Source organism: Gigantopelta aegis, chromosome 3, assembly GCF_016097555.1.
Source record: "Gigantopelta aegis isolate Gae_Host chromosome 3, Gae_host_genome, whole genome shotgun sequence".
NCBI classification, from domain to species: domain Eukaryota; kingdom Metazoa; phylum Mollusca; class Gastropoda; order Neomphalida; family Peltospiridae; genus Gigantopelta; species Gigantopelta aegis.
In genome coordinates, this window is record NC_054701.1 from 19,055,936 (window position 1) to 19,109,899 (window position 53,964).

A 53,964-nucleotide genomic window follows, 5' to 3' on the forward strand; every position below is an offset into this window, starting at 1 on the left:
GTACACTGTTTCTCATTCTCAACGTCGACATTTTCTTTTTAAATGTTCAACTATTGTTTTAATGTTGATGTTTATCGTTGGTTCTTTCCTTACATGATTTCGTGTTGTGTATCTTATCTTTAATCCATCGATCGATCATCACATTGGTAGAGCCCAGGAGATCATCGTGATTGGGCTAATTTAACACAACAGTTTTTGTTTATTTCGCTATCACACTTCTATCATTTGGGTATCATGGTGATTGGGCTAATTTAACACAACAGTGTTTATTTCGCTATCACACTTCTATCATTTGGGTATCATGGTGATTAGCTCCTTTCCCAATCAGAGTCTGACTGGTATACCAAAGGTCGTGGTATGTGAGAAAGTGCATATAAAATATCTCTTGTTGCTAATAGGAAAATATGGCGGGTTTCTTCTGAGTAAATGTCAAAATTACAAAATGTCTGACATCAAATAGCCGATAATTAATTAATCAAGCTCTAGTGTTGTCATTAAACAAAGCAATCTTCTTCAATAGTGATTAGATGTGATACATTAATTTATCTGGTCATTACAAATGAAAACAGAATGTTAAAATTGAATTTGTATTATTGTTATACGGGTGTTATTTAGTTCCTCTTAGTTATTGCAAACATATATCTTGCATTTATGGAAGATTGGCTTTATACATCCTTGGACGTTTGGACTTAATGTAATTTAATTAATATATAATACAGTATATTAAAAAACATTTACGTTTTTATGGGTAATGTTTCACATTTGTTTATTATTTTTAAAAAATAGCTCATGTATTAAGATTATTTAGACAGTTAAATAAAATATGTTTTAGGGACTTACCTAACCTAACATAACGGGAGGTTGGTGAAGTAAACAACTGGCACATTTTTAGATTTTCCTGCACGGGTTAACTGTTCCCTCCCCCATTCTTACTAGACACGACCTGGTTTTTAATTAAAAGTTATATGTTTGTTCGGAGCTGTCAGACATGCAAATTTCAGTCTAGTCCAGTATTAGCTATAATAGAAACTTGAACGTTCTGGATCATTTAAGATCAACCGATTCATGACATCCAATAAAATAAAAAGCAATTTTAACGAAATTGTCAAACGTTTTAAATGGTATTACTGTAATTAAACGACCATGACTTATACTAAAATGAATGGTCAAACTTGCTTGCTTACACTATTTAATATATATATTACAAACCTATTAAACCTATTGACCTATCACGACCTGACAATAACAGGAACCTAATAGTCAAAACTGGGTTATATGCTTCATGAGATTCGAACAAAGTGGTTCTATATTATTATACTAAATCATTGAATGTGTAGTATTTAGTATATTATATAGAAGTGTACAATGGATCACAGATATTCCAAAGAGATATGTCTGTACCTTTGTTATTCTCAGGTCGATATATATATATATATATATATATATATATATATATGTGTGTGTGTGTGTGTGTGTGTGTGTGTGTGTGTGTGTGTGTGTGTGTGTGTGTATGTATGATATATGGTACAAATATTTACACGTATACAACCATCTTCTAAACCACATTGTTACATGTATTTATTTGTGTTTTGTATTTTCCTCACAAGTGGCTGTGGACCGGTCCGACTGTAATAAACTATCCAAATCTTGTGTTGTGTTTAAATTGTGGATGTCTTAAGCGGTCATGTCTACCGGAAACCACGGTTGCTTCACCTCTGTGATAGTGTCCTGAAATATAGTTTGACAAAAACAACATTATAGTGTTCAAAGTCGTATATATGTGCAAAACAAAGTGACTGACGTCATACTTTTGTGACTGTATATTCAGTGGCATCTTCGCAAGCCAAGATGATTATGTGGTTGACAATGTACATTTAAGTGCATATATGTATGCGTGTTTGTGACAGTATCATTACACACCTACCTCTCTCTCTCTCTCTCTCTCTCTCTCTCTCTCTCTCTCTCTCTCTCTCTCTCTCTCTCTCTCTCTCTCTCTCTCTCTCTCTCTCTCTCTCTCTCTCTCTCTCTCTCTGGGCCGGACGTAGCCCTGGGATAAAGCGCTCGCCAGGTGTGTGGTCACCCGAAGGACTACAAAAAATGATTCATTCTCTGTCAAGTTATACACGTAAATGGGATTTAACAGTAAATACGAAAAAGACCAACATAGTTATTTTTAGAAATGGAGGTCGAATTCGAGACGAGAAGTGGTACTTTAATGGATGTAAACTTGATGTTGTAAATTAATTTATTTATCTTGATGTTTTATTATTCTACAACGGCAAATTCGCACGCACACAGAAGCGATTTGTAGAACAAGGGCGTAAAGCATTGTTTTCTTTAATGAATGTAGGTAAAAAAAAAAAAAAATCAATATTAAAACAATGCTGTCTGTTTTTGATACATATGTAAATTCTATTTTAAGCTATGCTTCTGAAACATGGGGTTTCCACAAGGCTCTTGATGTTGAAAAGCTGCACATACAATTCTGTAAAAGACTATTGGGTGTTAAGTCGGGAACGTGCAACGAATTTGTTTATAGTGAACTTCGGCGTTTCCCGCTGCAAATCACAAGAAAACTCAGAATATTTAAATACTGGATAAAATTACGCAACTCTACTAATTATTTGGTACGCGGCATATATGAAGAAATGATAATACAATGATAATTGGTTAATGAATATTAGGCAGGAACTTAACATGCTGGGTTTTAATTACATTTGGAATTTAGATTATGTTGACAATAGATGTTATATTATTATTAAAGAAAGAATATGCGACACATTTAAGCAACTCTTTTATAGCAGGACAATTACAACATCCAAGGGATATTTTTACCAGCATTTATTAAACGAGTTCAAATTACAGTCTTACCTTAAATTACCAATAGATGAACGATATTTAAAGGAAATATGCAGAATCAGAATATGTGCTCATAAACTAAATATAGAATCTGGCCGATATCGTAACATCGAAAGATCAGAAAGAAAGTGTACAATTTGTAATACAAATGTTATAGAAGATGAATACCATTTTATAATGCAATGCCCACAATGCAAAGATTTGCGAAATAAGTAGATAAAAATGTATTATCACAGGCGGCCAAGTGTTTTTCTATTTTAACAGTTGTTAACTACAAGTAACAAAAATAACTTAATAACCTAGGAAAATATCTAGTACAAGAAAACAACATTAGAGATCAGCTATTACAGTAAGTAAGGAAAACTTCTTCTTTTTTAGTATCCCTAATTACTTTTAAGAAAACCATACCCACCATTTTTGTGCACATGTATATATTGTATATATATATATTTGTTTTGTATTATGTTTTGTATATATGCTGATGAGTTGTAAAACTTAAAGCTAATAAAGAATTGAATTAAAGTAGGATCGATCCTTGTTATTGGACCCGTCTATTTCTCGTTCTAGCCAATGTACCATGACTGGTATATCAAAAGCCATTGTATTTGCTATCCTGTCCGTGGGATGGTGTGTGTAAAAGATCCCTTGTTACTAATGGAACAATGTTTGACATCCAATAGCCGATGATTAATAAATCAATGTGCTCTAGTAATTTCGTTAAACAAAGTAAACTTTAAACTCTCTCTCTCTCTTTTTCTCTCTCCCTCCGTCCCCCCCCCCCCCTCTCTCTCTCTCTCTCTCTCTCTCTCTCTCTCTCTCGTTCTCATCATATATATATATATATATATATATATATATATATATATATATATATATATATATATATATATTGCATTTGCCGGGTCAACATTTGAAGAGCATCTAACTTTAAACTAGTGTTGGGAATCGGTTGGAATATCCAACACTAGACCCTACACTAGAGCCAACACTATACACTACAATTCGCTGATTTTACCTCTATTACATATTCAATATCTGTGTTCTTTATAGACACATGAAAATAAGAAAGAAAACTCGGCATATGTAAATCAATGCCATTATTTAACTGTAAGACAGTCAACATTCAACATGAAACTAGCAGCGCAATCCCGTATTTTTAAAAAAAATGTTTACTTTACTTTTTATTTTAAGAGTGAGGGCTTGTGGTATTTATATCTATGATGTGTATGTTAATTTAAACGTTGTATCCGCTTTAGGCCCAAAACACACCGGATCTGGGTCTGGCGAGTATGACACCAGTCAAACATGATATATACTATATTTATTATTATTTAGACCACGCCATCTAAATTATACATACACGCACACACGGTTTTTTTTAGCATAAAGTCAAAATTATCCCCATAAATTAAGTTCTGTCCGACGCCCAGCCCCTGCCTATGCCAAAGACTGCGCGTGGGGTGGACGTGCCTGAACCTTTTTTTAGATATAGGCACGTTAATAAAGTTAAAGAAAGAAAAAAACGCACTGAATCGAATGTGACAAAACACACCGCGTCTGTGCAGGCGCGAACTACAGATCTGGCAACAGACGTCATAGAACAGGCGCTATATTTTAACACTGCCAGACTGGCAGCTGCACAATGTTCGAAACGTACTCATTCATTTTTCTTAATAAACAACAGATAAGATATGTATTAATGAATGGGGATTTCTCCTACTTATTGTTGGTGTTTATAGAATTAAATGTATCTAAAGATATGAATGCATTAATACACATTGATAACACGTTACAGGTACAGACCCAGACGTCAAAATACACTAGACATGGTGTCTGTGCCACACTCGCCAGACCCAGACCCAGACGTCAAAATACACTAGACATGGTGTCTGTGCCACACTCGCCAGACCCAGACCAAGACCCAGACGTCAAAATACACTAGACATGGTGTATGTGCCACACTCCCCAGACCCAGACGTCAAAATATACTAGACATGGTGTCTGTGCCACACTCGCCAGACCCAGACCCAGACGTCAAAATATACTAGACATGGTGTCTGTGCCACACTCGCCAGACCCAGACCCAGACCCAGACGTCAAAATACACTATACATGGTGTCTGTGCCACACTCGCCAGACCCAGACCCAGACGTCAAAATACACTAGACATGGTGTCTGTGCCACACTCGCCAGACCCAGACCCAGACGTCAAAATACACTAGACATGGTGTCTGTGCCACACTCGCCAGACCCAGACCCAGCTTCGGTGTGTGTTGGGCCTTAGCCACATGTCAAGTATCTATTGTCGTCTATGGGGTTTGATTTAGTGATATTCGAGCCTCAAGACAAAATTAATACGATAAGACCTACTCGTCGCTTCTTAATTTGTCTGACCATCTTGATAGGGTAAAGGGAGATAGAAAGTCTGGGTCCATTAAACGAATCCCAATCATGTGAGAAGTGTTCATCTCTAGAAAACTCTGACCGCTCGGACCGCTGTAATAGACAACAACTTATATATAGAAAACTTTAAACACTGTAATAGACAACAACTTATAGAAAACTTTGAACGCTGTAATAGTTAACAACTTGAAGAAAAATTTAACACTGTAATAGATAACAACTTATAGAAAACTTTGATCCCTGTAATAGACAACAACTTATAGAAAACTTTGAACGCTGTAATAGATAACGAATTACAAGTGTATAATAAAAAAAACTTTAAACGCTGTAATAGATAACAAAAATAATAAATCTGAACGCTGTGAACGCTGTAATAGATAACAAATTATAGAAACATTTGGACACTGTAATAGATAAATCATAGAAAACTTTGAACGTTGCAACATAATGAATGAATGAAATTTTAACGACACCCCAACACAAACATTTCACATCGGCTATTAGGTGTCAGATAACAACTTATAGAAAACTTGAACGCTGTAATATATAATAACGTATAGAACACTTCAATGCAGTAATAGATAACACATTATAGAAAACTTTGAACTTTGAGCGCTGTAGTAGATAGCAGCATATAGAAAACTCGGAAAGATGTCATAACACTTTATAAAAATCGGAGATAACTTACTATAGAAAACTTGGAAAACGGAAATATATATATAAAAAAATGTTTAATATTAATAATTAAACAAACTTAAAATAGGAAAACTGTAATAGAAAGTTACCTGCTTGTTAAACTCTCTTTTCTTGTCTTGGCCAAGTCTGGAGAAGTAGTCCAAACCATAAAATGGCATTTTAATTGGCCACTGTTCGGCGATCTTTGGAGGATTTCCCAGGAATGGCTGTTAAACAAACAGTACATTTACAACAAATAAAAAATAAAATGAAAACCAAAACTAAACAAAACGGTCACAATTTTCTTGTCGGATATTTGACACAAAATCTCAGTGTTTTTAATATAGTTTATCACATTCGAAAAAGGTTGGGGCGGGACGTAGCCCAGTGGTAAAGCGCTCGCTCGATGCGCGGTCGGTCTGGGATCGATCCCCGGCAGTGGGCCCATTGGGCTATTTCTCGTTCCAGCCAGTGTACAACGACTGACATATCAAAGGCCGTGGTATATACTACCCTGTCTGTGGGATGGTGCATATAAAAGATCCCTTGCTGCTAATCGAAAAGAGTAGCCCATGAAGTGGCGACAGCGGGTTTCATCTCTCAATATCTGTGTGGTCCTTAACCATATGTCTGACGCCATATAACCGTAAATAAAATGTGTTGAGTGCGTCGTTAAATAAAACATTTCCTCCCTTCGAGAATGGTGATTTTAAAGCTGACTGGGTGGAAAGCTCTTTTTTGTTAATGATAGTTTTAGCAAACTGAAGATGATGCAAGATTGTAGAAAGAGATCTTCCGACTCATGGCTCGTTCTTATTAAAGAAGAAGAAATGTGTTTTGTTTAACACCACTAGAGTACATTGACCTATTAATCATCGGCTATTGGATATCAAACATTTGATAATTTTGACACAGTCTTAGAGAGGAAACCAGCTATATTTTTCCATTAGTAGCAAAGGCTCTTTTATATGCACCATCTCACAGACAAGATAGCAAATACCACGGCCTTTGATATACCAGTCGTGGTGCACTGACTGGAACGAGAAACAGTCCAATGGGCCCACCGACAGAGATCGATCCCAAACTAACCGCGCATCAAGCGCGCGCTTTATCACTGGGCTTCGTCTCGCCCCTACTTTTTATTAATCCCCTACTGGTCCAACCAAATGGAACTATAGGTTTCGTCTCAGTCCTGTCTGTTCATTTGTCCGTCTGTCTATCGATCTGTCTATCTATCTATCTGTCTATCGATCGATCTGCCTATCTATCTATCTATATGTTTTTCTGTCTGTCTGTCTGTCTGTCCGTCCGTTTTCCCCATATGTAGCTTTCCTGACTTTCATTACAAACCCTCAAGATATTGAGCTAACGTTTTGTTTATTGGTATGTCATATAGTTACAGATCAACTTGTTTGACTATGAATCCACCCATTTTTGACAATTATGGCCAGATCAAGTTCGACTTTCGTGGGAATTTATTCAAGGGCCATAACTCTGTCACAGATGGAATTTATCCTTATTTGACAATTGGGGCGGGACGTAGCCCAGTGGTAAAGCGCTCGCATAATGTGCGGTCGGTTTAGGATCGATCCCCGTCGTTGGGTCCATTGGGCTATTTCTCGTTTCAGCCAGTGCACCACGGCTGGTATATTAAAGGCCGTGGTATGTGATATCCTGTCTGTGGGATGGTGCATATAAAAGATCCCTTGCTACTAATGGGAAAATGTAGCGGGTTTCCTCTTTAAGACTATATGTCCAAATTACCAAATGATTGACATCCAATAGCCGATGATTAAAGGGACATTCCCGAGTTTGCTTCATTGTAACATGTTTCCGACAAATAAAATATTTGTACGATTAAATTTACATATTAAATATATTTTCTTGTTTAGAATATCAGTATCTAAACTGGATTTTGTCTTCAAATAATTTCGTACGTACGAAAAAATATTTTTTAGGAAATAAAATGAAATTTAACCTAGGACAAATATTAGAACGATTAGAAACACGTTTAATATACAGCCACAAATATTTTATGCAGAAAAATATATTTTATATGTAATTACAGTCGTCAAAAAGTCTCTGTTAGTCGATAACATCTTAAAACTTGCAGAAAACTCATGAATGTCCCTTTAATATATCAATATTCTCCAGTGGTGTCATTAAATAAAAGAAACGTTATTTGACAGTTATGGCCCTTGAACTTAGGAGATATGTGGGGCTCGGTAACAGTACTCTCAGAATGCTTGTTAACCGATATCTCCAGTTGTGAACTACCACATCACCCACCCTACCCACCCTACCCATCCGATCTGTTCCCATCTGTCTTCTGTTTACTTCGTTATGTAAAAATAAAAAAAAACATCTTGCTTGCATTGTCCTAAGAGGAGTGGGACGTAGCCCAGTGGTAAAGCGTTCGTTTGATGCACGGTCGGTTTGGGATCGATCCCCGTCGGTAGGCCCATTTGGGCTATTTCTCGTTGCAGCCAGTGCACCACGACTGCTATATCAAAGGCCGTGGTATGTGCTATCCTGTCTGTGAGAAAGTGCATATAAAAGATCCCTTGTTGCATTAAAAAAAATGTAACGGGTTTCCTCTGATGACTACGTGTCAGAATTACCACGTTTGACATCCAATAGCAGATGATTAATTAATCACTGTGCTCTAGTGGTGTCGTTAAACAAAACAAGCTCAAGCTCTCTCTCTCTCTCTCTCTCTCTCTCTTTTGTCCTAAAAATCTATACCATCACTTTAGAGCTTATTTGAACATAATACATATTTACAGCATAAACAAGATAGAACATAGAAGCAGAATTGATGGAGGTTTAACCCCCACCTCCCAGCCTATATCGGCTATATCGGTTAGTCAATGACAGACACGCAGACAGACGCCAAGAAATGTACACGAATAGATGTATTTACTTACTGGGCGCTGTATATCATCTGACTTTCCTGGGTTGTCATCTATAAATGAAAACATCATTTTGTTACGGGGCAGATCCAAGAAGAAGGTGCTAGGTAGCCCGAGTACTCTGACAGTAAGAGAGCTAGACGGACATTTGGACGGTTATGAACGCACTCTAAGAGAGTGTGCCACCCGTCCAACTGTCCGTCTAGTTTTCTTACTGTCAGAGTACTCGGGCGAGGTGCCAGGGTACACAGATTGATATTTGTGTGGAAGATTACAAAATAGAAAGTTTATTCTGTTTAACGAAACCACTAGAGCACATTGATTTATTAATCATCGGATGTCAAACATTTGGTACTTATGACATATAGTCTTAGAGAAGAAACCGGCTACAATGTTTCATTAGTAGCAAGGGATCTTTTATATACACCATCCTACAGACAGGATAGAACACACCACGACCTTGAAAAACCAGTCGTGGTACACTGGCTGGAACGAGAAATAGAATACCAAATAGATCAAACATGTTACTTTTGAATACTGTAGGTGTCTTTATAAAACGTTGCATCCCCTCCCTGAATACGGGAGGTGTCCCTTTTGAAATGTTGCTCCCGGTTCCTAGAAAAATATTGCACCCGCCCCTGTATTGTACTACAATTTAAATAATACATTATAAAAACTCAAATGAAATATAACTCTTATTTACACACATTTTAGTGGAGAAAAATATGTATGTATGTATGTATGTATGTATGTATATGTCAAGGTCGACTTTTACATACATAGATATTAACGCACTGGCGCAGGGGATAATTAAATCCTTTCTGGCCCTTCACATTGTATGTATGTATGTATGTATGCATATATTGATGTATGAATATCTATATATTGTATGTATGTCGAGGTTGACTGTTGCATACACGATACCTTTTGAGCTATTGAGACATCCATAAAAAAGGACGCTCTTTAACTCAACTATATGCATGGGGCCTACAGCTACGCGGTCGATCCCGCTTACGTACATGAAACAGTGGGCAGACCTGTCACTGGCTAGTATGTGTTGATATTAGAATATCTATATATTGTATGTATATCTAGGTTGACTGTTACATACATAGATATTAACGCACTAGCGCAGGGGATAATTAAATCCGTTCTGGCCTCACACATTGCCCCATGCCGTTGCTGGGACTCGAACCTGTAGCACTGAATTGTCCGCAAATTGCAGACTAACCACGATGCGTTCTAAGCTATGTATGCATGTATGTATGTATGCATGTATGTATGCGTGTGTGTGCGCGTGCGTGTGTGTATGTATGCATGCATGTGTATGTATGCATGCAATTATGTATGTAATTATGTATGTATGTATGTATGCATGCATGCATGCATGTATGTATGTATGTATGTATGTATATATGCATGTATGTATGTATGTATGTATCTATGTATCTATATATATATATATATATATATATATATATATATATATATATATATATATATATATATGTATATGACAAACACGTACCTCTATGTGATCGGACCTCACGAACACATATTGCACAAATGACGATAGCGCTAAATTGCCAAACATTCACTTTCCATGGACTTCCTCTGTTCCAGGTAATCATGTTTTGTTGTTGTTTTTTCAACGGATCTACCAGTCTAGTGCACCACTGTCTAGCTGTAAACAGAATGTACAATAATCTTTATACTGGGACTGAATGACGAAACACCGAAGTACATGTTAATCACAGACGAGAGTGCACGAACAGGTCTGATAAGACAAACTCAAAACATCTGATAGTAAAGTAGGTCTTCGGCACTAAATAGTCTGTATCGGAATTCCAAACAGTACACTCATACTGTCCTGTAGACGAAACGAAAACGCCAATACCATTATTATATCAAAAACATGTTATCTGTCCAAGACAAGCACGGCCGGGTCACGTGAAATAAAAAGAGGATTGTAGACGCCTCTCATCGGTTACGGCCATGGTCATGTGTCTGTGTGTCCGAGCGCATGTGTGCGTGTGCGTTAGCGTGCGTGGCGGACGGGGTTTCCGCATTCCCAGACATCCCAAAATCCACCCTAGTCCCACGATTACAGTACCGAGCATTTTGCAGGGCAAACGACCACTGTATGCGATTGACTTCTCTAAATTGTATGTTCTTTAATGTTAGATCAAGGAAGGAAGTTGAAGTTTGTTTTGTTGAACAACACCGCTAGAGCACATTGATTTATTAATCATCGGTTATTGGATTCAAACACACAGTCATAGAGATGAAACCCGCTGCATTTTCCCAGTAGTAGCATGGGATCGTTTATATGCACCATCCCACAGACTAGAGCGAGAAATAGCCCAATAGGCGCACCGACGGGGATCGATCCTAGACCGACCGCGCATCAAGCGAGCATTTTACCACTGGGCTACGTCCCGCCCTATTAGGGGAAGGGAGGAAATTTTTTATTTAACGACGCACTCAACATATTTTATTTACCGTTATATGGCGTCAGACATGGTTAAGGACTACACAGATATTGAGAAAGGAAACCCGCTGTCGCCACTTCATGGGCTACTCTTTTTATATGGCGATCAGTGCGTTTGAACAAAATGTGAGAACAATTCCTTTCAATTCCAAAGTAATGAGGTACCCCATTTGACCGTGGTTGACTGAAAGAGAAAGTACCTGTGTGAAACATGCTGTGTATTCTGGGATCGGTAATTTACGTGTATATACGTCATCACAAGAGATAACCTACTCAGAAGGGGTCCAAGTCAGCACGCACTGATTAGTTAATGACGTCATCAGCTGATGATTATCTACCACAGCTGGTAAGATTTCTGAAAATTTAGTAAGTCACATCAAACCCAACGGCATATGGGAGGGAATCAACTGGAGGAAAAAGGTTTGCTAAAAAAAAAAGAGACGTTTATACAAACAAAACAAAAACACCCAAAACAAACGAACAAAAACCCCACAACAAAACACCCTGCTAGACACGGTTGATGTTCAAGGCAGACGTGTACACCCCTTTCCAAAACCCACAATGTGGTGGTGTGGGGTGAGGTCTTACTACATATAGTTTGTTTTTTCATTCTTTTTCTTTGTCTTGGTAATAAAGATATAAAAACAACAGCAATACTCACCATTCTCTGAACAAATGACTTTTTTTTCACTGCGTGTGAATATTGCAGTTTTATTTATATACTGACAAATATTTTTGCACATTGCAAATTGCTAAAAAAAAGTTACAAAAATAAATTCTAAATAATGTCCCCTTTCTTTTTTATGTATAATTAGATCACGGTATCGAGTTTGTATGTATAACATGTTTGTCATTAGTGGACTGGAAAAATCATCATTCTGAAGGCCTTTTGCCTTAAATTATGTATTTTATATTAGGTCGATAGGATAAAGTCCCCTAGGAACGATATATGTCAAATTGGGCACAGCCCTCACCCCACCTCTGGAGCCTACGAGAATTACACATAAACAATGTAGGGCTTGTGGGCAAAAGGAAACGTAAAATATTCCAAATTGTATGGACAACGTAAAACCTTTTGAACGATACAACCTTTCAAAGAAAAATGTTCCATGCATCTGAACTAAAGTTAAAGTGTGTTCTGTTTAACAACACATAATAGCACATTGGTTTATTAATCATCGTCTACTGGATGTCGACCGGCCTTGGTGGCGTAGTGGTTAGGCCATCGGTCTACAGGCTGGTAGGTACTAGGTTCGGATCCCAGTCGAGGCATGGGATTTTTAATCCAGATACCGACTTCAAACCCTGAGTGAGTGCTCCACAAGGCTCAATGGGTAGGTGTAAACCACTTGCACCGACCAGTGATCCATAACTGGTTCAACAAAGGCCATGGTTTGTGCTATCCTGCCTGTGGGAAGCGCAAATAAAAGATCCCTTACTGCCTGTCGTAAAAGAGTAGCCTATGTGGCGACAGCGGGTTTCCTCTAAAAACAATATGTGTGGTCTGACGCCATATAACCGTAAATAAAATGTGTTGAGTGCATCGTTAAATAAAACATTTCTTTCTTTCTACTGGATGTCAAACATTTGGTAATTTTGACATATAGTCTTAGAGAGGAAACCCGCTATATTTGTTTCCATTAGTAGCAAGGGATTTTTTATATGAACCATACCACAGACAGGATGATACATACCACGGTCTTTGATACACCAGTCATGGTGCACTGGCTGGAACTAGAAACAGCCCAATGGGGCCACCGACGGTTATCGATCCCAGACCGACCGTGCATCAAGTGAGCGCTTTACCACTGAGCTACATCCGGCCCCATGCATCACAACAGAATCTAAAGTTAAAGTAGGTTTTGTTTAATGAAACCACTAGAGCACATTGATTAATTAATCATCGGCTATTGGATTTCAAACGTTTGGTAATGCAGCAAGGGATCTTTTATATGCACCATCCCACATGCAGGATAGCACATACCAGTCGTGTTTCACTGGCTGGAACGAGAAATAACCCAATGGGCCCACCGCTCATCTCGCTCAATCAGATGTTGGTTTTGAACGTGTGGGATAAGACTGTGTGCGGGGGTGGGTGGGTTTTGGGGTCAGCCCCTCTCCCTGCTCCTAGCGTATTTTCTTCTACTTTTTTTCAAATATATTTTCCGGAATAGCATGACACGACCTCCACCCTACCTCCCCCCCCCCCCCCACCGCCCCCACCCCCCAAAAAAATTTCACTTGCCATAGTACAGACCCCTCCCCTATAATTAAGCCAACTAGTTCTATAGAATGATCAGGTAATACAGTTATTTACTTTCATTCCGTAATTAATATACAATTCAGTTACCAGTAACATTTTTCATCGAATATACTATACCTATATAAAGTCATTTATGGAGTGAACATGTTTCATTTCAACAGTGTTCAAAAATCGTACTGTCAAACATCAGTTTTCTTTGTGGTATAAAGTGGTTGTAAATATTTCGCTTACTGATAAAAAGTAAACACATTTTTGTATTGTGACAGAATAACGTTGGTGTTTATCTGATAAGCTCTCTAAATGTCCAGTTAACCTTGGAAGTACTAAATAATGTCTCAGACAATGTAAAAAAAAACAGGATCATTTTCGTCATAATTTATTAAAAAATTAAAAATAGGATCAATTTTGCCATAATTTATTAAACAATTAAAAATAGGATCAATTTCGCCATAATTTATTAAGCAATGAAAAATAGGATCATGTTTCGCAATGATTTATTAAATAATTAAAAACAGGATCATTTTCGCGATAATTTATTTTTTTAAAAACCCACTAAAAGCTTAAGAGGATCATGTTATAACTTCTAGTGCTAAATTCGGCATACGACCTACATGCTTTACCACTGTGCTTTAGATAACTGCACTTACATGTACAAATGTATTTGCAATTGACCTACCTATTGCAGTGCATGGTCAACTGAACAGTATTTACATATAATTTTCTCATTATACCACCGGATTTCAATGACATAATATTAACCTTTGTTGTACTGCTGGGCGTGACAAATGTAGGAGGACATTTTAAGATGTAAGGCCTATTACTGCTAAATTTCTGAGGGAAAAAAAGAGTACCGGTGAGGTACATGATACGCCCATCGGGAGTTTAATCGAAAACCATATCTATATTGATGAATATGTTTTGGGTATGATTAAAGTCTAATTACATGTATGTGAATTGTTTGTAATCAGATGGATGAACAGTTTATTCCTACATGTGGTTTGATGGCTCTGTATGCAAGATATGATCTGGTCAAGGATTTACTGTTATGTGCAGTAGACCTTGAAAAGTAGGTCACAGTGACCTAGTAATAGTGCAAGACACACCACCATCCCAAGTCAGGGCCGTACCCTGTACAACCTCCTAGGGGTACTACTTTTTATAAACAAATGATACACTATACAAATTAAACCCTAAGATGTGTGCATGCTATTTTCTGGAGTAAAAAAAAAAAGTGAGATTCTCAGGGTGGCAAAATATATTACCATACATGAATAAACCCTGTGACAGGATATTAATATCAAAATACACAATCGCAGAATATCAACATTCAAAATCACAGGATAACAAATTCCATGACTACATGATATTATTATACATAACAAGATATACAGAAGATATTGTGATCATAAGATATCAACACTCAAAAACTAAATCAACAATCATGATTACAGGTATAAAAACAGTATCAAATGATATCAACGGATAGAATCATAGGATATCAACAAACATACTCCCATGATATCAATACACAATATAACAGATGACATCAACAAACATGACGATGGAATATCAATATACACAGTATATCAACATATCTGACCACAGAAAATCAACATATCTGACCATGGGATATCAACATAAATGACTACAGGATATCAACATAAATGACCACAGGATATCAACATAAATGACCACAGGATATCAACATGCATGATCATAGAATATCAACATATATAATACTAAATATTCGAACATTTAGAATTAGTTAATATCACAAATGTGAACTGCACACCATTTATCAACTGGTTCCCCACTAACACTGTGTCCCTTTTGAGAAAAATGTTCATTCAGCATCTAATGTCTATCAGTCAGAGTCAGATTCGTGATCCTTTCTCATTTTATCAAATTTATCGAGATCTTCCATAGCTCGGCTTTTGTCTTCTTCGCTCTCTTCATCCTCACTCATCTTAAATCTGTCTGACATCATGCTGTCTCGTGATGGCATATACGCCCGGGACAGTTCTTCTTTCTACAAACAAAAACAAAATCATTTTTCATTCACAGTGACAAGTGAAATGAAAAAATGGCCCCCGTTTTATGAAGCCATCTTAGCTCTAAGATTATCTTAAGTGCATTAGGTAGTTATGCTAAGATCGCTTCATAAAACAGGGCCATGGAAGATAATAATTTAGGGCAACAGCCAACTTTCCTCACACCTTGCCGTTTAAGGGGAGCTATCTCTCTGGCTCCCCATAACTCCCCTGAGACTAGTTCAAGGACAGTAATATTTAGCTCCCTACAGCATATGAATTTTAAAATTAAAAAATAGTACTTTAAAAAGAAATATGAATGCTCAGTATGGTAATAACTTAAATGGCTTCTCATAATCTAAGTTAGGGGAGCAATTATTCTCCTCAGTTTTTTTATTCACTGCAAGGTCCATTTCCTTAAGGAGGTGGGTGGTGTAGAGAGGGGGGTAATGTGTATGGCAAGACAAAGTATGCAAGCATTATGAGAGAGTAATGATATGAAATGGCAGAGTTCTACAACTACACTATTAATCGGTCCTGGCTAGTGAATTTTTGGTCTGGGCTAGTGGAAACTATCAACTGTAGAACTATAACATAGGGCACTAGCCAAGACTTCTCTGAGGGCTAGTGACTTGCTCAAATATTTGTCGAACACTGGAAATGGCATGCTCTTCCTGAGAAATGATGAACTCCCAGCTGCTCTAGAATCGGTCACATATTGGGGCATCGTAATTACTATATTATGCCTGGACGATCTACATCAATTGTTTTTTTATGCACAGGCATGTAGGAACTGGGGGGCTTGAGGGGTGGGGGCATACACTCACCAACCTGTGGATGAAAAGGAATTTTTTTTCTTACTCTAATAGATTGTTCATCCCACTAAAGATTGTGCCTCCCACCCTTTCAGATATCGTTTTGTAACCCCTACTCCACCCGCATGTGGTTACTTCTGGAATATGATTTCTAAACATTTTGAGATGGATTTTTAAATGGAAAAAAACCTATTTGAATATATAACTTGGTAGAGCTGATTATTATGAATATTAATAAATGATCAATAAATTGTGTTATTTATTCATGAATTACTGTTTGTTACCTTAATTCTTTCTCGTCTTCTCCTTGACAAGGTTTCTCGACTGTCATTCCTCGCTGAAGCAAACTGTCGTAATTTCTTGTACTCTTCTAGAAGCTCCTGAGTCTTAGCTCGAAACAAATATTCTTTTATAACTGAAAACACAAAGATGTTACCATGACAACAACGTGTACACAATAGGAGCTTGTCAGGCCATAGTGATCAATTTATTAAAATATAGACAACATTTTCATTATAGTGTTTATGAATACCGTGCTGGTTGTACATGTACAATAATAAAGTTCATCAATTATATCCAAGTTATGATGTCCTAGTACAAAACTTGGGTGGGACGTTTGATTTGCGGTCAGTTTAGAATCGATCAGTGGGCCCATCGGGCTATTTCTCTTTCCAGCCAGTGCACCACGAATGGCATATCAAAGGCTGTGGTATGTCCTTTTCTGTCTGTGGGATGGTGAATAATGGAAAAATGTAGTGGGTTTCCTCTCTAAGATTATATGTCAGAATTACCAAATGTTTTAAATCCAATAGCTGATGATTAATAAATCATTGCGCTCCAGTGGTGTTGTGAATCAAAACAAACTTCAACTTTATTTTTTAGTACAAAAATGATGGAATATGTCTGTGAACATCATGAACAATGTGCCTGGCCCACACTTATCAAACTTTAGAATTCAGACTTAAATCTCTAATCACATCACACATACAATTTGTATGGTGTTGCCAATGCATTGACGTCACAGACTGTAATAGTTCTGGAGTCTATTTGGGACATCATAATAAGGAGAGGGGACAGGAGATAGCCCAGTGGTAAAACGTTTGCTTGATGCACGGTTGGTCTACGATCAATCCCCGTTGGTGAGCCCATTCAGCTATTTCTTGTCCCAGCCAGTGCACCACGACTGATATTCAAAAGGTTGTGGTATGTGCTATCATGTCTATGGGATGGTGCATTTAGAGAACCCTTGCTGCTAATCAAAGAGTAGCTCAAGAAGTGGCAACAGCAGGTTTTCTCTCTCATTAACTGTGTGGTCCTTAACCATATGTCCAACATCACATAAAATGTGTTGAGAGTGTCGTTAAATAAAACATTTCCTTCCTTCCTTGATAATAAGGATGTTCATGAATACTGTGCTGATTGTGCTAAGATATCATAAATATAAAATTTAATGTCTATGCACAGAGTTCCAATTTACTTAAAATAAAAATTCACACTGGTTGAGCTGGAATGTTTTTACCATGTTTGTTACACAATTCTTGGGTTACTTTGCCATTCTTGTGAGATCATAATGTTGTTATGGTTGAGTACTTAAACCACCAACCAGGTTGAACCAGGTATTATGAGAGTACTGCTAAAGCATTAATACATGTCCCTTACAATTTTGTCAAAAATGGAAAATCCCCATGAAAGTAAAATTTGTTCTGTAATTCTACATGATAATGATATTACATACATGAAATTTTAGCTCAATATATTGATGCATTGCAACAAAAAAAAACGTTCTGAAAAACTAGATGTGGGATAGAGGATAGACAGACAGACAAAATCTAGTCTTCTCTGGTTGGGCCAGTGCACATAGTGGACTAATAATTACAACATTATGCTTCAATAATCATGCCATTATGGCTGTGGTGTGGACACAATCTGTGATGCTTAGATTCAAAACAGTATTTGGTTCATTGAAGGAAATCATACGCTTCACAGTTTCTAACTCAGATGTGCATAGAATTTGCTTTAGGTCTTAAAGGCACAGGTTGAATGACTACAGTTCAACTGGCCTCCGTGGTGTAGTGGTTAAGCCATCAGACATAAGGCTGGTAGGTACTGGGTTCGTATCCCGGTACAGGTTCCCACCCAGATTGAGTTTAACGACTCAACAGTAGAAGTATAGCCACTACACTGACTTCTCTCTCACTAAACACTAACAACTAACCCACTATCCAGCTGATGTGTGTGCCCAGGACAATGTGCTTTGGCCTTAATTGGATATAAAAAATAACTAAAAATGAATGAATGACTACAGTCCATCAACAGACCTTGGAGTGTTAAAGCAATTCCTTGTTTCTATCCATGTTTAATACTATCAGACAGTCTTACCTAGAGGTTCCATTGGAGTCTGCCGAGTACGATTTGGACCTGCAGGAAAAACAATATATTACACTTCAATATACACAAGACTACACACGTGATTCTAGTCTGAATCAGACATACAAAATGGGTGGGGGTTTGGGGTGAGTGTTTTCAGGATTGTAGATCATAAACAGTATTTGTGATAAATATATATGCAACCTCTATTAGTTGCTACATAGTAGCGAAATCATATTCCATCACATGTAAAAAACATTCAGGCCATTAAATGAAGCAGTACACAACTGTTAAATTAATTTATTACAAGACATATAATTAAATCTATATATTGGGAACTTTTAGTACAAAAATGGAGAATTTTTTGTGCCACATTCTTTTGGGAAGGACCCACAAATTGCCTGGATAAATCTCTGACTAATGAAAAAATTTAGTAGTTTAAATATTACGTGACACTATTTATTTTTACAAAATTAGACACCCTCAAGCCCCTGTAATGCCAGTCCATACACCTCCCAAAATATGTAATGCTTAGAGACACACATACACTCAATACACAAACAAGTCATTCTATGGGTGTAATATAATTGTGCTGTTTTGTGATCTGGGAAACTGATTTATAATTATTATTGTGTGCTTACATCTATGTTAAATAGAGGGTGAGACGTAGCCCAGTGGTAAAATGCTCGCTTGATATGCGGTCAGTTTGGAATCGATCCCCGTCAGTGGGCCCATTGGGCTATTTCTCACTCCAGCCAGTGCACCATGACTGGTACATCAAAGGCTGTGGTATGTGCTATCCTGTCTATTGGATGGTGCATATAAAAGATCCCTTGCTGCTAATCAAAAAGCCAAAATATTCTGGTAATAAAAAAATTGTGTTATGTAACACATACACACACACCCCTGTAATGCTATATGATGTTTGGAACCAGGGCTCGAAACAGCCTGTGGACAGGTCACCAAATGCGACCAATGTCCTGTTTGGGCAACTTAAATAATAAAAATTAAAGGCGTTAGTATTGTCTTCTTTAGATCTATAACACATGAGCCACTATTAATATTTGTATGCCACATTAAAATCTTGCTGGTGGCTTGCTTACCATAATTTGCCAACATGCATTATTATATTTTGGGCCAGCATATTTTTTGGCGAGTTTTGAACCCCGTTTGGAACTACACGCACCAACACCTTAGAACGTTACGTAATATTTGAATGGCCCCCTTAGACTATATGTCAAAATTACCCAACGTTTGACATCCAATAGCCGATAATTAATAAACAAATTTGTTCTAGTGGTGTCATTAAACAAAACAAACTTTTTACATACCGCGATATCCTATAGGCATAATTCTCAATCGTTGTTTGATGTCACTGGAAACTAAACGCGACTCCATGGGTGGCAGCAGATGCAAAGATTGCCAAAACGTTTTAGCATACGCGATATCTTCCTCTGACGATCCGCTGAAAGTTAAACGTTCAGGTTGATTTGTTAAATCTACGATCACAGTCTTTACGGCCATCTTTGTTGTCATAAACAACAGGACAAACGGGAGATAACTCTTGCACATTCAGGTCTCATTACATATTTTAAAATATTTGCCAGGTTCCATAAAAGCTTAGCAGATGTTGTCCTAAGCAGATGTTGCACTAAAAGTAGCTAGCGACACGACAGCACAATTGCATTTTACAATCAGCAGCTACTTATAGCAAACTCATGACTTGGCCATAACTACAGACAGGAACATAGCCAGCCTGGTGTCACTTCGGGGGACCCATTAAAAAAAAATTAAAAATTAATATATATATATATATATATATATATATAACACATAGCTAAAACTAAGTTAAATGCAGTGTTTCAAGGAACATATACCCAGGGTAACAGGTCGTTTCATCCTTATTACTAATTTATTCGAGTAGTTTTGACTAAGGTCGGTTTGTACCGTCATTCACCCTAATTTTAATTTTGTTGAATTAAAATGTTATAATTTAGTTTATTTCCTTTTTTTGATATATATATTAGGTTGAAACATCTGGTGGAAATAAAACAATTCCTTAGACCTACATCGTTTTATGGTAGTGAGTCTAATATAAGGCTATATTACACCACAATAGGCTACATCAATAACTAAATACATATATATATATACGATAATACAGACAATATACTCACAACATACACATAAAATAGGTGAAAATATATAAATAGGATAATTAAAAAACTAAATTAATAAAAAATATTTTTATCCCACTGCCCCCTTTCCATCTCATTTCTTCCCGATCTGGCAACTCCTATCTTTCAACTTCTTTCGCTGCCCACCTCCACATCTCAGTCCTTGTCTCTCCAACCGCAACAGGTGCTTGTCTCTTGTGGCTATCTGTGCCACACACCTGCCATTCCTCCATCAGCTTTTTAGCTGTGGGCTTAGTCTGACCACTTTGCTTGATTGTCCAGCAGCTTATCCACAAGACCACGAAGCTCACTGAATTAATAATTTAATTTAAAAACAATCACACTGCATATTACTGATGTGATGTGGTTTCAAATTAGGCTACATACACTATGTATGTACGGCAATTTCGACCAGCTTTAACCGGGAGAGGTTCAAAGGCCGAGTATGTTGATTTTGCCAAGAAAAATTACCTAATATTTGGTAATTAATAATAAATAAACAGAAAAAAAAAAAAAAAGACTTCAAAACTATAATTTGTTTTGTTTTGGTGGGATAGGGGCGAAACAACTCAGTACGAAAGACATTTAGGGCAAACCAACCTGGGTAAATAGGACTAAGGGCAAAACAGCACAGGGTTCGAAATTGTTTTAGGGCGAAACTTCAGTGAGAAATGTTCAGTAGCGTGTTGAGAAGGCCCAAACACCTGCGAACAATTTGATTGGTACCATATCTTCTATTATATCACCTCATTCCAGCCAGTGCTCCACAACTATCCTGTCTGTGGGATGGTGCATATAAAATATCCCCTGCTGCTAATCGAAAAAAGTAGCCCATGAAGTGGCGACAGTAGGTTTTCTCTCTGAATATCTGTGTGGTCATTAACAATATGTCAGACACCATATAACCGTAAATAAAATGTGTCAAATGTGTCGTTAAATAAAAGTACTGCAATTACTGTGCCACCATTCAGTTTGAGTCCAGCACAGGTTAAAGTCAAACTAATCATAACTGTACAAGTACCATAAGTCTATACACTGTTGAAAAAAGGTATTGCCTCAGTCTTCATGTCTGTTGTTGCTGTGACAAAGTACGTTTCTGATCTAGAATAACAAACTGATATTTAAAATAAACACATTTGCCATCATCATTTCTGTAATAATTTCTGTAAGTGATTCGAAACCAATATACACAGTATATTTTTTCGTGGTTACGTTATGGAGCATGAATTTAATGGTGGCCATGCGGGAAATTGCATCAGTGCCAAACAAGATCAGTCTCAGTTAAATGCCCTTGCCCTATAATTTGCCAAATTCGAGGCCTGTAGTTAACTGTGTTGTGTGGGCACTAGATATCTAAGACTTCATAACAACAGGTTTTGTGAAATCTACATGTATTTTATTTTATACAAACACATTCAACTACAATCTTGTGACTGCTGAATGCATACATTAAAACCATGAGCACGTACCGACAGCACTGAAGAAAATATTTTAAAGATTTAATAAATATTAAGTGTGTTAAGATTGAATTTCACAAACAACTGCAGATGTGCTACAATAACCCAGTGTTCATTATCTTTGCAATATAAATTACAAGTCTAAGAAAAGTAGGTGGCAACATTAACTGGACACAATGATGTATAGAACTGCTAGCATCAAAAGTAGGTTGCAGTAGCAGTAGCCACCAAAAGCTCACCACCTATTAAAGATCACTGATTAACAATAGACATGTGCAATTAGCATCCAACATCAATATATTATCTGTTACAGAAAAGTTTTAAAGTGTTTTCTTCATACATTCCACACAAGAGAAATCAAACACATTAAGACATGTGATCAGCATCTGCAACACTGCGATGTAGTGAGTCAACACAAATCTCTTATTTATCTACATTGTTCGTCACAACACCGCTCTAGGACAGAGGCCACTTCCACTGGTCCGCCGGTGCTTCCGATTTTAATGGCTCCCATGGTTTCCATGCCAACATCTTCCTGGACAGCATCAGCTCTCTTTCAGCCTATAAATAAAAATACATAGTTCATCTGACTGTCTTTGACAAAGTAATTATATTAATATACTTTATGTGCTGCTACTTTTGTAAGTCTTCTCCAACTTTCTAAAACCAAGTTGGTGCAACGGTTAAACATGAGCGAATGTAAGCAATCCAGCCAACCCCATGTTAGGGACATTTTGTAAATGGTATACTGATAGATATGACTTCCAAGTTCATGGACACAAAATGGGTGTAATATGAGAAACGTTGACATTAGAAGGAAAATACCAGATTTTGCAAGTATTGCAGAATCCTATTCCACATGGCAGCCATGCTTTTGAAAATCACGTGGACGGTGCTAAAATATGATGGGGTGCTACAGCATGATGGGGTGCCAACCTGATTATGGAGGTCAAGAACACTGCTTTGTAAGAGAAGCTGTTGTGTTTTCTCTAGCTTGTTTTAGCATGGTGTGACACCATGTCTCTGTAATCTACCACCATCTTGCTTTAATTAGTGCTATACTGCCCTGAGATTATAGAGGCTGTTTTTAATCATTAATTATAAAGTTTCCTTTAAATATTGAACATTCAGAAATGTATTATTAAATAATAAAATATGTATGTTATATATTTTGCCATTCATTTATTAAAACAAGCACATTAATTACATTTATTTTTATTTAAAAAAAATGTTTTTGTCTATAATGTAAAACAAGTATTCTGATTTGTGCCTGCCTCGGTGGTGACGTGGTTAAGCCATCGGACATAAGGCTATTAGGTAGAAGGTTCGTAGCCCTGTACCGGCTCCCACCCTGAGCGAGTTTTAACAACTCAATGGGTAGGTGTAAGACCATTACACCCTCTTCTCTCTCACCAACCACTAACCACTAACCCTCTGTCCTGGACAGACAGCCCAGATAGCTGGGGTGTGTGTCCAGGGCAGCATGATTGAACCTTAAATGGATATAAGCACAAAAATAAATTGAAATGAAAAAAAAAATTAAAAAAAAGTAATTTGTACTTTATTACCATACTTAGTAAAATGGGTCAAGCAAACAATGACGTATGAAAGAAAAGTAACACTTGTTTTACGACACTGTAGCACATTTTAAACTTCTGCCATTTGTGGGTAACATATGGTTATTTCGACACTTGGTCGATTATATATAATTTATAAATACTTTCCTATAGACAGGACAGTACCGGTACCTAAATCTGTCCATGTACCATTGTTTTTCTATGGTCACTAAACACATTTAAGATATTTTGTTTGTACATCATTACATGTATCTTAAGTGTTTTTCAGTCACTAAAGAACTAATTACAATGCATTAGGTAGAACTATAACTAGAAGGTTCTTATCACCTGCAAAATTACTTCTTCCAACTGACCAGAGTTTATTTTGTGTTCTAGCTTTGTCAGTTCAGGCTCCTGTTCAAAAAGCAAACAAAAAAACCTCATTTCAAACTTCATATAATACATATATATAGCAATAACTTCAGTGTACGTGAAGTCTACATGATGAAGTCATACACAAAGTTTCAGTTCTCAATATCTTGAGACATTGAGAACAAAAGTAAAAACAACTATACGTGGGATAGGTAGATGAACATCACGGTGGATGCATGGACAGACAAGAGATAAAGTGTATAGTCCCCATCGGATGTATTTGTAGGAAACTAATTGACTCTTAGTGCTTTACTTTCTCGTTCCAGCCAGTGCTCCACAACTGGTGTAACAAAGGCTATGGTATGTACTCTCTTGTCTGTGGGATGGTGCATATAAAAGATCCCTTGCTGCTAATTGAAAAGAGTAGCCCATGAAGTGGCGACAGCAGGTTTCCTCTCTCTATATCTGTGTGGTCCTTAACCATATGTCTGACGCCATATAACCGTAAATAAAATGTGCTGAGTGTGTCGTTAAACAAACCATTTCCTTCCTTCCTTAGTGCTTTACCAGCCATTCACATTTTCTTCTTAACAATAACAAAGGAAAGTAATACTTTTTTTAGCAACACCTCAGAACATTTTAAACTATGGATATTTGATGTCTAACATAGTTATTTCGATGCTTGGTCCAGAGAGAAAAAGCAAAAACCTGCTTCTGCCACATAGGCTACTCCTACCACATAAGCAGCAAAAGATCTTACAGCACCTGTAGGCCTCTGAGAAATGAAATTTTTTGCCCATTACATTATTTACATAACCTGTCATGACCATGTAAATGGTGTCATAAATTCTGTGCGCGAATGAAAAATGGGTTATGCAAAACTATATTTATGCGAGTGACGCACAAACGAAACTATCACTCTTACAATTTTCATAAGACTGCAGCACTAGCAGTAGCGAATGTTTTTACATGTGTACTACTCACAGTTTTAACTAGATGCATGCGCTCATTGATGATCTGCTCCGTGTACTTCCTGTAAGATGCAGTGGCCGGCATCTTTTGGAGGGTCCGCAATGTTTTCTCATATAGAATTTTCAATGTCTGTTAAAATGAGGATAGCACAATTAGACACTATTTAATTAATACACAAATAATATCATACACCTGACAAGCAAGTCTTTAAATTGTGATATAAAAGAAATTTTAACATACATGTATCTAAAAACTGAAATGTTGTGCTTGCATATATACATTAATTTATAAAATAGTATTTTGCAAAGATTTTTCAACATCTTCACACAATTATATATATAATATATATAATTGTGTGAAGATGTTGAAAAATCTTTGCATAAAAAAGGAAATTATAAAAAACAAAACTGCTAGTGTTCCAAACTAAAATGAAGAAAATACTTTTGTGGAGGCCAGGATCGACTGTTATAGAAGATTAAGAAACATGCCCTTTCATATATTATTATAAAAATACTTCTATGCTATTAATATGATATACAACATGTATGTATTTTTGTGTATATTGGTGCAATTTCAAAGAACTGAAAAAAAGGTTTAAATAGGACTCTTATTATTTAAATTCAATGTTTTTTATGTTTCAGTGAGAGGTACTAAATTTAGACACGTTTGCAATATTTGGCAAATATACACATTACTAATAAATTCATCAAGAAAAATATTATCAATAATAAATATTGTGGTAAACTGTTTATCTTAATGAACTAATACTTTACCTGATGGGGATGTTTAGCCACTGCAAGGCCAGTTAGCCTAGTAGTCTGAAATAAATCAAAACATAAGCAAAATTATAAGATGTAAATGCACATTATTCCAACTGTCCATGTATCCCTCCTCTCTTCCTACACACACAATATAATCCATCCATTTGGAGACTAACCAGACATTTGAAGAAATATTTCATTTAATTAATACTGATATTGCTTGAATTTGCTTCACATTTAGTATAATTTTATTCCAATAACTTAATGAACAAGAGTACCGGTGAGGTACATGATACGCCCACCAGGAGTTTGATGGAAAATCATATCTATATTAATGAATGTTACGGGTATGATTCAAGACTAATTATGTGAATTTTTTGTAATGGGATGAACAGTTTGTTTTGGACTAACCACCATCCCAACATGTGGTTTGATGGTCCCGTATGCATCTGTATGCAAGATAATTATGATCTGGAAGGAAGGAAATGTTTTATTTAACGGCGCACTCAACACATTTTGGTTATATGGCGTCGGTTTACTGTTATGTGCAGTAGACCGTGAAAAGTAGTAATAGTATGCGACACACCACCATCCTAAGTTCTTACATGTGAGGTATTATTATGAGCAGTAGACCATGAAAAGTAGGTCACAGTGACTTAATAACTGTAAACGATAAACCGCCATCCCAAGTTGTTCCTACATGTGAGGTTTGATGGTCCTGTATGCATCTATATGCAAGATATGGTCCGGACAAGAAAAAAGTTAACAGACGGACGTACGTACGTATGAACGGACAATGCCATACCATAACACGACCCATCATAGATGGGCGTATAAAAATAAAGGTAGGATCTAATTCAAGATTTTGTAATTGTGTAGCCCAATCGGTAGAATGTTTACCTGCATCGAACTACCTCAGTGGACCAATTCTTTGATTGAGTTTTTCCATCCCATCCAGTGCATTAAAACTGGTATATCAATGGTACTGGTATGTGCTGTCCTGTTTGTAAGAAAGGGCATTTAAAAACATTCACCTGCTGCTGTGGAAAATGTATCGGGTTTTTCTCTGAACATTCAATAGACGATGATTAATAAATCAATGTGCTCTAGTGTGTTAAATAAAACAAAACTTTAATGACAAATCGCTGCTTAAGACTGCGATAGTGAGAGAGACAACTCAGGCACGGGACGGGTCGGGTGCCGGGGATGAAAACAGCTTTTACAACGGAATGACTTGATTCCAAAGTAAATAACTCTAATCCATTAACCATAGACATGTATTTAATTTCCTACATATCTAAATTCAGAACCAATGTTGCAACTTGCAATGCAAGAAGTAGTTTACACATAACTTTAGTCATTTTGACTTTAGGTCTCACTACACAGTTGACTTCCGGGCGAGAGTTCATTTATCACGGTCCACTATAGTTCCCAATTGTGACATATGTTGTGGTTCACATATTCACTTCTAGGAATTGGGGAAGAATTTAAAAAAAATATATGCTTAATGGTAAGCCTTCTGGCTGTAATATTGTGTATTGACCTTTTGGGACATGGGTGTATAGTGCAAGAGACAGCCGAAGTGAAACGGTTGGTGAACCACCTGTTCGGACCGGTACTAAAGCCAGATGTGGTCATATAGCAAAACACTAAGACCGAAATGTTCTCAATTTTGGAGTGAAAATAAATGCTCATATAATGTATGTTCGCAATGGTGTATGTTGTTAGTGTCAATGACAACACGTTCTACTGGCATCTTCACTGGCAGATGACATCTGTGTAGTGAGTCAATAATTTCTTTAACATGCAGGGCAGAGTTGCTTCCCTTCGCAAATTTAAAATGGCAGGGAATGTTTTTATGTTGTTGGTGGAAGATTTATTTTGTTAATAATGATGCAACTACTTCAATCAGGATTTAGTGAGTATGGTAGGTTATCGTTATACATTTTTTGTTTGGGTGTCCATTTGTTGCATTTGTTGCACTATTTCCGTTGAGAAATGGTTGAAATATGGTGCCACAAGTTTTGAATACCAGCTATATATAGGGCTACTCTTTCCGATTAACAGCAAGGGATATTTTATATGCACCATCCTACAGACAGGATAGCACATAACATGGCCTTTGTTTCACTAGTTGTAGAACACTGGCTGGAACGAGAAATAACCCAAACTGACCACTGACGGGGATCGATCCTAGACCGACCGCGCATCAAGTGAACGCTTTACCACTGGGCTACGTCTTTTTACCTCTGTTCCGACTAGCATGGGACAGGTTAGTTCCTCAAGATTAACCTCGAATGCATGTGCACTCGAGGTTAATCTTGACAACAAGTTAAACAAGGGGCAGATACTGCCAGTAGCCCGAGTAGGACGCCGGGTATAAAAATAACTTTTACAACGGAATGACCTTGATTCCAAAGTAAATAACCCTAATCCACGGACCATAGGCATGTATTTAATTTCCTACGTCTCTAAATTCAGAACCAATGTTGCAACTTGCAATGCAAGAAGTAGTTTACACATAACTTTATTCATTTTGACCTTACCAGTTTTGTAACACCAGCCATGACAGTCTTAAAACCGGAAGTTGATGGAAAAGTACAGGAAGTCTTCTGTATTTTTTCTGTACTAGAAAAATATTTAGAGTTTGAAAAACAAAAATGAAATAAATAATAATTAAAGTAGTTAGAAATGTTTACATGTCGTTACTTTTATTTCAAAAGTCATTATTTTTTTTTAGCAATTCAAGAAAGAAAATACAAAAAAAAAACTTATGCCAATTATATATATTATGCCAATTATATATATGCTTTTACAGTACTTAAAATAGGTAATTCAGCTTTGTTTTGGAGTTTTCAAGGGAACCGTAAGTTTTGTATACTCCTTTTTTTAATATGAAAGAAATGTGCAAATTCGGTTTTCTTAATACTTCGCAAATTCGTTAAAGGGAGAGTAAACTAAAACACGAGCCTTATGTGTTGGAAAAATGCATACACGGACCACCAACACATACTGACACTTTATCAAATGAAAACGCGTATTTTTCTTTTCTTTTAGAGGTGTCTGGTACGGTAAACGGACAAAACCCCACCCGGAAAAAACCCCACTCGGACATAACCCCACACAGAAAAAAACCCACTCGGACATAACCCCACTCATATATCTCAATATATAACAAAATCGTATATACAGTATTTATTTTTTATTGAAACAAGTGTAATCTAGCCTACTTCCACCTCACACAGTGGCCGATGCCTTTCAGAACTTCCGAAATGGACTTGATGTCATCCCGTCTGTCAGTGCAGAGGTTATGGAGCTTCGTCTGCAGCTTCTTTATGTGGTGTCGTACCCGTTTTGCAGGTCGTTCACCACGCTCATCCATAAGTCGTGCAGCATATGTTCTTGGGCATATGTTTAGCCCGTTCTCGACGCAGTGCACGTTTGATGTGATCAGGTTTACCGAGTTCTGCGCGTACATCTACAGGTGTGTCACTGATGGAATCGACTAGGAGCTGAGTAAGTGTACCACGTGATGTGCCAGCACGCTCCTTCATGGCTGAACGCAGCTTTGCCACTGCTACAGACTGATCCTGTGGATCATGGCTATGTTGTGTGAAACTAACGATGGTCTTTATCTGGAAAGATACAAAGTCAAATATTCAGGCTTTAATTTAAATCTACCTGGACTTGGGTAATCTCGGCCCGTAACTAATTTTGAATACATTTCAATGCTAAAATAATAATAATAATAATAATGTTGCATATTAAATTTAAAGAAACAGCATATACATGTGCATACCATAAATATAACATGTATTGGGGAAAAGGTGGTCAAATTAATATCTATCTACCTACATACATACAAGTTAGTTATGATAACATAATTACCTCCAGGTCTGAAGTCACACCGCCTTTACAAGTAAATGCAGCTCTGCTGGAACACTCCCATCGAATATTCTTCCTGGCATACCTCTTAGTATACAAGTAGCCTTCGTGAATTAGCTTGAGACCACCCTTGTTGTTTCTTGATAACAGTTCCATAGTTGTATTTACAGTTCTCAGGAATCTGATGTGAATAATCAACGAAGCCCTAATTCTTCCTTGATCTCAGTTCTTGATAATCCTTTGTCATGGAGATCAATGCAATCGGTGCAACACTTGACTGATCAAAATACAAATGTAAACTTTATTCTTTATCATAATCTATTTTGTGAATTTTATTTATAATTTTATTCTTCCAAAACAGAAATTTCAACTTTATTTCATATTTTTCAGTTTTATGTATAAAATGGTCACAGTGGGGTTTTGTCCATTTTTCTCATTTATTGATGGGGTTATGTCCGAGTGGGTTTTTTTCCAGTGGGGTTATGTCTGGGTGGGTTTTTTTCCAGTGGGGTTTTATCCTGGATTCGTCTGGTACTCTAGCTTGGGGCGAAGTGACGTCAGCTCCTGGTCAACCCCTGTATACACAGTGTAAACAAAAGTAGTAATTTACGACACAGGCGCTTCTGTTTGGGATTAGGCTAAAACGGAACCACTACCAAAACGGAACCATTTTTGTTGGCGAAAACGGAACCGATTGTGGCTATAACGGCACCTCACTGTATTGGCTAAAACGGAACCACAGATAATAGAGAGAGAGAGAGAAAAACGAAAAATCATGACTTAGGTTTGTTGCCGAATAAAGCCGGTCAAAATCGTATTATTCAACATGTGAAACCGTGGATTGTGCTACGATAGGAATTAACACTTACCAAATCTTTTGAGTTGTTATTACTGTAGACTGTTGATTGTCAAGCATTTAAGTTACTAGAATTACACCTGTATTGCTAATTGTTAATCCCCATCACCGATTCCGTCTAGCCGGAGTTTCGCAGACAAAACATCAAAGCTCACGGTGTTCACTGCACAGCCTTGCCGGGCTTGCTTGGTTAAGTACACAACAATCGATTGCTTGTTTTGTAAATAAATAAACATCATTTTACTTTATTACGTCTGACTTCCTTCATGAGATCTGTTAGTTGTTGTGGTGTTTAAAAAGGTAATAGAGAAAATTAGTGCCTTCAGTACAACTGTTATTTTTAGCTTGAGCACGTGCTAAGATGATGCTTGACGTCACTAATCGAGGCCCTACTTGGAATAACAGTCAATAGATGTTTTGATAATCAAATGCACCCAATCACAAGTTTCTCAAGTATCCACCAACAGAGAGGAAATTCTTAACCAGTATCACAGCAATGCTAATCCAAATAGAAACGGCAGAGAACAGGAAAAGTAGCGAATGTTGAGGGGGCCCTTTCTGAGTGGTTTGCTAATGCCTGACTGAAAGATATGCCGTTATCTGAAACGGCAAAAGAACTAGCGAAAATATTGAAAGTGGATAACTTCAACCCAACAAGCTGAATAGTTGTTACTTTTATTTATTTTGTTCGCCTATTTATTTATTTATAAAAAATATTTACATCTATAATGGAGATTATTTGTGCACGTTTTAAGAAAAAGAAAAAAAACCCTGCACTTTACACACCAATTTGACCGAAGCCAGTCTAGTACTGTGTCAGCTTAATAAATAGGTCATCTCTGCAGGTCTGTAACTAACGAGCTACTCTCGATTCACTAATATCAAAACCTATACTAGCTCGGCCAATTACCTTTCGACCGACCGATCAAAATTGCGCCAAATTTCCTCAATCAAAACTGCGCACCCTTTCTCTTTGGCATTAACGGCTCCATTCAAAATTCCATAGCACCACCACCACCCACCCGCCAACGCAGGTTCCGTTTTGTCCACAGATTTTGGTGCCGTTTTAGCCAACAGGGGTTCCGTTTTGTCCAATTTGGTTCCGTTTTCGCCTGGGGCCGTTTTGGCCCGGTTCCGTTTTCGCTATAACCCTTCTGTTTGATCAACCTGACTTGTAAAACAGCATAAATGACGTGATAATATAATACACTATTTAATTAAATATATTTCAAGTTGCATTAACGGAACGAAATGGGGTTATAGTATTTTTTTTTGGTTAAATAATCCAAAGGAAAAATGTACACTATTAGGCCTATTGGTATGCTACGTATGCAAAAACGACAACCAACGATACCCAAGTGATAATTTTCTTTTCTTTGGGACTACGTAATTGGTCAGTTCTGTGATTTTAGATAGGAGCGACAGGTAATATGACATAATACCGGTATGTATTATTGTGTCTAGACAGCGTCAATTAATTGGATCGTCTGGTTACCAATCAAATACACACCTGCCGATCAGGAATCACAGGTAGAGGCAACTAACAAAATAGATCAACTAAGAAAACACTCCGTGTATCATTTCAGTACATAGGTTAATGCATGGACAAAACATGGTATAATTATTTCGACTTGTTGTGTAGCCACTTTGACTATGGTGGTTTATTTTGTATTGAAAAATAATATATACTTATTGCTGGCTTACTGGGATGTATATTATTACAGAATATTGCAATGCATGCCTATTTTATTATCCCGCAAAAAAAGGTAGATTTGTTTCTCTAGTTCTAAGACTCATTCCTGACGTTACGCGTTAAATATTACGTAACCACCATCTCGCCAGAGGGCGTATTTACTGGAATGGAACAAAATGGCTGCGCCCATTATATATAATAGCCGTCACATTTAACCGTTTTATTAATTAAATATAATAATATACTTGTTGATATTAAGCAATAATGTGCATTATATATCGTTGAATATGCATACCCAGTCCAAAAGCCTTCCTTTAAGATTACACAGTTTTATCACATGGGCGGATCCAAGGGGGAGGACCAGGGGGACGCGTCCCCCCCCCCCCCAAAAAAAAATTGTTCAAGTGCCCTCAAAATGTCCAAGTGCCCTTTTAGTTTGTAGAATTTTTTTTTTTTTAAGTAAACAATAATTATATTGTAGATAAATGAAATCAAGATTTTCGTGTACATGCGCAAGCTTGCAGATATGTGTCTGTGTTATTGAGTCTCAATGGGGCCCCATTGAGGTTCTAACGCGAGTGACGCCAATTTACTTCATTATTGCTAGTATATTATGACGTAGAACTGTAGGAATTCATATTAATTGTAAATATCAAAACTTGTAGTAAGGTGCCCTTTTGACGAGTCAATGTGCCCTTCTTTTCTGGTCCCCCCCCCCCCCTAAAAATATTTCCTGGATCCGCCCATGTATCACAACAATGTGTAGTATGGTTAAAAATACACGTATTCTCGTTAAGTCTGCAAATAATCAAAGTCTTCCTCATAGTGAGCCCATAGGGTTATTTCTCATTCCAGCCAGTGCACCACGACTGATATATCAAAGACCGTGGTATGTGCGTGATCCTGACTGGCATGGTGCATAAAAAAAGATCCCTCGAGTCGGAACTATTGAAAAAATATATACGTATTTTTGTGTCGAGATGGCGGAAATTAATTGCCTTGTCTGGTTACCTAATATATACTTATTGCTGGCTTACTGGGATGTATATTATTACAGAATATTGTGATGCATGTCTGTTTCATCATCCCGCGAAAATCAGGTACATTTGTTTCTTCAGTTCTGAGATTAATTCCTGACCTGAAGCGTTAAGTATGACATAACTACCGGCTCTCCAGAGGGCGTATTCACTAGGATGGAACAAAATGGCTGCACCCGTTATATATAATAGCTGTCACATTTAACCGTTTTATTAATTAAATATAATAATATACTTGTTGATATTATGCAATAATGTGCATTATATATTTTGTTGAATATGTATACGAGTCCAAAAGCTTGCGCGAGCATTCCTTTAAACAAAACAAACTTTTTAAGTCTTCCTATGAATACACGGCTATCAAGAAAATAGGATAGGTGCGGTATCGAGTCCCATTAGGGGAGTCGAATCCATGATGTACATCAAGCGAGAGATTTAGCAATGAGCCATCCACACTGCGTGAGGCCGATTTTCGCCCGAATTAAACGAAAACACCCGAATATGGATAACATCGTTACTACTATAGTTTTGTAGGGTACGAAACATTGCGCATTTTTGCATGGATTACAACTAATATGAATAGAATTATGGAGAGACATAATGAAAGGTTTTCAGGCCAGCTCACTTTGCCACAACGTATCAACTTTTTTTACTTGAAGATTTACTCCAGCACTATGGGAGGGAGAGGGGCGGCTGTCGCCCCATAAAAACAAATCATGTTTTTTTGTTCAACACTTGACAAAAGACAAAAAAATATTAAAATAAACACACAATAAAGAACAATAATTTATTAGTACAAAAGAGCACAGAATATTTATTCACGTTAAACATATGTGGAGAGACATATAGTTGTGTTTGTTTTTTGTCTTCGAATTTTGAAGGAGTTAACTTCCTGTTTTTATCAAAAGGCTTTCTAGTCCTGCCCAGTATACTATCATCACAATAAAGGGCAGGTTGATTTAAAGCAACACCCAAACACTACGCCTATTGTCCCTCCTCTTGTTTAGTGCCAATATTGCAGTCTGTACGTTTTCCTATTTCATCACAAAATACTGCATCAGTTCCTGATAATAGAAGAAGAAAAAAAAGAAAAAATTAAGAAAACAAAAATGGAGCACACGTTCTGAGGTTACAATAACAGTCCTTAACAAGTAAACGTGAGCAGTGATCGGGTGAAAAGTACTGACACACCACTAGATTTTCTAGCAAGTTAGTGACAGTTTCAACATGATACAACCAATTCTGTTTATTGACAAAGTAAATGCACGAGTCGTGTACTGTGAAGACAGCTCATGTCATTCCGGCTTTTCCCTGCACACGGTGACAGGTATATGCGAATGTCGCATCACGAAGTCGCTGACACTCCCGAGAAGCGTTCGACGAATAGTGCCCAGGCCACGTGTCCCCGTCACGATTAAACTGGCCTCTTCGTTCTCTGCTGTCTTTACCAGCGCCTCGCCTGGAAACCCGCCAACAGTTTTCACCTCACCACCAATCTGAAAAATTAAAATACCCAAAATAGAATTTGAAAAAATAAGGTGTTATAAATTAAATAAAATATTTTTTATTCCTTTTTTTCAAAGTGATGTGTGTGTGTGTGTGTGTGTGTGTGTGTGTGTGTGTGTGTGATACTTTAAATTTTATTTTCAGAACACTGAAAAGACCGCACATCGGTTAAAAATATATTTGACGAATTGAAAAAAATGGTCACTGGATTTTATCCTCGGAGCTGGGGGTTTGACAATCTAGGCCTTATTTTATAATGGCCTAAATGCATTCATGAAATAGCAAGTTGCCAACTAGTTATATATTTTTGTTTTCAGCAGTATTATGGTTGAATAGTGTTGTGGTGGGCTGCCAGAAATCTTGTGGACAGTTGACCAAGTGGAAACATGCTGGACGTAGGATAATGGATTTAGCAGCAGGGACGGGATTTAGCTCAGTCGGTTACGTGCTCGCCTGAGATGCGTGCGTCGCAGGATCGAACCATTTGATTGGTTTTCTCGCTCCATCCAGTGCACTACGACTGGTCAAAGGCCATGGTATGTACTGGTCAAAGGCCATGGTATGTGTTTTCCTGTCTGGAAAGATGCATATACAATATCCAGAGGCGGATCTAGGGGGCCCCAGGGGCCCGCCCCCCCCCCCTAAATTTTGCGATAGTTATAATTTTATTATATATTAATTTTCATTTTTTACGATCCCCCTCCAAACCTCCCCCAAAGTTCCCTTGGCATTCCACCTCATGTCACTGGGGCCCCCCTAAATGGATTTTCTGGATCCGCCACTGAGATCCCTTGCTACTAATGGATTTCCTCTGATAACGAAGTGTCAGAATGACCAAATGTTTGACATCCAATAGCCGATGATTAATTACTCAATGTGCTCTAGTAGTGTCGTTAAACAAAACAAACTTTAATGTTGGACAAACCGGCCTCGGTGGCGTCGTGGTAGGCCATCGGTCTACAGGCTGGTAGGTACTGGGTTCGGATCCCAGTCGAGGCATGGGATTTTTAATCCAGATACAGTCTCCAAACCCTGAGTGAGTGCTCCGCAAGGCTCAATGGGTAGGTGTAAACCACTTGCACCAACCAGTGATCCATAACTGGTTCAACAAAGGCCATGGTTTGTGCTATCCTGCCTGTGGAAAGCGCAAATAAAAGATCCCTTGCTGCTAATCGGAAGAGTAGCCCATATAGTGGCGACAGCGGGTTTCCTCTCAAAATCTGTGTGGTCCTTAACCATATGTCTGACGCCATATAACCGTAAATAAAATGTGTTGAGTGCGTCGTTAAATAAAACATTTCTTTCTTTCTTTTAACGTTGGACAAGGAGCAGCACTGTTCATCTATCAGTATTATGTTATGGGTGACAACTGTATGGAAGTGATGGTGTACTAGTTGATGGTTTCATAAGATGCATAGTTACGTACCCCCGCCTCCTTAAGTTTTGAAACAAGGTTATCGTTGAACTCCTGCGCTTTCTTCTGCTCCTCTTCCACTTGCTCGGCCACGTGACCAAGGTTGGCTATAGCAAAACCTGGAAACATAGACAAATAGATATTAGATACATAGTCACAGTCATACTGAACCTGAAAACACAGACAAATATATGTTAGATACATAGTCAGAGTCATACTAAACCTGAAAACACAGACAAATATATATTAGATAAATAGTCACAGTCATACTAATAAACAAACCAAAAGACAAACAAACAAACAAACAAATAAACGTGTTATTTTCCAATACATCTTTTTTATATACCAAACAGTGGATAAAGTCTAATGGAAAATTAATCAAATTTGATGTTACTTTGATTACTTAGATTAGCGATCTCTTCAAAATGGTTTAATGCTAAAATTATATTCCACTCAATTGCCGTTTTAATCCAACAAATCACGACGTTGTATAGCATATACTACTTAATAAATAGAGGACATTTAAAAAAAAAAAATTGTTGTCAAATATGATTTATATCTCATCTCGTGAATGAGATGTAAATCATATTTGACCAAAAAAACATGAAATTTTCTATTTATCATATAACTTTTGGCAATTTAATTTTATTTTTAAAATGCCAGCAGCAAAATAGTTCCGACTTTCTTACAGTGAAGAGAAAACATTTTAGAGTGAATTAGTGAAATTGTCACTCTAAAATGTGTTATCGTCACTTAATGACTGATAACACTTTTATTTCATTGATATTTTAAGATATTTCACTAAATGTTATATAATAATATAGGTTATCCCACTAATAACTGCAAACATATCCAGCGAGTTTTGTAAGATGGTAAAACGCCACTTACTCGACTGTCCGAGGCTGTGGTACTCTGGACTGTGGACCAGTATCACGTGATCCTTGGGTCGGTGGATGTTTTTCAAATACCCTGCAACAAGAAAATATTAACATAACTACATCATTAAAATACTCCGAAACATGCATATACAGTCTCCAATATTTGTGAGGGTAGGCTAATTTTTGCTCGAATTAAACGAAGATGCCCGAATAGGGACAACGACGATTATTCATATTTACATTGCTACCAAACACATAGGGTTCCAAACCAAGCACTACTCATCTTTTAATGGATACCAGTTAATATTTTAGTACAATAATGGAAATAAATTAAACACGGTGAAAGGTTTTTATGCCAGCTCATTGTGCCCGAAATTATCTTCATCGTTTTGCCCGAACATCTTCATTATTTTGCACTTGATTACTTGATTTTACATTATATAAACGCCACCCTATATAGCCGTACCTAACTTAAAATAATTGAAGGGGTGGGGGTGGTAAAATAAAAGGGATCATGGTACGGTAATAAACATACAATGTGCATGCTTCTCTAAAGAAGAGCACTAAGAATTGCGTTTACCATATTATTTTTCTTGTTTTATAAGGAAGCAACTGCTGCTAAACTCTGTTATAGGTACGTACAGCCCTGCCTTACAATGTTAACACGAGGGACCTAACTTACAAGATTCACCGACAGTCACACCATTATTTCTTATAAAATAAATTATGACCTGCAAACACAAAATCAGTGCAAATACATTCCATAGCCTGCGTGCACAGACCCTGAGGAACCGGGGGAGCCTGTGCCCCCCCCCCCCCCACCACACACGAATATCGAGGACGAATATGTACGGTTTTTGTCCAATTCTTTGCAAGGCCGTAACTAGCGGGGGGGGGGGGGGAGGCAGAAAAAAATTCTGGAAAGCATTATAGAAACTTCTTAATCGATTAAGGAGTTTTAGACTATTAACTACTGTTGCCCCCTCCCCCCCAAAAAATAAAAAAATAAAAATAAAAATTAAATATAAAAATCCCAACTATGGTCATGCTATGTACATACATGTGTAAGGATAAACGTTTGGCCTGTGCCGCTCCAACTGTGTCCTGGATGAAGGAGCTGACACAAGTCGACACCTGCGCCCATGACAGGCGTGCGCTACAACAGCTTTCTCTGAATGTGCACGTAAAATCCTATGACCTGAGATATAGCTCAAGTGTCCTTTAATCGTGATTCCTTATGGTTTTTAGGTGGTTGTCTACCCCTACTAAATGTCCAATCCAATAACCGGGTAATTCCTGAAGTTGATTATAAGGAAAACTGCAGGGATGCTTACTATGGAAATCAACGAAGTAAGACTACGTGACGTTGTGGGCTACTGCCGATAGTGTACTGGTGGTCTATACAGGTGGATGGGAGTCTGAGTCATTCATTTCCAGGGTCGCAACTCAAGGGGATCGGAGGGAGTTCTACGAAAAAATACGAAAGCGTAATCGTGCCTTTTTTAAAGTCTAGCTTGATTAAACCCTATATTGTAACTCTGTGCCCTGATTCTCTTTTTAACTGACCCGCCCCCTAATTTTTGGCTTGGTACGGCCCTGGTTTTGTAGACTGTCACACACCCACCTCCCCTCATCGCCTTCATGTAAAATAAGAACAAAATAGATCCCTAGCCCGAGGTGAATTTATTTGTATTTTAGCAAAACATGAAATGTACAGTTGTAGGCTGCAGATTATATGACCTTTGACATGACCGCTATCCACCGATGATCGACCCAATCGAGTGGTTATTTTTTGCAGTATTGTATACAAAATTAATAAACTTACAGTCAAACGCGAAGCTCGAGTTCTTACTTCCATCCATTCCAATTACCACTTTTCTACCTTCCTCCGCCATTGTGTAGTACCTGATTCGATTGTGTTTTTACCTGCTGTGACTGCCTGACTGTTATCTCGAGAGTTTCTCAGTGACCTTGGTTCATGTATACAACAGCTTAGCGAATAACTGTACGTCGGTACAAAGGGAGTTTGAAAAGAAGGTTCTGTTAGCATAGAGCAAACCTTGTTTTCTTCTTTAAAGGGCATATCTTGACTTGTTTAACGACACCACTAGAACACACTGATTTATAGTCAAATAGATAATGGTATGTCTATTCACAAGTAAAATGAATGTATATATAGGTAATACAGTATTACAATATGTTAAAAGATTGAAATATGAATCATTATATCAATAAAAGAGTGCTCCCCCTCCCCCTCGCAGTTTATGATTCTTGTTTTTTTGTTTTTTTAAATCAATATTGACCTACTACAAGAATGCAAATATTCTTATTTAAGTACGAAAAGTGAATGTGTATTCTAATTGTATTAGTTTTAAAAGGCTTTGTTAGTTGAAAATATGTTAGAACAGCTATAAACTCGGATTAGTCCCTTTAAGTCCTTGCTATTTTTTTTTATTCATTCTATATTTATTTTTGTTTGTTTTGTTTAACGACACCACTAAAGCACATTGATTTATTAATTATCGGCTATTGAATGTCAAACATTTGGTAATTTTGACATAGTCTTAGACAGGAAACCCGTTACATTTTTCCATAGTATCAATGGATCTTTTATATGCACCATCCCACAGACAGGATAGCACATACCATGGTATTTGATATACGAGTCGTGGTGTACTGGCTGGAACGAGAAAAATTTAATTTTGAGCTAATATTGAGTGAGAGTGAGAGAGAGTGAGAGAGATTGAGAGAGAGAGAGAGTCAATATAGTGCACATGGTCTTACACCTCCCCCTCCGATCGAGCCATTAAAACCCGTTCTGGGTGATATGCGAACCCAGTACCTATCCGATTGCTTAACCACCACACTACCGATGCCGGACCTAGTTGTTGTGACGTTAAAAGTGCATTAACATAATTGCATGTCACATAATATATCTATTTTGCTTTAAATTTTTTACAGATTTACACATTTATCCCATACCTAATATTTATATAACTAACGCGAGTATATCCAAATTGTAATTAGCAGATTCTTTGCGTAAACGGTAGCACTCTAAAATATCCTGAATAAAACTAGGAGGTAAAAAGAGAAATCTATCACATATCCATCAAAACAGTAACCAGTTCTGCATCCTCTAAATTCAATCTTGTTATAGTTTTCAGTTTAAATGATTTACAATTATTCATAATGTAAATTCGTATAATTTACTTGCTATATAATGTGCATACACAAATTCAGCTCACGTGCTCATGGAGAAATCTTTGTGTTGTGCTTTTTTTTTTTTTCTTTCTTTCTTTGCTTTTTTTTTTTTTTTTTTTTTTTGGGGGGGGGGGTATTGGGATTTGTTTTGGGTTAGTTTGTTGTTTTAATTTTCAATTTTATTTTTCAATTTGTTTGTTCAGTGATTTACTTAATACTACTTTATAATTTGTATATTTATTCTAATTCATCGTTGACTAAAATGTGGTTGCCTGTTGAGTAATGAAAAAGTGGTCCGCACTTTATAATGATCTTGTTAACAATTTTAACAAATCTTTTTTTTTAAAAATAAAAATAATAAACCATTTCCGGTCTCACGAAAACCGACCGACTTATTGTACTGCTGTATTATTTGAAGACAAATGCCAGGCAACAAGATGTGTACATGGGAAATAAACAACAAGACATACGAATATTGGGTTCTCACAGTAAGCGGAGTCATTGGCTACTGCATCAAAACTGGTCGTAAACTGTGGATTCCTAAAGAATCCTAATTAAAGACAAAATCCATCTGGCAGAATTTATGGGGGTTTTCTGCCTCCACCTCACGCTTGATTGAATCAAATAGAAATTGACAGACAGACAGACAGACAGACAGGCAGATAGATAAATAGTGGTAGATAGATAGATAGATAGATAGACAGACAGACAAGACAGACAGACAGACAGACGATCCATCGCCAAATGGGTACACATACACATGTAAAACTGTGACATTATGCATTAACCAGTCATCTTCTGTAGAATTTTCAATATTTTTTAAAGATCGTATTAGTAGCTCTGCAGGTTACCGTGTGGATCGCATACTGTACAGGAATACAACACTTTAACCCTTATTATGCAAATGTCTTTTCATTCTTAAAAGACAATCAGATATTAAATTTATTGATGAACATGCAATGACTGATTTGTACATTCATCATCACTCCACTCTCCCTTCCTTTCTCTCCTTTGATTTCCATCTTATTTCTTTCTCATCTGTCAGCTCTTATGTTGTTGTTTTTCCTCATTTCTTTAGCTGTCCACCTCCACATCCTTGTTCTTAACTCTTCAACGCGGCAACGGCTACCACAATCTGACCACAACAAAAAGTGTTCAGTGGTCACTTTCAAGGGCAGAGCAGTCTGAACCGGAGGTGGGGACGGGGGTCGAATATGAACAGTCGAACCCAGCTGACCCATTTATCTATATTTTCCCTGGATACCTATGTGAATAGCCTAATATTGCACTGTAAAAACTGTTTTAGCCTCAGCGGGGCTTGATTGGGGTGGGATGTTCGTTCGAACCACCCCAGCTTTTGTTAAGATGCTTCTGTAGTTGCCAACTATAGTCTCCATCTACAGCTGATATATTATTAGTGCCATTTGTCAGATTAGCTTTGTTAATGGCAGAGGAACAGGACGACGGTGATCGACTGAAGTATAGGAGGAAATTGCGACAGGGACCAGCTAGTCTTCAGGAGAGGCAAGAGATCACCCACGCTACGCTGAAATGTTTCAGTAGTAAATTGATCACCTTGCAATAACATTTTTAATGATTATATTTAAAACTTCATGTCATTTCTGGCACCATTTCAGGAGAGTTATCTTGGATCTTCAGCTTGCTTTGATTTTGCTCATGGCAACATCTGTGGTAAGTGACAGTGTGGACAGTTCAGAAGACAATGGAGTTAAAGTGAAAGAACAGGGTTGAAACATACTGAAATCTTAGGAGAAAATGAAAAATTGGTGTTCAAGTCAATATAATGAGGGTGATATATGCAGAGGTTGAAAGAGAAGAAGGAAGGAAATATTTTATTTAACGACGCACTCAACACATTTTATTTATGGTTATATGACGTCAGACATATGTTTACGGACCACACAGATATATAGAGAGAGGAAACCCGCTGTTGCCACTCCATGGGCTACTCTTTTCGATTAGCAGCAAGGGACCTTTTATATGCACCATCCCACAGACAGAATAGTACATACCACATCCTTTGTAACACCAGTTGTGGAGCACTGGCTTGAACGAGAAAGTGAAAGAGAAGAAGACATCCAGTGGTTGATGGTTTGATAAACAAATAAAGCATTTAATCAAATTGTCAACTTTGTATTTTCCTTGTGTAAAAAACAATATAACAAAAGCAATCAAAAACGACTGAAAATGAATCTGCTCTGTTAAGGCCAAAAGGCTGTGACTGACAATCAGTTATAAAATGAGCCAATGTATTTTAAAACAAGCATTAGAATAATATTATAGCCTGGCAGGAGATCAATATGTTTCTGAAACAATAATATGGAGAATCAAAACTACTGAAATGATTAATAAAGCTTTTACCATAGAGATAACAGTCACAAAAAGTAAACCGTTTTCCAGAATAATTAATTCACCACTAAGTGCGAAAGGTGAAAGATAGGAGGATATGCCAGATCGTGAAGAAAAGTTTTGTTTTGTTTTATTTAACGACACCACTGGAGCACACTGATTGATTAATCATCGGCTATTGGATGTCAAACATTTAGTAATTCTGACTCGTAGTCATTAGAGGAAACCCGCTACATTTTTTCTAATGTAGCAAGGGATCTTTTATATGCACTTTCCCACTGGTTGGAACGAGACAAAACCCAATGAGCTATGGATCCACCGAGGTGGTTCGATCCTGCGACGCAAGCACCTCAAGCAAATACTCAACCGACTGAGCTAAATCCCACCACGATCGGGAAGAAATGAGATGGAATCAAAGGAGTAAAAGGAAAGGGGGCAGTGGAATAACCCCCCCCCCCCCCCCCCCCCCCCCCCCCCCCCCCAACAACTAAGTGCCCTTTGTCTTAGCAGAGCAGCAAACTACCTGAATCTATTCATAATTGCATCTAGGAAGTACTGGGATCGTGTGTCATTTTTTATTTTCACAGAATTTCTTGCACAAATAGTAGCTCTACAATACATCTAAAATAATTATTCAAGAACTATGACGTGTTGTTGGGCACCGATCTACTGAATATTATAGTCACTGATGCTATGTTTTATGTAACAATACAGTTAAAAGTCTCATTGGTGTTATCACATATAGTCATTAATGTTTTATCTAACCTAGAGTCAATGATGTTATTTAAACCAGCAGGTTGTTTGTAGCCACGTTCTGGTATGCAAGTGCTATAGACCATAATCACTATAAATATCGATGTTTTTTTGGTGTATCACAAAAGTATTGATGTTATTTTATGCAACATATGGTTGTGTTTTGTGTTTGCACTGCAGGGTTTCTGCCAGAGGGTAAAATCAAGTACCCTAAAATCTTGGAAATGAATGGATATATTTTTGTAATATTTAGACAGATTATAGTAAGAAGATGTCTGTTTAAGTTATGTTAAAGGGACAGAAGCTAGTTTTTAAACACTACGACATACGTTTTACTATTAAAGCCGTTTTTAATAATTTCAATTAGAAGTACTTACATTTTATTATTTAGAATATTCATTTTCGTACACCTGAAGTGGTTCTGGTCATCCAGGTTTGTGTAATAACCCAAAATGCATTTTTCATAATTCTAAAAACGCACGTACGTCTGAGAAGCAGTGGTTATTGAGACAGGCTCTAGTCTATTTTTAGACGATATTTTCAGGTTTAAATATCACAAACTTCATCTTTTCTATGTTATAACCGTATCCAAATGTTTTTCAGGTGTGTAGATTAACTAAACTTAGTGTTCATTTTCACAGGTTAAAACTAGGGTCTGCGCCTTTAAATTGTATGAAATTCCGCGTCCAATGTCAAAACATTTTTAACCCATAATCACCTAGTAGTGGCACTTATGATTTTTATTTTATCTTTATTACATACACTCAAATTATTTTCTGAAAAAAACCTATGTTGATGTGCAATATATAATCATTGGTGTTATTTTATGTTTTTGTTGATTTGTAATATATATTAATTGATATTTTATGCAAGATATAGTCACTGGCGTTTCTTCATGCGTTTGTTGATTTGTAGTAGTCATTAATGACATTTTATATTATATAATCACTGTTATTAAATTTTATGTAACAGACAGTTTGTACACAAGCAATGAAATGTAGAATATAGTCACTGATGTTGTTGTATCCATCATAGTCACTAATGTTATTTTTTCCATGTTACCAATGTTGTTTTACGTAACAGTCACTGATGTTATTTTATCCATCATAGTCACAAATGTTGTTTTATCCATCATAGTTAAAGATGTTATTTTATCCATCATAGTAACCAATGTTATTTTATCAATCAGTCACCAATATTATTTTATACATCATAATAACCAATGTTATTTTATGTAACAGTCATTGGTGTTATTTTATGAACATAGTCAATGATGTTATTTTATCCATCATAGTCACCAATGTTGTTTTATCCATCATAGTAAACAATGTTATTTTATGCAAGTCACTGATGTTATTTTATTCATCATAGTCACCAATGTTATTTCATCCATCATAGTCATCAATGTTATTTTATGCAACCTACAGTTACGGATGTAATTTTATGTTCCTACTGCGTGGTATTTAATGGGTTTTTGTATGTCCTCTATAGTCACTGTTGTTATTTAATGTGTAATGTGTACTCTATAGTCACTGATGTTATTTAATGTGTAATGTGTACTCTATAGCCACTGATGTTATTTAATGTGTAATGTGTACTCTATGGTCACTGATGTTATTTAATGTGTTGATGTGTATTTAAAGTTTGTTATTTGAGTAGGTACTATAGTCACTGGATGTTAGTGGTTAATATATAGTCACTGATGTTATTTAATGTGTAATGTGTCCTCTATAGTCACTGATGTTATTTAATGTGTAATGTGTACTCTATGGTCATGTGATGTACTATTTAATGTGTTATTTAATGTGTACTCTATGGTACTATGTTATTTAACTGATAGTCACTGATGTTATTTAATTTAATGTGTAATGTGTACTCTATAGTCACTGATGTTATTTTTAATGTGTACTCTATAGTCACTGATGTTATTTAATGTGTAATGTGTACTCTATAGTCACTGATGTTATTTAATGTTTAATGTGTACTCTATAGTCACTGATGTTATTTAATGTTTAATGTGTCCTCTATAGTCACAGATGTTATTTAATGTTTAATGTGTACTCTATGGTCACTGATGTTATTTAATGTTTTTGTTGATGTGTACTATAGTCACTGATGTTATTTAATGTTTAATGTGTACTCTATAGTCACTGATGTTATTTAATGTTTTTGTTGATGTGTACTCTATAGTCACTGATGTTATTTAATGTTTTTGTTGATGTGTACTATATAGTCACTGATGTTATTTAATGTTTTTGTTGATGTGTACTATATAGTCACTGATGTTATTTAATGTGTAATGTGTACTCTATAGTCACTGATGTTATTTAAGTAACAGGCAGTCTGCACACGAGCACTGGGATGTTGGAGTGGTGCAGTATATAGTCACTGACGCTGCCCACCAGCGTCCTGCGAATGACACTGAGGCCTCGCGACCCCGTGACAATCAAACCAGCCCCCTCATCCTCCGCTGCCTTCACGATCACCTCACCCGGTTGACCCGCTATACTCAGCACCTTGCCTTTCATCTGTAACAACAAGTTTAATGTTATAACATGTGTAACAATCAAATACACACAATGTTATAACATACTCAACAGTTACCACACATAACATTGCAACATGTACCTTGACAGCAATAGATATTTAAAAAAAAAAAGTACACCCATACTGAATTATAATGGAAAATATTAATATTTTTTTATGCTATAACAGGGTGTATCAAACATTCCATAATCTGTTTTAACAGATAATATTACTGACAAATCAACCTGGTATGTCGTAATCCTCTTTTGGGGGAGATGGGGGTAGGGGTGTGTGAGTATTCTTGCTTGAGGTAGACAAGTACTAAAGTACTGTCGGAAATAAAATAAAAATTATTTTCATCGATTACGTTTTACATATTAAACAGACAAGTAAATATTTTGTAAATATCTATTTAATGATAGTCTACCTAATTTAGCTTTCACTTGTTTTGGCTCTCATTGATGTACAAGGTGGTGTTTACTCTTGAAATTAAAAGAAAGATGTCAGTAAACAGGTGATTGGTGACCTTTATTGGAACAGACTTTTAGCTTGTTGTAGTTTTTTTTCTTCACTTTATTAATACATTATATATTAATATTACTACTATATATTCTATAGTATTTATGTGGACAAAAATAGAACATAAAACGAATTCAAAATTGCTTATATCCCCCTCACTCCACTAAAGTACCATCCCATACACATATCATCTCAATAATAACATAAGTGTCACTGCATGCGTGTAGTTCCCTACTACCTACATGTATATCCTATTCCTCTCCCTATTAAATTTACAAGTGACACCACATCATTGTTTAACCTTTTTATGTCTGTGCTGGAGCCTTTTCGTGACATCAAAATAACATAGGCATGTAATTAAATTGATGGCATTCTAAGCGGTGTTACACTATGCCAGGGTTAAGGGGCATTCTCATTATGCTATAAGCAGTTAGTAGCAGAACTTTCGCATGTAATCCAATCATACTGTGAGAATGATCTTTGTTGGGCAGACAAATCACATGTGACAAGTCGGTGCAACTAATAGCATAATGAGAACGCTGCCTTAACTGTACACCGGCATTCTAGAATATGGTAGCTTGATGCCAGTAAAAGTTACTTTGTGCAATTCCGATGGCAAGTGGTCCAAAAAAAAAAGGAAAAAAGAGAAAAGTGTAGATTTCAACAGATTGTTTTTCTAAACCTGGAACAAGAAAACTACATACATCTCCTGCTGCTAGTTTCTCCTCCAGACCATCAAGAAATATTTTATCGTTTTTCCGAGCTTCCTCTAGCTGCTCGGCCACTGCCCCCAGTTCACTGTAGACAAACGCTGCAACACATCAGAACAAAAACCATCAGAACATTATGAAGACACAGTTTCATATCATCAGAACATATGTTATCAGAAGATGTACATTATTAGAACATATAAACTGTTTGCTTTGTTTAACAACATCATTATTGATTTATTATCATTTGTGTGTACATTTTGTGTATTGGAATGGAATGGAATGGAATGTTTAACATGCACATTCAAACAGGAAAGGTGTGGGATGGGTAGGAGGGGGACCATCTGCACTGGCAGGTGCAAGGGAGCACTGTAGCCGGTAACAGGTGGAGGGAGGTATGGTGCTATGGAAATTGGAATGTCCCATAGGATTAAGCCAGAGAGTGGGTGCGCATTTTTGATGAAGAAAATTAGGCGCAATTTTGAACGGTCGGTCTAAATGTACTGGTAGCAAGGGATCTATTATATGCACCATCCCACAGACAAGATAACACATACCACAGCCTTGGAATTAGAAATAGTCCAATGGGCCTACCAACAGAGACCGATCTTAGACCGACAGCGCATCAAGGTAAGCGCTTTAAAGAACATTATTAAGACACAGTGACATATCATCAGAACTCATATCATCAGAACACATATCATCAGAACAACACATATCATCAGAACACGTCATCAGAACACATGTTATCAGTAAACACATATCATCAGAACACATGTTATCAGTAAACACATATCATCAGAACACGTTATCAGTAAACACATTATTCAGGGTTCAAAACTCGCCAAAAAATATGGTGGCCCAAAAAATAATAATGCATGTTGGCAAATTATGGTAAGAGAACCACGAGTATGATTTTAATGTGGAATACAAATATTAATAGTTGTTCATATGTTCTAAAGAAGATAATATTATTTGGGCGACTAATGCCATTATTTGTTTAATAATTAAGTCACCCAAACAGGACACTGGTCGCATTTGGTGACCTGGCCACAGGCCATTTCGAGCCCTGTTATTAGAACACACATGTACAATATGACAGTACAGGTTATCAACTATGATTTATGACTTTCCATTACCCTTTTAAAGATTTTTCTGTAGGAATGGAAGAAAACAATTTGCAACCGATTTTGCAGAGGAAAGGTTTTTGTCATGGGTTACATAACATTTTAAAAACAATATCTCAGTTTTTATTCATAATGTAAATTGCAGCCAGTCAATGCTAAGTTTGTTCATTGATTAATAGATGATTTTATCTAGTATTTATTACCAAACAAACACAAAAAAGAGAAGAAAAAAAACCTTGAACAAACTAACAGACTTTTAACCCCAATAATATACTGGTCAAATCAAATTATATTGATAGGGACGGAAACATGAAGAGTGTTGCCAGGCGTTATGCAATTTTTATGTCACAGTGACAGGGACAGAAGGGTTAACAGTGCTACTAAGTGAACAATCCCGTGTGTTATTAGTCCCCTACCAGTCCAACCAGAAGGGCCTATAGGGTTTTTATCTGTCTGTCCATCCATCTGTCTGTTCACTGTCTCACATATAGTTTTCCAGAAAATGTTTTTGCATATCGAAAGATATTCAGCTGACATTTGGTATATATAGCTGTATCATGTACAGTTACAGATCAAATTGACTTTCACAGCAATTTACCCATTTTTGAAAAAAGTTATAGCCTTGAATTTAAGAGACCAGAAAATTCATTGGGCCCATTAGGGGACATGTATTGCTTTAGCAGTATTCTTTAAATGCTTTTTTTAAATTGAATTTTTTTTTTTTTTCTTTATTGACTTTTGTACAGGTCATCACAAAGTCAATAATGAATGAATGAATGAATGAATGAATGAATGTTTAACGACACCCCAGCATGAAAAATACATCGGCTATTGGGTCAGTCATAGTTTGACACCCAATAGCTGATGTATTTTTCATGCTGTGGTGTTGTTAAACATTCATTCATTCATTCATTCATTATTGACTTTGTGATGACCTGTACAACTGTACAATCTAAGATGATACATACTGGCAGTCATCTGTCTGAAGAGAGACTGTGTGACCCCCTGGTAGTCCGGACAGTGAACCAGCACCACATTATCCCCGGGCTGCTGCACATGCTGCTGGAAATCTGCAAACAAACAACAACAAATCAATTCACAACCCCTACAATTAAGAAAATGTCCATGGCAAAATAGCATGCCACTGAAAAAGACTCTGAATATATAGTTCAAGGCAAAAAAGTGCTGTGAAAAATTAAAAATTCTGTAGCAATCTCCATGGCATTGCCGACTGCCGTAGGCAAATGCAGGGGTTGTTGGTTCAGTAATCACCAGGCCAGTACAAATGTTGTCTGAACCCTGCAATAAAATAATTTGTCTTTTAACATAGAAACTTTGTTCTTCAGATGCTAAGAAACCACATTTGAGATAATCCAAAGATTAAATTTCATTTTGGATGATCCCTGTACCCATTTATTTAGTAGAGCTCTGACCCACTTCTTCACTTCATAACTAAACTTATAGTTCTTCGCAGCCTCCATGAACATTGGTTTTTGTAAATAATTTCTTTTGGAAATAACAAAAAACAAAACCCCACTATTTTTTGTTATTATTGGTTCAGAAATAAATATACTGTAGTGCATACCATAGTCAGAAAATTACATTCACTGCTGAGAAGGACTATAGTAAATAATATATGTTACTTTGCTTCTAGCAGTATGATGATGAGGGTGGCGATGAGTCTGGCCTCCAAGAACTGTAAATTATGCAGGGCGTCTAGAATGTTGACAAAAATCACTAAAGTACTGTCGGAAATAGAATAAAAATGATTTTCGTCGATTATTTCTTACATATTAAACTGACAAATAAATATTTTGTAAATATCTATTTAGTGATAGTCTACCTAATTTAGCATTTACTTGTTTGGGCGCTCATTGATGTTCAAGGTGGTGTTTACTCTTGAAATTAAAAGATAAATGTCAGTAAACAGGTGATTTGTGCACTTAATTGGAACAGACTATAACAAATTTTGGTCAACATGTGTCAATTTCATTGCTGTTACAGTATGTGAGGGACTGTTGCTGATGATGGTTTGCACCTTTCCAAAACAAAATATTTGTAGTTATTTATAAGTAACTTTTGAGCAAAACTGTCAAGAGCCATTATAACGATCCATTATACCGGTATTAAAGGTAATATTTCAATGTTAACCAATGACAGGTATTGCAAATCATGGGGGGGGGGGGGGGGGGGGGGGGGGGGGGGGGGTGGTAAATAAACTTTTGATTTAACATAAAGAAGACACCTTCAACAATATGCCCATAAATGATTATAGGAAATAATTTTATCTACTGGTAGAAAATACTTTTTTATTGGAGAATCTTTATCACAGCTCGCATTATATAGCACCTTTAAATTGTTGCAAGATTGTGTAAATTTCTAACGTACTTATATTGAATTTATATTCAATAAATATGCTTGTCATAATTAATAATTTATGCTGCAATTTAAAATAATCAGTTAACTTGCAGTTTTAAATTAAAAGTTTGTTTACAGGTAAATGAAATTAACACATATCATCAAAATGTGTCATAGTCTGTTCCAATAAAGGTCACAAATTACCTGTTTACTAACATATTTAGTTTAATTTCAAGAGTAAACACTACCTTGTACATCAATGAGAGCCCAAACAAGTAAATGCTAAATTAGGTAAAGTATATCACTGAATGGGTATTTACAAAATATTTACTTGTCAGTTTAATATGAAAGAAATAATAGACGAAAATCATTTTTATTCTATTTCCGACAGTACTATAGTCATGAGATTAGTGATTTTTAAAATGTACTAGCCACAATTAAAAATTCACTATAACTTTACTAATAATCGGATATGTCACCTAAAGAGGGAGCTTAAAAACCCTTAAGATTTATTTTGGGGACCGGGATATTCATATTTACAAAATAGACTAAATGCAGCATACTTTTTTCACAAGCCATCGGGCATGGCTATGGGAGTGGGGCTACCATAATCTAGAATCCTGATTACGCAAATTTTAAACAAATCCAGTTAACCCATTTAATTTTTTGTGTAATTTTTCCTGACCATGTAAATGTAGTTCTCAGCTTGATGTGTGAACAAAAGATGGGTTATGCAGGACCAAACTTGTGTTAGTGACTCACAAACGAATGGACTATTCTCAGAATTGTCAGAAGCCTGAATAGAGTAGGCCTATTGGGGAAATGAACATAGTCCAAACTAGTTTGTTTTGTTAAATAACATCCCTAAAGCACATTGATTAACTAATCATCAGCTATAGTTGGATGTCAAACATTTGACAATTGTGACAGGTAGTCTTCAGAGAATACCCACTACATTTTTCCATCAGCAGCAAGGGATCTTTTATAAATATTTTCCCACAGACAGGACAGCACATACATGTACCACGTCTTTGATATATATAAGGTATTAGTCATGAAGTACTGGTCAACATATTCCAAAGATTTTTATCAAGATTTTTTGGGGTGGGGAGATGTTTATATATTTACTTCATGTGGGGAAGATTTCTAGTCAATAGTAAATTAATTAGCAACCACTGTTTAATGTTTAAATATTGTGTAGCGATCTGTGAAAGCTGCTTAATGAATCACAATGCAATGCCCTGTCATGGCCATCTTGTTGGCATTCACCTTGAGCAAGGGCAAGATTTAGCTCAGTTGAGTGCTTGCTTGAGGTGCTTTCATTGCAGGATCGAACCACCTCGGTGGATCCATTCAGCTGATTGAGTTTTTCCTCATTCCAACCAGTGCACCACAGCTGGTCAAAGGCTGTGGTATGTGCTTTCCTACATCTGTGGGAAAGTGCATGAGCAAGTCAGATCAGGTCATAGGGTTTTACATGCACATTCAGAACAACCTGTTGTAGCGCATGCCTGTCCTGGGTGCAGGTGCCGGCTCCTCTGTCCAGGACGCGAAAAGGGTTGGGGTGGGTGGGAGAGGGAACCGCCAGCACTGGCAGGTGCAAGGGAGTGCCAGCAGCCCGACTGGAATCGGTAGCAGGCAAGGGGTGCATGAGCAAAATCATTTCCCTGTTATTGTGTTCAGAAGGCTGGAAATGATGTAACTGAATAAGTGAAGATCACCATTTTCTCAGAGGAGTATGCCCCAAAACCTCCCTAACAGATTCAAAGCTTTCAGGTCCTCAAACATCTATCCCCTGGAATATCGAACAGTGCCAACCCCCCCCCCCCCCCCCCCCCCCACACACACCTTACTTTCAAATACTCCACAGGCCGTTTCCTAATAAAGACTATTTGTAAATGTAAATTTTAAGCTACTGTAAACTCCAGGATGAAAAGAAACACACAGGATTTGAAAAAATATATGTATAAAAGTAATACAAATCAAGTCGTGTGCCGATGCTTTTAAAACATTAAAACAATCACGATGGAAATTGTTAACTATGGCATGGGAGGTAACTCGTAAGGTTTTACCTACTGGGAGTGTCAACAATCGCATAAATACTCACATTCAAATGCATACATGGAATTTTCACTTTTGTCCATCGCAATAACAATTGTTCTTGCGTTTTTAGCCATTATTAGAAATGACAAGAAAACAGTTGCACATTAGACTGGAAAATGCAGACGAACTGCACAGAAATAAATCGATCGATCTCCTGTCTTCGGAGGTCAAATTTTAAAGTTCACCCAGTCATATGATATCGTATGTAGTGAATCGTGTTTTGGGGTAAAATTATATAAACTATGATATAGCACAGATCGGTCTGACATCGAGTGCAAGTAAATGCCACATATGTGTCTCTAAAATGTGTACACATGAATAGGTGGGGTCAGTCGTTAGGTACGTGCAGTCGGGTCAGTGACGTCTTTTAAGTGGGATAGTCGTAACAAGAAGACATTTTGACCCCAGTTTAGAATCAACACTATCAGTTTCGGCCCCAATTGAGAAACGGGCCCAGACCACGCATAACTCTTGGCCTCAGGTAAAAAAGTTTCGAAAAAATATATAAATAGCAAACGCACCCGTTAATCGTGGATATTCGTAAAACTATGATTAAATACTGGACACATTTGTAAAATCTATGTGAATCCAGAAAAATTATTTCGATTCTGTACAATTAGACGCCAACAGAACAAGCTGGCACAACTATTTCGACATAATCATAATGTGTCACAAATATGGGATTGGTACTTCTCTGTTAAAGCCTATGGCCACAAACGGCATACGTTTTAACAATCGTATCTCAACACGGTTACAAAGCACACGCCAGCATTACTATAAGCACAAAATATCCACATAAAAAACCTACTTTACTCTAAATTTATTGACTGCCCCAAACGTGCAACATACACAAACAACATAAAAAATGCAAACTTCTGAGAAACCATAACAAAAACAAGCATTTGTACTAGGGCGTAG

General features: G+C 36.9%; 6 protein-coding genes across 7 annotated transcripts; all 6 read right to left on the minus strand.

Moving 5' to 3' along the window:
* Positions 1–1,563: 1,563 nt before the first annotated feature.
* LOC121369509 lies at positions 1,564–11,036 on the minus strand. Its single transcript, XM_041494615.1, has 5 exons — positions 10,378–11,036; positions 8,865–8,902; positions 6,048–6,164; positions 5,230–5,355; positions 1,564–1,728 (listed from the first exon to the last, which is right to left on the minus strand). The coding sequence occupies exons 1-5, from the start codon at positions 10,478–10,480 to the stop codon at positions 1,675–1,677; spliced, it is 438 nt and encodes a 145-aa protein (XP_041350549.1). The 5' UTR covers positions 10,481–11,036; the 3' UTR covers positions 1,564–1,674.
* Positions 11,037–14,840: 3,804 nt separating this feature from the next.
* Positions 14,841–20,448, minus strand: LOC121369510 (cilia- and flagella-associated protein HOATZ-like). Its single transcript, XM_041494616.1, has 4 exons — positions 20,147–20,448; positions 18,828–18,866; positions 16,733–16,863; positions 14,841–15,632 (listed from the first exon to the last, which is right to left on the minus strand). Exons 1-4 carry the CDS (start codon positions 20,385–20,387, stop codon positions 15,468–15,470), a joined length of 576 nt encoding a protein of 191 aa, XP_041350550.1. The 5' UTR covers positions 20,388–20,448; the 3' UTR covers positions 14,841–15,467.
* Positions 20,449–22,371: 1,923 nt separating this feature from the next.
* On the minus strand, positions 22,372–28,732 carry LOC121369511 (NADH dehydrogenase [ubiquinone] 1 alpha subcomplex subunit 5-like). Of its 2 annotated transcripts, none has more exons than XM_041494618.1 (5): positions 28,657–28,732; positions 26,123–26,167; positions 25,362–25,478; positions 24,354–24,419; positions 22,372–23,010 (listed from the first exon to the last, which is right to left on the minus strand). In XM_041494618.1, the coding sequence occupies exons 1-5, from the start codon at positions 28,675–28,677 to the stop codon at positions 22,906–22,908; spliced, it is 354 nt and encodes a 117-aa protein (XP_041350552.1). In that variant the 5' UTR covers positions 28,678–28,732; the 3' UTR covers positions 22,372–22,905. The 2 variants fall into 2 exon arrangements, with proteins under 2 accessions (XP_041350552.1, XP_041350553.1); XM_041494619.1 differs by lacking the exon at positions 28,657–28,732 and adding an exon at positions 27,011–27,031.
* Positions 28,733–29,484: 752 nt separating this feature from the next.
* Positions 29,485–30,151, minus strand: LOC121368534. Its single transcript, XM_041493270.1, has 2 exons — positions 29,999–30,151; positions 29,485–29,745 (listed from the first exon to the last, which is right to left on the minus strand). The coding sequence occupies exons 1-2, from the start codon at positions 30,149–30,151 to the stop codon at positions 29,485–29,487; spliced, it is 414 nt and encodes a 137-aa protein (XP_041349204.1).
* A 4,203-nt stretch (positions 30,152–34,354) lies between these two features.
* On the minus strand, positions 34,355–39,361 carry LOC121369512 (universal stress protein YxiE-like). The gene is made up of 4 exons (XM_041494620.1): positions 39,205–39,361; positions 37,390–37,470; positions 36,514–36,620; positions 34,355–35,077 (listed from the first exon to the last, which is right to left on the minus strand). The coding sequence occupies exons 1-4, from the start codon at positions 39,272–39,274 to the stop codon at positions 34,877–34,879; spliced, it is 459 nt and encodes a 152-aa protein (XP_041350554.1). The 5' UTR covers positions 39,275–39,361; the 3' UTR covers positions 34,355–34,876.
* A 6,316-nt stretch (positions 39,362–45,677) lies between these two features.
* On the minus strand, positions 45,678–53,237 carry LOC121369513 (universal stress protein YxiE-like). Its single transcript, XM_041494621.1, has 4 exons — positions 53,051–53,237; positions 49,554–49,655; positions 47,453–47,559; positions 45,678–46,231 (listed from the first exon to the last, which is right to left on the minus strand). The coding sequence occupies exons 1-4, from the start codon at positions 53,118–53,120 to the stop codon at positions 46,031–46,033; spliced, it is 480 nt and encodes a 159-aa protein (XP_041350555.1). The 5' UTR covers positions 53,121–53,237; the 3' UTR covers positions 45,678–46,030.
* Between the last annotated feature and the right edge of the window lie 727 nt (positions 53,238–53,964).

Bases quoted from the DNA above. Each gene is read 5' to 3' on its own strand.
- LOC121369512 (XM_041494620.1), bottom strand. From the start codon at position 39,274: ATGGCGGAGGAAGGTAGAAAAGTGGTAATTGGAATGGATGGAAGTAAG. The intron at 37,471-39,204 runs GTAAGTTTATTA...TTCTTGTTGCAG, and splicing joins CTCGAGCTTCGCGTTTGACT to GGTATTTGAAAAACATCCAC. The intron at 36,621-37,389 runs GTAAGTGGCGTT...CTATGTTTCCAG, and splicing joins CCACAGCCTCGGACAGTCGA to GTTTTGCTATAGCCAACCTT.
- LOC121369513 (XM_041494621.1), bottom strand. From the start codon at position 53,120: ATGGCTAAAAACGCAAGAACAATTGTTATTGCGATGGACAAAAGTGAA. The intron at 49,656-53,050 runs GTGAGTATTTAT...GTTTGTTTGCAG, and splicing joins TTCCATGTATGCATTTGAAT to ATTTCCAGCAGCATGTGCAG. The intron at 46,232-47,452 runs GTATGTAGTTTT...TTGTTGTTACAG, and splicing joins AGAAACTAGCAGCAGGAGAT to ATGAAAGGCAAGGTGCTGAG.
- LOC121369509 (XM_041494615.1), bottom strand. From the start codon at position 10,480: ATGATTACCTGGAACAGAGGAAGTCCATGGAAAGTGAATGTTTGGCAA. The intron at 8,903-10,377 runs GTACGTGTTTGT...TTTCATTTATAG, and splicing joins TGAGGTCCGATCACATAGAG to ATGACAACCCAGGAAAGTCA. The intron at 6,165-8,864 runs GTAAGTAAATAC...TTTGTTTAACAG, and splicing joins CAGATGATATACAGCGCCCA to CCATTCCTGGGAAATCCTCC.
- LOC121369511 (XM_041494618.1), bottom strand. From the start codon at position 28,677: ATGGCTGGTGTTACAAAACTG. The intron at 25,479-26,122 runs GTAAAGTATTAG...TCATTTTAACAG, and splicing joins TGGCTAAACATCCCCATCAG to ACATTGAAAATTCTATATGA. The intron at 23,011-24,353 runs GTGATAAGAACC...TTTTATTTATAG, and splicing joins TGGAAGAAGTAATTTTGCAG to GCTGAAAGAGAGCTGATGCT.
- LOC121368534 (XM_041493270.1), bottom strand. From the start codon at position 30,151: ATGGAACTGTTATCAAGAAACAACAAGGGTGGTCTCAAGCTAATTCAC. The intron at 29,746-29,998 runs GTAATTATGTTA...GTATCTTTCCAG, and splicing joins GTGTGACTTCAGACCTGGAG to ATAAAGACCATCGTTAGTTT.
- LOC121369510 (XM_041494616.1), bottom strand. From the start codon at position 20,387: ATGTGCAAGAGTTATCTCCCGTTTGTCCTGTTGTTTATGACAACAAAG. The intron at 16,864-18,827 runs GTAAGACTGTCT...TTGTGTTTTCAG, and splicing joins GACTCCAATGGAACCTCTAG to TTATAAAAGAATATTTGTTT. The intron at 15,633-16,732 runs GTAACAAACAGT...TTTTGTTTGTAG, and splicing joins GAAGACGAGAAAGAATTAAG to AAAGAAGAACTGTCCCGGGC.